This window comes from Nesoenas mayeri (genome assembly GCF_963082525.1).
Source record: "Nesoenas mayeri genome assembly, chromosome: 9".
In the NCBI taxonomy this organism is placed as follows: domain Eukaryota; kingdom Metazoa; phylum Chordata; class Aves; order Columbiformes; family Columbidae; genus Nesoenas; species Nesoenas mayeri.
The window spans coordinates 794,411-865,555 of NC_137557.1; the positions used below are offsets into that span (position 1 = coordinate 794,411).

At 52.1% G+C, this 71,145-nt stretch overlaps 2 protein-coding genes across 2 annotated transcripts; both read left to right on the forward strand.

The window, feature by feature from the left end:
- Window positions 1–16,971: 16,971 nt before the first annotated feature.
- Window positions 16,972–18,063, forward strand: P2RY1 (purinergic receptor P2Y1; the record flags this gene model as incomplete). Its single annotated transcript, XM_080349586.1, has 1 exon — window positions 16,972–18,063. The coding sequence occupies one exon, from the start codon at window positions 16,972–16,974 to the stop codon at window positions 18,061–18,063; it is 1,092 nt and encodes a 363-aa protein (XP_080205712.1).
- A 47,782-nt stretch (window positions 18,064–65,845) lies between these two features.
- On the forward strand, window positions 65,846–67,331 carry RAP2B (RAP2B, member of RAS oncogene family). The gene has a single exon (XM_080349821.1). The coding sequence runs from the start codon at window positions 66,109–66,111 to the stop codon at window positions 66,658–66,660; it is 552 nt and encodes a 183-aa protein (XP_080205947.1). The 5' UTR covers window positions 65,846–66,108; the 3' UTR covers window positions 66,661–67,331.
- Window positions 67,332–71,145: the final 3,814 nt, after the last annotated feature.

Below are 71,145 nucleotides of genomic sequence, written 5' to 3' on the forward strand. Positions count from 1 at the left end.
GTGCAAGCACTGTACAAAGCAGCTTTTATGGTTTCTATGCGTTTCCTGGGAGATGAGAAGGAAGTCTCCGTATTTGGCCTTTTTCCTTTCTCCCCCCTTATCAATGTTTACCAGACACACTATTTTCTCATGAAAGAGAAACTCCTGTTTTCAAAATTGGGTCATTTGGTATTTGTGTCACTGACACATGAACCCTTTCGGCTGGGGCTGCAGACGGTGTTTCTGCACCACAGCTGCGAGTGAAGAGAGCAGGGACGGGGGCTGGTACCTCTGTTCCTGCATCCCCGGGGTTGGTACCTCCATTCCTGCATCCCCGGGGTTGGTACCTCCATTCCTGCATCCCCGGGGTTGGTACCTCTGTTCCTGCATCCCCAGGGTTGGTACCTCCGTTTCTGCATCCCCAGGGTTGGTACCTCTGCCCCTGCATCCCCAGGCTGTGGGACAGTGGTGTGAGGGGTGACACAAGCTGTCCGCAGCCCTGCCGAGCCTTACTTTCATGCAGGGAGGGGAAAATGTTGGGGCCTTAAAATAACTGACCCAGATAACTCAGACGGGAAGCAGCTCCCCCAGCAACAATGCGGCTTCTTGCCTTTGCAGCATCCACGAAAGGATGGGTTTGTTCCCCCTCGTCCTCCCGCTGTCTTGGGGGGTGCAGTGGCTACAGCATGGCAGTATTTTGGGGAGCACACTGAGAGTTATCGGGCTGCACCCTGTAAGCAATGACTGACTTGTGCCCAGTGAGACGGGGGACCGCGAGCTGCTCAGGGCTGATGGGGCTGTATGAGGGACACTCAGCAGTTGAACGTTCTCCTGCAAAGTGCTTGGGAAGTTCCTCATGTGGCCTTCGTCTTCAGATGTGTCTGCAGGGGAGTCCCGTCACCCCGGGCGTTTGTGTGTGACCCCCCCTTGCCGTACCCCAGTGAGACCATGGCAACCACTGGGCAAATGAGGTCGGGACTGTGGGTGCTGCAGGACCCACAAACCACCCCGGCTCTGCAGCGGCTGCTGGACACCTGCTCACTTAATGACAAAATTGTGACTTCAGAGATTAAATCTCATTACTTGGCCAGTGAGCTTGGCAGGATGATCTCTCTTCTCTCATTACGTCTCAGAAGTACTGAACCTTCGCCCTGGCTGCTGTTTGCTCTGCTGCAGCCGGGACCGGGGGGGTTTGGCAGGGTTCCTGCGGCGCTGCCTGCGCCAAACGGATGTAGCCTCATTAGCACCAGTACCAGGGAGGTTTTTATTGCCATTAAGACAGCGTTGAAGGTGCCTTCCTGCTGGGCAAGGCACAAACACAGCAGGAGATGAAAGTCCGGCTCTCCTTTCCTCGAGAGCTCCTCATCACTTAGCATCTGTTTAACTTGTCTGCCAAAACCAGATGGAGCCACAAACCATCAAGTGATCTTTTCTTCACTCCTTCCATCTTCAAGTGACGATGTGGGATGGAATAGGAAAATTCATTCTCTAAATGGTTGGCTCCAAGAGTGGTGCTACAGGCAGGGCTTTGGATTTTTTGATAATGGTTGGTTCTATAAGACACCAGTCCGGACAGTGTCACGTGGGAAAGGTTTATCTCAGAGGGGCAAAAGAATGCTGGGGCAGGAATTAGCTGGGCTCATTTGGAGAGCTTTAAACTAGGCTCGAAGGGGGATGGGGTTGTAGCTGGGCTTGTCCCAGTGGGGCAGCATTCTAGAACTGATGAGGACCAGGTGGCCTCCTATGCTCCTAGGGAGAAATGGGAGTGCTCTGCTCGCTCCCTGAAATGCCTGTACACCAATGCGCGCAGCATGGGGAATAAGCAGGAGGAGTTAGAATCCTATGTTCGGCTGGGAGATGATGACCTGGTGGCAATTACAGAAACATGGTGGGACAGTTCACATGACTGGAATGTGGTCATGGATGGCTCTGCCCTTTTCAGAAAAGACAGGCCAGCCAGGCGTGGTGGTGGAGTTGCTCTCTATGTGAGAGAGCAACTACAATGTACTAAATTCTGCCCAGGAGTGGATGATGAGCGAGTTGAGAGTGTATGGGTCAGGATCAAGGGGCAGGCTGGCAGGGGTGACACTGTTGTGGGCGTCTGTTACAGGCCACCAGATCAGGCTGAGGAAGTTGATGAGGCCTTCTATGGGCAGCTGAGAGTGGCCTCGCAGTCACAGGCCCTGGTTGTTGTGGGTGATTTTAACTTCCCTGATGTTTGCTGGAAGGACCATTCAGCCAGCCAGCCACAGTCCGGGAGGTTCCTCCAGTGCATTGATGAGAACTTCCTCATGCAGATGGTGGAGGAGCCGACCAGGAGAGGAGCACTGCTGGATCTCATCCTCACTAACAAGGAGGGTCTGGTCGAAGCAGTAAAGGTTGAGGGCTGCCTGGGTTACAGTGACCACGAGATGGTGGAGTTCAGCATCTTGTGTGGCAGGAACAGAATAGCAAGTAGAATTGCAACCCTGGACTTTAGCAGGGCTAACTTTGGCCTTTTCAAGCAATTGCTGGGGGAAATCCCATGGGCAAGACTGCTTGAAGGAAAAGGGGCCCAAGAGAGCTGGATTGCATTCAGAGATTGCTTCTTCCGCGCTCAGGATCAGAGCATCCCCACACGTAGGAAGTCAAGGAAGGGAGCCAGGAGGCCTGCGTGGTTGAATAGGAATCTATTGGGTATGCTCAAGCAGAAGAGCAGAGTTTACAGGTCATGGAAGCAGGGGCTGGCCACTTGGGAAGAATATAAGGCTGCTGTTAGAGGATGTAGGAAGGCAGCTAGGATAGCCAAGGCCTCCTTAGAATTACAGCTGGCGAGAGGGGTCAAGGACAGCAAAAAGAACTTTTTCAAATACATAGCGGATAAAACTAATACCAGAGGCAATGTAGGCCCACTGAGGAATGGGGTGGGTGCCCTGGTGGCGGAAGATACAGAGAAGGCAGAATTACTGAATGCCTTCTTTGTCTCTGTCTACTCTGCCGGAGGCTGTCCTGGGGAGCCCTGTACCCCTGAGGCCCCAGATGAAGCCAGGTCAATGGAGGAGCTTGCTTTAGTTGATGAGGACTGGGTTAAGGAGCAATTAAATAGACTGGACATCCATAAATCCATGGGTCCAGATGGGATGCATCCGCGGGTGCTGAGGGAGCTGGCTGAGGTCATTGCTGGACCGCTCTCCATCATCTTTGCCAAGTCTTGGGAAACGAGAGAGGTGCCCGAGGACTGGAGGAAAGCAAATGTCACTCCAATCTTCAAAAAGGGCAAGAAGGAGGACCCGGGTAACTATAGACCGGTCAGCCTCACCTCTGTCCCTGGGAAAGTAATGGAACAACTTGTCCTTGGTGCTATCTCAAGGCATATCAAGGATAAGAAGGTTATTAGGGGCAGTCAGCATGGCTTTACCAAGGGTAAGTCATGCTTGACCAACCTCATAGCCTTTTATGAGAATGTTACAAGGTGGATGGATGATGGCAGAGCCGTGGATGTGGTCTACCTTGACTTCAGTAAAGCCTTTGACACAGTCTCCCACAGCATCCTAGTTGCTAAGTTGCAGAGGTGTGGTCTAGACAATAGAGTAGTGAGGTGGGTTACAAACTGGCTTAAGGAGAGAAGCCAGAGAGTGGTAGTCAATGGTGCGGAGTCTAGTTGGAGACCAGTATCTAGTGGAGTACCTCAGGGGTCAGTACTGGGGCCAGTATTATTCAATATATTCATTAACGACTTAGACGAGGGAATAGAGTGTACTATCAGCAAGTTTGCTGATGACACTAAGCTGGGAGGAGTGGCTGACACGCCAGAAGGCTGTGCTGCCATCCAGCGAGACCTAGACAGGCTGGAGAGTTGGGCGGGGAATAACCTAATGAAATTTAACAAGGAAAAGTGTAGAGTCCTGCATCTGGGCAGGAACAACCCCAGGTTCCAGTATCGGTTGGGAAATTACATATTAGAGAGCAGTGTAGGGGAAAGGGACCTGGGGATCCTGGTGGACAACAGGATGACCATGAGCCAGCACTGTGCCCTTGTGGCCAGGAAAGCCAATGGCATCCTGGGATGTATTAGAAGGGGGGTGGTTAGTAGATCAAGAGAGGTCCTCCTTCCCCTCTACTCTGCCCTGGTGAGACTCCATCTGGAATATTGTGTCCAGTTCTGGGCCCCTCAGTTCAAGAAGGACAAGGAACTGCTGGAGAGGGTCCAGCGTAGGGCAACCAAGATGATTAAGGGAGTGGAGCATCTCCCTTATGAGGAAAGGCTGAGGGAGCTGGGTCTCTTTAGTTTGGAGAAGAGGAGACTGAGGGGTGACCTTATTAATGTTTATAAATATATAAAAGGTGAGTGCCATGAGGATGGAGCCAGGCTCTTCTCGTTGGCAAACAATGATAGGACAAGGGGCAATGGGATCAAGCTGGAACACAAGAGGTTCCACTTAAATTTGAGAAAAAACTTCTTCTCAGTAAGGGTGACAGAGCACTGGAACAGGCTGCCCAGGGGGGTTGTGGAGTCTCCTTCTCTGGAGACATTCAAGACCCACCTGGACATGTTCCTGTGCAACCTCACTCAGGTGTTCCTGCTCCAGCAGGGGAATTGGACTAGATGATCTTTTGAGGTCCCTTCCAATCCAGAACATACTGTGATACTGTGATCTTGTCTGCAGCTCTGCTCTCCCCTTGGCCAGTGCTGGCACCCATGGGTGCCCTGGTGAGCAGGGACACGGGGTGGCTGTGGTACCAGGGACGGGGCTGGGGGACCTGCCAGCATCCCTGGGATGCTCAGCACACCCCGTCCCTGCAAAAGGGCTGGGGGGCGCAGGGGGGCTTTGCTCTGAGCTGGGTGCACAGACGCTGCATCACACAGCATGGGTGGGCCAGGAACAGAGACAGGCTGGGAATGGAGCTCTGCTCTGGGGTCATGCCCAGAGGGGTGCAGGGGGATCCTGCCACCAGCAAACACAAGCCCCGTGGGTCTCCAGGTGCAGTTTTTAATATGCTGGAGAAAGAAGGCACAGGTTTTGCATTTCTTCTACACCCAAACAGATCCCACTGGCCAGAGCAGTGCCCTGTGCTGGGACAGGTCAGGGCAGTGACGCTGAACCCCAGGGAGATGCAGGCAGGATGCAGGCAGGGTGCAGGCAGGGTGCAGGCAGGGACAAGGGCTCGGCCATCCCCACAGGCAGGCTGCCGGGGCTCACAGCAGTGAATTTACAGCTTCGGGGTTCCTTAGGAAGCTGTTCCCCGGTTTGCTGCTGCAGAGGCGGTGTTGCTCCCTGTTCCTCCTGCCCGTGCCCAGTTTTTTTGCCCAGTTAGAGCTTAATTCCTGTACAACCCGTCCCATCAGTTTTCCAGGCAGCACGGGGGAGAAGAACCTCCGTCTGTATTTGGCAGCGGGGCTGCCAGGCAGGAGGCAGCAGCGCCGGGAACAGGCCGGGTGCAGGGTTGGGACTGCGCAAGGTCGGGGCTGTGCAGGGTCGGGGCTGCGCAGGGTTGGGGCTGCGCAGGGCTGTGCAAGGTCGGGGCTGTGCAGGGTCGGGGCTGTGCAGGGTCGGGGCTGTGCAGGGCTGTGCAAGGTCGAGGCTGTGCAGGGCCGTGCAGGGTCGGGGCTGTGCAGGGCTGTGCAAGGTCGAGGCTGTGCAGGGCCGTGCAGGGTCGGGGCTGTGCAGGGCTGTGCAAGGTCGAGGCTGTGCAGGGCCGTGCAGGGTCGGGGCTGCGCAGGGTCGGGGCTGTGCAGGGTCGAGGCTGCGCAGTGCCATGCCTGGATGTGGCTCAGGCAGGGCGGCAGCTTTTGTGGGACAAGTCACTACTTGGTTCTGAGTCTTTGCACCAGGACTACAGAAATCTACTTACAAACATGGCTGGTTTAGTCCCTCGGTCTCCTGCTGTAGCTTTTTCTTCTGCAGTGACTCAGGCTGAAGGAATGTTTTCCCTCTTGCTCCCCTTGTCTCTCCTTGTGTAGAGATAAGGGGAAAACCGGGCAGTAGCAACACCCAGCTGGCTCAGAGGAAGGGAATGATCACAGGACATCTCTCGCTGGGATTTGCTCTTCCAGACACTGGGAATTCAGTGAATCGTGCTCTCTGTGCTCGTACAGTAGCAATAGGATCACACATAAAGGGCACTCTGTGTTTACTGCCCACAGTCACATCTCCCTTGCTTCCTGCAAGGCGTGCAGAGCCGTGGAGACAGACCTCCTGCCCTTTCCTTAACGTTTACAACTGTGTCAAATCAGGATTTTTACCATTTACTGTTATGTGTGGTTATGGCTTTTCTTAAAGGTCAGGGGCACAGAAAGGAGAAAAATAAAGGTAGATTGCAGTAAAATAACTATCAACATGGAAAAAATCCCAGAGACACTGTAAAACAACTGAAAACCATTTAACAAGGTACGTCTTAAAAAAGAGTTATGTTTAATTATTTGAAGAATGAGCTGAACGGCTCCAGGAGGCTGCAGAGGCGGCTCCAGACACTCGGGTCAGGGCTCCGCAGCAGCGTGATTTATCTTTTTGCTGTTACACGCTGAGCGGCAAATCCTGTGTTGGTGCAACCCCAGGAACGGGTTCAGGCGGTTCGGCTGAACGTCACACCGGCTATCTCAGTGCTTTACAAAAAGGATCTTGAAGGAACTCTTAAAGGAACCTTTAAGAACCAGTTTTTGCCAGGTGCCAGTTGATTCCATGGGATCCGCTGCATGGGATCCACCACCGCTGCAACACCAGCGCTCCCCAGCAACCTCTGCATGGCGTTGCTGGTCCTGCACACGAAGGACACATTTCTCTTCAGAAACCCCGGATTAAATACCAATATGTTTTTGTATCGATCCTTATCTGAGAGATCTCTGCAGTTCTGGGAGTACAGCTTTTCTACCTACCTCATTTTTGCTCTTGATTTTACTTATATTAGAGTGACAAATAGAAACTCACAGGGGACTTTCTGCTTTTCTACACACAAGTTCATTATGGTTTTAAGTCAGTGCTGATCTTGCCCCTCCATTAAATACAAGACATTAAAATCAATCATTAATAGCTTTAAAAGGTTTGTACAGCAACAAACATAGTTATGTTTGAACATTAACGGAGGTATTTTTTCCTTAACAGTGGGTTATTTTAGATAAATAACTAGAGATTATGAAAAAGATGATATATGTCGGTGACTACTTTTTTTCCCAGTACATTTTTAGATTAGGCTCCTGAGGCTCCAATTTTAAAAGCCAAAAGTTAATCTCCTAAAAGCTCAATAACCAGTAATTAAGGGGAGGGATAGCACTGGTGCGGGGCAAGCAGGGAGGGAAAGTTGTGCCCGCAGCAGAAAAGTGACCGATTTGGTATGAAATGGGAGATAAAATCAGGTACATAAGGTATGGAAGCTCAGATAAATCAGATGTATGAGAGACCCAATCCTGGTGTGTTCCACTGAACACCGGGGGTTCTGTCCCATCACGCTGCAGGGACCGATGCAGCTGCTGACAGCTGCTCTGGAACTGGGACTCGGTTTCCTGAGGGCAAGTGGAACTTTGTCAGGTTCGGCCAGGACTTCCCATCGCCCTGCGCCATGGCCAGCTCCTCCACAGCATCTGGCCCCTGGCCACGTACGTGCCTCGCCTGAGCCGTGGGCTCACTCGGCTTTACAGCATCACAGGACAGATTTATAGTGATGCTTTTATGTTTTTTCTTCAGTCATCATGCCTACCCTACCAGATTTGGTTTATAATACTCGGATACAAACCAGGGGAGTCTGTCTGTATTTGGAATTTCAATAGGGGACGTGGGGAGAGGAAGGTCCCTGCAGCAGTGCCGCTTCCGAGCAGCACTCAGCGCTTCAGCTGCTGCAGCTTAAACTGAAGCTGTTGCTTCAGCAACTGCACATTAAATTAGAAATGGCCTCAGTAATGATCACCGGGGTATTTGTTTCCAGTAAGAGCTGAGCTGGTATGTCTTTGTACTACATGATTAGGTTTTGATTAAGCTTTTTTTTTCCAGGTACTGATGTATCTCTTTGTTTATTCCTCAGCATCACTTCCTTCCTAATTCTCAATGGGAGCTGTCCAATTCTACCTCAATTGTCAGATGCATGTTGGAGTTGCACAGAGTCACAGAGGAGCTGCGGGTGCCGCGGTGCCCTGAGACGCTCAAGGCGCTGGGTATGAGCCCAGGGCTGGTGGGGAGCAGCCGGGAGCACCGCGGGCAGCAGGGACCGCGACCACGCAGCAGCGGCAGCGATGGGGCAGAGCTGGGACAGGGAGAGCTGCGGGACAGCGAGAACGGGAATGGGCTGGAGGAACAATGAACCTCTGGCTGCAGAGGTTGCTCAGGGAGCTCCAACCCAAATCAGCTGCAAACACCTCAGAAGAGAGTCCGAAAAAAAGAGACTTCTGATACTTATTTGGAACCCTTATCACCTCCTTGTAATAACCGTGTTATCAGATATTGCCAAAATAAAACAGAATAGAGTTCTGGCATCAGGACCACTGAAAATCCAGGATTCATTATGTGGCGGCACTAAACTGAATAATTTAGTTTCTGTTTCAGTTACTGGTGTTTTCGAGGCCATTCATTCCCCAAATTCAGCCCTTCAGGGAGGAACGTGAAGGAGAGCAGTTTGCAAAACAGCGAAGTGACGGGAGGCAGGGCAGGCAGGGCAGGCAGGGCAGGCAGGGCAGGCAGGGCAGGCAGGGCAGGCAGGGCAGGGGGCAGCACCGCTCCCCAAGCCCACTGGGGTTTTGTTACCAACAGCGGGACGTGGACAAGGGCTGCACCTTGCTTGTTCTGGTAAAACCAGGGCCAAGGTAGATCCTTACGGGCCATTTACGGGTACCTTTGGACCCTTGAATTCCAGAACTGATAAAACTTAGCCAGGCTGTAACACGGACCACGGGTAAATCGAGCCTGTGCCGTCAGCAGGACCTGGTGAATAACACTGAGTTACAGCAATGGGGCCTTTGAAATGCAGCCCTAGGGTTAGATATGCAGTATTTCCATGTTTGCGTGCAGAAGCATGTAGCTGCTGCTGTACAGCAAAGCAAAAGGACACATGGATATTGAGTTTTATCCATGTGGGAAAAGACATCTGTCAGAATTCACAAGTTCTGTACCTTCCAGTGAACCCAGTGAACCCAGTTCCATGCAGAGCCAGGCAGGAGCTGCGGCTCCCAGAGCAGCAGCCTGGGCTGGAGCTCAGCTCCTGTACAACTGATTGGGAAAGGAAACATGGGTGCAGAATAAAGCAAAGCAAAGGAGAAAAGCTCAGAAGGGCACCAGTAAGTGTTTTTTGCCAACAGCCACCAGAGGTTACCTCCACAAATTTTAAATTGTGCTTGTTGCTGCCTTCCATTGAGAGAAAGGCAATATGCCAGACTCTCACCTCTTATTACATTACTGTTCTCTGATTCCTTCATCTTGACTTTTAAAAAACCTGTTCCAGATCAGTTTTAACATCTTCTTTCCGGTGATCAATACACAGTAGGAAAGTTCAGCACCTGAGAATACTAATTGTAGCTGTCCTTCATCTTTAGTGTTGACAAAATTTGTTTTAACCAAATAGCTGACCTGATCAAATACTATAACAAAATGTCAAGAAAAAGTGTTGCCTACATTTATATATGTTTATAAAGAAGTATCAAAATGTAGATTTGACGGTTCAATCTTGCCACATTTTTCAATATTACCGTATTTTCTAATGCTTGCTGAACGCAAGCAGATGATGTTTATTGATATGATTTGCTGGTGATGCAATTGCAGGTATTTACTAAATACTATGTGAGTTTCTGTGTTCCAGAACCGGACGCTGCCCGGGCTGTGTCTGCTGGGACGGGGCTGCGCTCTCGGCACCCGCTGAGCTTGGGCTTTCCAGTAATTTCCCCCGCTTTGCACATACCTGCAGGAGGGAAGACAGAGCCGAGGGGCGCCCGGAGGCGAGGAGCGAGGGCACCCGCAGGACTCGTGAAGAGCTGGTCTCAGGGAACGTGGCTCTCACACCCATTTCCATCACCTCGAACAAGATCATCACTGGGATCGCTAACATGGAGTGCAGAGGTAACAAGGCTCTTGAAAGCACCCCAAACCTGTGTACGAGCGGGGCTGTGCAGCTCCCCGAGCGCAGGGTCCCTCCGCTCCATCCACTGCCGCATCTGTGCCGCCCCCGCTGGGCTGGGAACACCCAGCTGCCTTCCTGCTGCTGCCTTTGCTCCACGTAACACAGGAAAAGACAGAGAGGCCTGAAAAAGACCACAGCCAAACCATCACCCACATGCACACAACTGGACATCTATGTGCAAGCTCCAGTGAAAAATCAGAGTTGGGTGTTGAAACGGGATTAGGGTGAGACATGGTGCTGCTGTCGCGTGCTCGACTGTGCAGGGAAATCCAGCTGTGCTGCAGCAGCAGGGGACTGGGGTGCAGGAGGCTTTGAGGGAGCAGGAGGAGGCCAGCAGGGCTGGAAAGAGGCACCAGGCACCCGCGGGGCCCCCAGCCCCCCCAGGCTTCCCTGCCAGCAGGGCGGGCACATGGAGACACGACCCTGCAAACAGGAATATCTGCCCCTGCCCACCGAGACGTGCTGTGGGATGCTGTGGGCACAGCACCCTCGAGGGAGCACCGTCTGCATCTCCCTCCATGCAGCAGGTACCATGCACTTAATTGAAATACTCCATTTTTTCTCCCTTGGTACACGACCTTCAGTGTTTCCTGCCTGTTTGTCTTCTTGGCCATTTGAGGAAACTGTGTAATATGAGTATTAGTGCACTGTTAAACCTTCTCAGTAGAATTGTCTTTCTTGGCTGGTAGCTGAACAAAAGATCTTTTCTACTGAGAATAGTAATTTCAATTTAAAATGGCAACATCGGAAGTAGGCAAGATGCTCCCTGCTGTAATTAGAACAAGTTTTCCAGTATTCTGGGTTATCTTTAGACTCTGGAAGTGTAGTTGCTCTACTAGGACTAATAAGTCACCTCCATTAGCTCTCTCGCTGTGGTGGAATCACAGGGGCATCATAGCAGCAGTGCTGATCAGAAACCATTTGCATATTCTGAAATACAGAAGGCATTCTGAAACAGTTCTGTTATTTTCGTTGGTTTATAACATTAATAAAGGCAAAGAAGGAGAAGGAAAGACGGTATTCATCTCTGTGGGAGCACATGACAGTCATATTGGATATATACCAGGGCCTTATGGACCAAGTGCTCTGAGTTCTTGTGCTATCTATTCACCACATTACCCACTCTTGATTCTAAAATTATAATCTTTTGCATGCACAATGCTGTGTCATCCTGTCTCCCAAAGTTCGCACCCTGTTGGGACTCTGTCGCTCCTTGGGGCTCATGTTCTGCTGCGTGCAGATCTATTTAATTAGCCCACGAACAGCTTTTGTTTTCAAGACAGCAAAATGTCAGCTCAGACATTACCAGCGCGCACAGGCGCTCGCGCCGGGTGGGAGAGCGGCTCCGGGTGCCCGCGCAGCAGCAGCGGGTGTCTCCAGCGCGTCACGCAGCAGGACTTTGCTGCCTCCTAAACAGCAGGTTGATGATCTCCAAGACCCGCGGTACGGCCAGGAGCGGCTCTGCAGGACAGCAGCGGCGGGTGGGCAGTGCTGGAGCGGAGCGGCGCGGCAGCAGCACCGCAGAGCGCCAGGCAGGGTTCTGCTGGCAGCAATCCTGAGCAGCCTGGCAGCTCGGCCCAGACTTGCTCTCACCCAGCAGCGCATGTCGGAGCTGCCACAGACACGTCTCGTCATTCTTATCAGCTCTCGGACGGCCCTTTCCCGGGTTTGTGTCCCGCGGCGGGGCGCGGGTCCCGCGCTGTGCGGGCTGGCTGCGGCGCTGTGCCGCACGGCGGGTCCCTGCCGCTGTCCCCTCGCCCTTCCCGGGGACATCCCTGGGGCCAGTGCAGGACCGCAGACCAGAAACTCACCCTGTCAGCCCATCCTAAGGGGGAAAAGGCAATACCAGGCATCTCTTGTGGGAGATTTTATGTCTTCCTGGTTTTCTTTATCACTACAGACATCTTCTGCCTTGCACATCCTTTCCTTGCCAGTGTTCAGCCTTCGCCTCAGTTGCTAAGGGCCACAACTTCTTGCAGGACAGTGACAGAAATTGCTTATTGCACAAAAGCAACTTTCCACATACCTGGCTGCTCACCCCCAAATTTCCCACATAGCTGAATTCACATGTCAAGCATGTGAAGCTAAGGCTGGAAGGAAACAAAACCAGGGTAAATAGCCATTGCTAACAGTCTGTCTACTATGTATTTGTAAGTATTTTTAGATGGACAAGGACAGGCTTTGCTTTTTTTGCACAGATGTTTGCTTGAACCCTTTAAACCAGAATTTCCTCAGTTCTCACCTGCATGCAGGTGCTGTTGAAGTCCAGCTGAGACGCCTCTTATGGCTCTGAAGGTGCAATCTTTTCAATAGTGCAGGCAGGAGTACTGTAAAACAAATCCATATTTCAGGCTTATCATGGCAAGTCTGCACACCGTGTAAGGGGTGTTGGGAAGAGATACCATCTTCCGTGACAAATGAAAAAGGAAGTTGTGAAACTGCAGAGACTGGAGAAAGAAAACAGAGTGTGATGAAGCATCCTTTGGCCTAAGGAGTTTCCTGATGAAGAGGGGAAGGAAGCTCAGAAGCCAACAGGAAGGTCACAAACCAATTCAGGTGAAATGTGGAACAGGCAGTTTTGCAGGAGACATGATGTCCTGCAGCGGGGAGTCGAGAGCAGCTCACACACCTTCCAGCAGCACTCCCGAGCAAGACACAAAGGGCCTTATATACGTGTGTGTGTGTATATGTATATATATCTTTACCCTCCCTATGAGCCGGCATTGCAATGATTGTTTATGGGGGTCCTGTCCACCAGCCTCTCTGTCTGCCTGTTGTTCGTATCAGCACACTTTGAAATACTGAAGCCTGCATCTACGTCTTCTCGTACCTACACCCAACAGGTAGGAACAGCTGGATGTCTGTCCAGCCCGTTCCCTTTGCACACCCACACACTGCGATAGTTCAGCACTAATTGGACTGACTGGGAATTTCCATTTGCTCTGGAGCATGCTTTCTTTTCTCGTTAGGGATATATCATCCATTTGAGTTAAATCAGCTGTTAACAGAACAAAACATTCAGTTTAATGGAAATCAGTGGTATAAAATCCCAGATTTTGCAGAAAGTGCATTAAGAGGCAAAGCTGGAACAGATTCAGTTTCAGCTCTACCAGGCAGAAACCTATTCAGCTACAAGGCATATGCTAGAGCTAGGGAAGAAAAGGTGCTAATGCAACATGCTTTATGGTTGTGGTCCAAAATAAGAAGAGATGAGTGATACAAGCAGAAAGACACTAATGTGCCGGCTGTGTATGAAGGCATGCAACAGTGCGGCTGCTAAAAAATATGCCTCGTTCTTTACCAATATAAGTGTTTGGACCTCTAGCAGACAAAGCACTGCAGTCACAGTAATTGGGGTATAAAAAAGGAAAAGGGACACCTGGACAAAATTAGGTTTGTGAGGCAGGAGGAAAAAGGAGGCAAGAATACCAGTGATTTAGAAAATGGGCATAAAAAGGGAAACACTATTTTCTGCTCTTGTGAGGAAAGGTGCGTGTGGTTCTGGAACGATGCTGCTGTTGGCAGCACTTGGCAGTGGAGGTTCATCCTCAGGAGAAGCCGGGAGATGATGTGCGAGTGCAATGTTCCCATTGGAAACTGCTGGGGCAGGTGGCAGCTCGGTGCTCCTATCGATGGCAGCAACACCGTCACAGCGGTGTCTGCTGTGGGTGCCCACTCTCCCCAAAAGCCACCGCAAAATCAGAGGAGACTCAGAAAAATGTTACAGGGATGAGTCAGGTATCTTGGAAAATCCTGCCCTGGCACAGAAGACTAAAGAAATTGAAGCCTCTGAGACCAGGTTATAAATCTGAGCTTGGAAACTTCAGTAAGAGATCAACAGTGCTGCAGCTGCAGGATGGCAAGCAGGGAGTGGTGCAGACCCAATTCTGCCTTGGGATGATGGTACATTTCTACTCAAGCTTGAGTGTGCACATTGGTCCCACAAAAATGTGATGCCAGGTGAGGTGTCACCTCCCCGTGCAGCCACGGTGTCACACTGGGTCCTGCTGGATCCCTGCCCCTGCCAGCGTCACATCAGCACGGAGCCTGCGCTGCGTGTGAACACTGCACGGCTGCTGGGCAAACCTGGTGCAGGCAGCTGCCGGCTCCTGCCTGCCCCTGAGCTGGGGATCTCGTGCTTCTCTGTGTCCTGTACGGCTGAACCGCAGCCCCATTCCAAAGCTGTCCCTGCACTGGACCCTCTGCCTGCCCCACTGCCTGCACACGGAGCCTGAGCAATGTCTCCTGCCCCAGGCTCCTGGAATTACTGCTCCAACCTTTTGTCTCCACCGTTTGGATTTATGGCACTGCTTAGGTAACCGAGGAAAACAGGCGGTAGTTCATGGTGCATATTTACTGATGCTATCTAACGCTGCTTCGGTATGACTCAAGATTTGCTCAAGAGAGGGACGCTGCCAAGAGAAGCTACGTGTTAGCAATGGGACTGAGAAAATCACTCATGAAATAACAATTATAAAGGGAAAGATAAACTAAAGCCTTCTCAAATGCTAATAGCATCATGGGGTTTTTTTAATTATTTTTTTTTACACAATAATCCAAGTCCTGTATTAAAAGGAACTCTGCTTTTGGGCCATGCAGCTGATTCTCCGGCAAGCAAGATGGCTTTTTCATAAACCAGTATGGTGGGCTTGATATTATCATACTATATCCACTGCATGTCTGGCTTGTGGGTTGGATGTTTTCTCTTGTGGGAACGGAGCGGCTAAGGATTCATTTTTTTCTAGCACTTCAAAATCCTAGAGGGCACCACTGAACAGTTTTTAAACCGGGCTTGCTATACAACACAGATTTTACAGGTGTTCTTTTCTCAAATTTCGCTTTCCTTTCTCTTCACATGCAATTTGAATTAAAAGAATCTTCAAAGTAGTAAATTTGCAGGTAGTGGACAAGTACACAAAGAAAAATAAGCTAATACACAAGGAGAAAAGATCTGACATTGACAAAATTTAAGCTGCGGCTTCAAAGTCGTATGCTCTGTAACTTGCCCCAAAAGAGATGCCAGGCTGGCAACTCCATCTGCATCCACTTGCATATTCCTACAGGGGTACAATATGCAGCTGATTTCCCAATTAAGCTTTCCCAACAAAGTAGTTTTATAATTTAGACAGACTCAAAAGTTTGAAAAATGAATACATATTCATGAAGCACTAATAATCCTCTGTCTGGAACACAGCTTTTAGCTGAGAGCAGATATGACTAGCTCATGTGTCACTCACTACACATCCTAACTAAAATGTGAACGAGGAAGAAATGGCTGAAACCAGCAGATTGTGTTTTGCTAAGACAATAAATAATAATCGCATTCTGACTCAAGTGCCAAATGTATAGCGCTTAATTAGAGGTCAGTAGAGCATATTTCTGCTCAGCTGTTCCATTTACAGCAATTAACATGTTCGTGGAGCTTAAACTGGGTTGCACAGCAGATTTCAAAGGGCTGAGTGAAAGCAAAATCAGGAGCGCGTTGTTGAGCCGCTCGCAGCAGCTCAGGAGGAGCACACCTGGCACCCCACGGCCTGCGCCCCCCTGCCCGCGCCCCAGTGCCCGAGTCCCGCTGCCCGCGCCCCGCCGCGCACTGCTGCTCAGCCCAGGCGCCGTGTCCCCCTCCTCCACCACGGGGGGGACCCTGCCCTCCCGTGTCCCGGCCAGCGCTGGCTCTCGCGTGCCCCGGAGCGGAGCGGCACCACCAGACGGGCGTGCCCGCGGGCTCTGGCCTCGCCGCATGTGCCCACCCGTGTGTGCCCGCCCGTGTGCCGCGCTCCCGCCCCGCAGCCCCGGGTTGCCCATGTGCACACCCTCTGAGCTCCCGTTTCGGGTGGACCGGGTGACCTGGGTGGGATGCCGAGCGTGGCGTGTGCCGGCGGGGGGTCCCATTGTGCTCCGGACGAGCGGCCCCGGCCCCCCGCTCTCCCCGCAGCCCCCGGCCCGGCCCCGCTGCCATGTGCCGCGGGCGGGAGCGGCGGCACCGCCCGCCTGCGAGGGCGGCGCGGGGGGCGGGCGGCGCGCCCCTGGGCCGAGTCGGCGCCTCGTCCCGCCCGCCTGCCCGCAGTCCGCCCGGGGCCGGCGCTGCCTCCCGCAGCAGAGGGGCTGCGGCCGCTCTCCCCGCGGCGGCCGAGCCGCCATGGAGCGGCGCCCCGAGGCGCCGTAGAGCCGCTGCCCCCGGCTGCCCTGCCCGGCGATGGGAGCCGGCTCGGCCGGGGCAGCTGCGGGCGGGACGCCGCTCCCCGCCGGGCGGACGCTGCCGGCGGCGAGGAGAGGCGAGTGCGGGCTGGGGAAGGCGCCGCGGGAGGCAGGTACGGGCGGGCCCGGCGCTCCGCCGAGCCGGGCTGGGGAAGGCGACGGCAGGGGCGACACGGGGAGGGGGGTCGGGCGGGCTGAGGTGACTACGGGGAGCCGGGCGGGCTGAGCGGAGCGGGGCCGGAGAGGCTGAGGTGAGCCGGGGGGAGCCGGGCGGAGCGTGGGACGGGGCCGGCAGCCGCGGAGGCGGCCGGGGCGGTGGCGCTCGCCCGAGGAGCGCGGGCAGAGCGGCTGCCCCCGGCCGGCCCCGCTCCCGCTGCCCCTCCGCGGCGCTCGCCCTTTCTCTTTCCCCGCTCCCCGCTGTCGCTCTCGCCCCCGCCCCGCCTGCCCTGCTCGTTCCCCGTCGCGCCGGGGCGGGCAGAGGGACCCGCCGGGTGGCCCCGGCTCCCGACGTGCGGGGGGACGGTCCGCGCCCCACGCCAGACCTACCTGGGCGGTGGGAGCCGCTCAGCCGAGCATGCTCGCTAGGAAACCCTCTGAAGAAGAGCAGGTTTTACCTTCCAGTTAGGCTTTCTTTGCTCTGCTCTTTTTTTAGATGCATTACTGTTCGTGTAGAGACTTTGTTGCTTCACCACAGACCGATGTGACTTTGGTGGAAGGATCATGACTGAAGTTCTCCTCTTTGCTGCTTTGAATGGAACTGAACCCAACCTGTTATCCAGCAGCGGTTGGTCTGCAGGAAACACCACCACCAAGTGTTCCCTGACCAAAACTGGCTTCCAGTTCTATTACCTGCCCACCGTCTACATTCTAGTCTTCATCACTGGGTTTCTGGGCAATAGCGTGGCCATCTGGATGTTTGTCTTCCATATGAGGCCTTGGAGCGGCATTTCAGTTTACATGTTCAACTTGGCGCTGGCTGATTTCCTGTATGTCTTGACTCTGCCTGCCCTCATCTTTTATTACTTCAATAAAACAGACTGGATCTTCGGAGATATCATGTGCAAGCTGCAGAGGTTCATTTTCCACGTGAATCTGTACGGCAGTATATTGTTTCTCACTTGCATAAGCGTGCACAGGTACACGGGAGTGGTGCACCCCCTGAAGTCACTGGGGAGGCTGAAGAAGAAGAACGCGGTGTACATCAGCACGCTGGTCTGGATCATCGTGGTGGCCGCGATCTCTCCAATACTCTTCTACTCGAGAACGGGGATACGGAGAAATAAAACCATAACGTGCTACGACACAACAGCCGATGAGTACCTGAGAAGTTACTTCATCTACAGCATGTGCACCACAGTGCTTATGTTCTGCATCCCGTTCATACTGATTCTTGGTTGCTATGGGCTAATCGTGAAAGCTTTGATTTACAAAGATTTGGACAATTCTCCTCTCAGGAGAAAGTCCATTTACCTGGTTATTATTGTGTTGACGGTCTTTGCTGTGTCTTACCTTCCCTTCCATGTGATGAAGACCTTAAATCTAAGAGCCAGGGTGGATTTTCAGACTCCACAAATGTGTGCCTTCAACGACAAGGTTTACGCCACGTACCAGGTGACGCGGGGTCTGGCCAGCCTCAACAGCTGCGTCGACCCCATCCTTTACTTCCTGGCAGGTGACACCTTTCGAAGGCGCCTTTCCAGGGCCACCAGGAAATCGTCCAGGAGAAGCGAACACAACGTGCAGTCCAAAAGCGAGGAAATGACTCTCAATATTTTAGCTGAGTATAAACAGAACGGAGATACGAGTTTGTGAACGAATGCAAAAGATTTGGGAACACTTTGACAAAATCTTCCGCTTTGAGACGGTAGGATGCTGTAGTGCTACAAGTGTGAGGAAAACCTACCAGTCTCTCAGATTCGTTTTCGGTAAAGCCTCCTTTTCTGATCATAGAAAAAGCTTAACAAAGTCAGCGAAGAATTTCAATGGAAAATAACATGTCAAAATTCAGCTTTCCTTCTCATTACAATATTCTCATTTCTTTATGACTTGAGTCAGATACAGTAAAATGAAGTAAATCCCCTAAAAGAGGAAAGCAATCTAAGTGCTTCTGTTTTAATGGCTTAGTCTCCCACATTCAAAAATGTTCTCAATCAGCCTCGCTTTAAAAATAGGGAATAACAATAAGAAAGAGCAGTATCTTCTCTTCTGAGCCTCAGTGCACATGCCTAACCGTTTGCTCACTTGTAATCAAGTATTTAAATCGAAGTCATGATGCAGTTATCTCACCTTTACAGTTTTATTTCTTCATCTGCTTCTAGTGTTGACGATGATGTGGTAGTTCGGTAGCATTTATGATCCGGTCCTCCCCGGGTGCCGGTGTTTCTCAGAAGGCAGGCTGACTGGTGCGTGCGTGATTGTGCTTTCAGATTGCGGTGGCTGGTTGTGAAAACCCTGGACGCCCTTAGGTGCAGGTTGTTCCTGGGCGAGCTGACGGAGCCCTGGGTCCGCCTGTGCTGCACGTGGCCCGAGCAGCCCGGTCCGTGCGCAGACGCCGGGCTATGTGGGTCTGAGCAGCCGCTGGCCCCATCCTGCCGCGGAGAACCAGCGTGCTGCCAGCAGGAACCGCGGGACCCAGCGGCACCCGCTGCGGCGCCGGCGCCCGACCGCGGCCTCGGGAGCTCCTGATGGGTGAGACGAGGGACGCGTGTGCTGGAAACGACTGTACTTCCCGAGGAGCAGAGCTACGGTTGCTCGAGTTACTTGCGTTTTCATTGGTACAAGGATGTTTCTGTTCCTGGCAATCTGTAGAGATAACATGAGTTGTTTGCCAAGAAAATAATTATTAAAATGGATAATATAAATGTATTATATATGTTATATATATACATAAATGAGAAGAATTAATTTTTTTGTACTGTGACAAATAAATTGCTGTATTAACAAGGTGTTGCAATATGCTACAGACTAAATCTGGCCCTTTAGTATAGATCTTCTCCAAATGTGGAACAGGGCATCCAAAATCAGCCAAACTGCACTGTTGTGTAACACAAGAGCTGGTGCTCAGAGCAGATGAGATCTTACATGGGCAGCCTCGCTCGCTTCTCATATTTTTAAGACCTGTATTTGAAAATATTGTGTGCTAACAATGGTATGAAAGCATGCTCAAAATTGTAAGTTCAGTGTATAAAATTAAGTTGTGTGTAATCCTAAGGGTGATTTTGACAGATCTTTGTTCCTCCTGTCTTCATAGTAAGAGTAAAATATTTCTACTTTACTTACTAATTTCCAGTGATTGGTAACAAACCAGAACAGCTCTAGTTATTTTTGACAACATTGTAAAGCAGCTTCTGTTGACACGTGCAGCTTCTTAATCTGCAAAATCCCTATTTATTGAACTTATTTATTAGAAAGCTTAATGTAAAGTATGTAAAGTGTGGTTCTCCGTGTTCATATTCAGAATTGGGCATTAATGGAAAATTGAGCAGCATGTTTCAATCACTGTAGTACTGTGTCTTCTAACAGAACATCTTTATAATAAACTCGATTCTACCCTGACTATTCACTGTTGATACGTAACCTAGTGATAAATTCAGCCTCTGATTTATAGCCTCGAGATAAATTAAACTGCTGCTTAGGAAGCAAAGCTTCTCAAAGCAATGGTAAGATCTCATTTAGCCCCATAAGATGAAAAATGTAGAGGTAGTGCAGAAATCCCAGCCAAGGGTCAATTGCTAATTAATCCCTACTGACAAAAGGCTGTGGAACAGCACAGCCTATTTATATCACCAGAGAATGAGCCTGATTCACAATAAATGACTTCTTCTATTATGTGATTATTCGAGACTTCATTCAGCCGAGGCATGTCTTGTTTGGAATGGCAGATGAATTCAATGGAGAGAAAGCATAAAAATAGGATCTTCTCCGAATCTGCGTCTCTAGGTTTAAAATCGTACCCATTTCCCAGCATTTTGTGGTCTATTTCTCTCAGTTAGGAAAGAAAATGTTCTACTAGTCCATGTCTGGAAAAAGATCCTAAAGAGCCACAGTCTAATGTAAACCCGCACACTCAGGCTGGTCCGGACGGAGCTGTTCTGCCTTTTTGCAAAAGTTGGCAAAGTCAAATGCAACGCGGTTCTGCGGGCCTGGCAGCTGGGTGTGCTGTGGGAGAGACCCACGGCGCGGACGGACAGACGGAATGCCGGAGAGATGGGCAGACACAGTGCCAGGGAGATGGGCAGACGCTGCTGGTGAGATGGGCAGACATGCTGCCAGGGAGATGGACAGACATGCTGCCAGGGAGATGAACAGACACAATGCCAGGGAGATGGAGAGACAGAATGCTGGAGAGACGGACAGACACACTGCCGGGGAGATGGACAAACACACTGCCGGGGAGATGGACAGACATGTTGCCGGGGAGATGGACAGACACTCTGCCGGGGAGATCCACCTGCGGAGCTCAGGACAGCCCGGACTCTCATGTTTCCTTCTGCATCTGAACACCTGTGAGGTTTTTGTGCTTTCCTCGGAAGCCGCTGGAAGCTCCTTCTTCCTCCTGCCTCGCTGCAGAGGACTCTGCAACTGGCCAGATGATTCACCAGCTCCTTCCCGAGCTCCGCTCTGGTTATGTAATGACGATGGCTCCTGGTGCTCAGCCGTGGCAGCAGCTGCACTCATCATCCTCAGCTCCAACGTGATCGGGAGCCTCCTGCCGCACACCAAGAAGGCTCATTAAACACATTTGACACAGAGTCTGTTTTCCATCTCTCAGATCCCACGACCTGCAGAGCAAACACCTCTGGCCACATCCACTCCAGTGTAGGTCCCTGCTGCACAGCCCGAGCTGGCACAGCCCTCGCAATGCTGTGGGAACGAGAAGCCTCGCAAGCCCATGTCAAGGTCCTGCTCTTTTTCTAGGCCTTCCAATGTTTGGCATGGAGCAGTCAGAACCGCTGCAAAAATCACACCAAATCCACCTCTCCTGCAACATGGATACTTCTCACCTGCAGTGACCGAATCACCCCTGTTGTGCTGTCCGGTCAGAGGGGCTGGGCAGACGGTGCAGAGCTGCTCCAGCACTGTGATGGCTGGAGCCATCGGCTGCCGGGGAACTCAGCGAGTCCCATAAATATTTGCCTTTTGGGACTTCATTACAATGTTTTTGTGGAAGACAATCAGTTCACCCTGTGTTGGTACAGAAACCTTGGCGAGGGCAACGGGTGAAGCTCCTTTCCCCCAGCCGCGTGACTGGAGTTTCTTTCCGACCTGTCCGGTGTGCAAACGCAAGCTCAGCCACAGCCTTTGGGCTGTTAATTAATGAGCAATGATGACGATGGGTTGTGTTTACTAGGAGTGAGATTCAGCTCCTCGTCTCGCTACGGACAGAGCAGCCGAAAGTCCCACCTTCCCTCGGGCTGCGTTAGCCTTACCAGTGAATGAGACCAGACGCACGGTGATTTCCTGATCATGCCTTTAACCTATTTTTCCTCTGGGCATGTTTGGAAAGGTTATAATAACTACAAATCATTCACTGAAGACGCTGAAAGGTTTCGGGTAAATAGTTATTTAGAGCTTAAGTTCTGCCAATGCATTCTATAGTGCTAAACCAAATTATTATTCATTAGCTGTATTTTGCTTTCTTCAGCTCACAGAGGTTGGGTTTTTTTCTCATTTATGCCCATTAACTCCCACATATGGTAATCTTCAAAACAAAATGAAATCAGTATGAAACCTACATGTGATCTGCTGTCAGCTTGTACATTTTCATAACATAGCACCTTGGATCTCTTGTTTCAGTCTGCTTCATATGACACCAAGTTACTGAGATAATGCTCAGGCACAGGGAGCCAGCAGCACCTTCCCTACCCCAGTTTGAGTGGAAGTCCCGCTGGATGCCCCGGGAAGCCGCGTCGCGCCACAGTCCCCCTGTGCGGCGTCAGGGGCGGCTGCAGGGCCACGGCTGGGCAGCTGCCACCGCAGGATGCCCAGAGCATCCCACTGCCTGCTGCTCGCGCCCGGGACAGGACTTGGGCTTTGCTTCCATAGACCAAACCCTCAGGGTCACACTGTCCGAGCCCAAAGAGGCGTCATGCCATGTTTTCCCGAGCCTGGTGTCCTCCTCTTCCTCACTGAGGAAGGACCGGGGGAGGACAGAGGGCTCCGGGCACTGCTGCCCCAGCTGTTCCAGCTGTTCCAGCTGCTGGCGCTGCACAGGCCGCTGGCTCTGCCGGCTGCGGTGCCCCCGCCAGCGGGGCAGGACACAGCGTGAACGGGCCGTTCCTCCCACTGCCACCCACCTGGAAACCGGGTCTGGAGCAGCTGGACACGCTGGGGCGAGAGGAGACAAAACCCATTCCTTGCCTTTCTGGGATGCTTTTTTTCCCTTGTTACTCATCTTCATTTTCAGATCGGACCAGGACAAAAACATTACTAAAGAATGATACATCTTCACGCAAACAGGACTTATTTCTGTGACAAGCTCCTTATTTTTCAAGTATATACACTCATTTTAGTTACCCGCAGTGGTTAGGCTCCAGCTCTGGTAATATTTTTGAAGGAAGCTGTAGGCATGAAGTTCAATCTGACTCTGACAATTGTTTCCCAAGCTCCCGAGTGTTCAACAACTCCAGTGCAAACCGGGGTCGGTGCAAGCGGAGCGGGGGGACATGCTGGCCCTGGGGGGACATGCTGGCCCTGGGAGGACATCGGTTCAGACCAACATGAAAAGCCCTTTAAACTTAGAAAAAATCCCCCAACTATAGCTGCTTGAAAAGGAGTGTTTCACCCTATTTATATTTGCTGTATTGTTCTAACTTCAGGTGCTTTGCACTGAGTTGCAATCTACTACAGAACAATATTTCTGGAGCCTACCTGCATTGCCACAATGATTTGAAATACTTTGAAGATGTACAACTTGTGAATTAAAACCTCTGCTTCTTTTGTGGCTGTGAATTAGGGTGTGTTTCAAGGATATACGCGAAAATGTTTATTTTTCTATTGTACTGTGATTTCAATATTGTTGACTAGGTACAATTTTGGTGTAAATACTAGTGAAATTTGACTGCGATATCTGCAGACAGTGCTACTTGGTATTTAAGCTCAGGTTATGTAACCTCTTTAATTACACAGTAGTAAGAAATCCCCGTATTTGTCTATAATTTTAATAAATAAAAAGATGTTGGTTTTGAATAAAGCACGAGGTTGTTTGCATGTCATTTACTGCTAGGCATGGCTTTTGAAGTTGTAACTATTTTTAGTGGCAGCAGAGCGGCAGGCACAGAGTTACTGGCACTGTACCTAGCAACCTCGCTGTGAAACCGCGCCAATAAAACCATCAAACGCTTTCTTCTGCCTTCTGTGTTATTGCAGTTAATTCATGTTTCCAGGTGATTCTTCAGGCAGTGATACATACTTAAAAGCAGATAATAAAAGGTTCGCAAAACATATAAAATGTAAAACCTTGAGAAGAACCAGGCAGAGCAGCTGAGAATCAAAATAAGTGAGGGTGTGAACGACGCTCGGTCTCCTGGAGTTCCAGGGGACAGCATCGCAGGTGGCAGCGAGCGACCCATTCCTACCCCAGGTAAAGGCACCGCGCTGACCCAGCGCCCACTCCCCCCGTCCCGTCACCTTCTCCTGTTTACCCGCAGCTCCCGCTCCACCTCACGTTCTTCATCCCCCCGTTACTGCCCAGCCTGGGCAGCCCTAACCTACAGCATGGAGCGCTTCCCCCGGGCTGTGCAGATCGAGAGCTCAACCTGCCTTTACAGAAACTCCCCTTGTTTCTCACTGCCAATGACTGCTGCACGCTGATTTTCTTGCAGGATGACTGTTCCTTCCCAAACAGCTTAACATTCCAAAACTAATTACAATATTTAACCCCTTCCATAAGCCATAGCTCACCTGACAGTATAGGCATCTCAGATTTTATGTTGACCTCTATCTTGATGCCGTCCCTGTGTTCCGCTGCCCGCAGCTCCCGCAGCCCCACGCGGTGTGGAGTTCTGCTCCGCCGCCCCGCATCTCACCTTCCCACAGCAGCACAGCAGCTCCGGTGACCGGGGAACAGGTCCTGACCTCTTGTTTCTGTTGCAGACCAAGGACCTGAGCGGTGTTGCAAGAGGAGGGACAGATTTCTGATTCTGCAGGTGTTTTGACCCTGAAGGTGCAGGTGTGGGCACTGTCAGTGATGCTGTGGGGCGAGCATGGGATAGCACAGATCTGTATTTCATTCATTTCACCTGCTTTATTTTAATTTATTTTAATTGCACTTCATGAGAACCTTTTAGTTTTGGTGTAATATCCCTTTAATTATAATCACTCACAGAATCACAGAATGTTAGGGATCGGAAGGGACGTCGAATAATGATATTTTCTTATCAGTAAATGGATTCCATCTGCAACAAATGGAAATCCCCATCCACCACCTGTAAGACCTGACGGCCTCTCCCACCCTGAGCGCGCGGTGCACGATGCTCGCACAGCTCCCGCGAGCACCGACACAGGACTCGGGCTTGGGTCACCTGGCACAGAAACCTCCCAGCGCTCACAGTGAGTCAGGTCTAGGAGCACTGGGGTTTGGAAAGCTCTGCTCTTGCTGATTATATTGAACGTAAACAGCAAGACACAGTATGTAAACACCGTGTATCAACACTTGACCCAACTGCGCATTTGTTTCCAGCTTCCTTTAACATTGGCCTGTGTGCAGATGTTTGCTGTTACCCTGATGGATGTGAAGCAGCGCATGATCATAAGGAATATTTGTCTGTAAACTTAAAAAAAGAAATTATCTTAAAGCACTAGAGAATCAACGTCAAGCCCATGATGACAGGCGATGGGCTGAACAGATGAATAATTAAATAACTGGGGGTTTTCAAAGGGTGCAGCTCAGGTTTCTGCTGCCAGCACAGGCTCGTGCTGCGATGGGAGCAGGAGATGCAGGGAAGGCCGCTGTGCGCTTCGGGCTGAACTCAGGGACTGCGGTGAGAAGGGACACGTTCCCGTGGGATTTACCCCAAACCATCGCTGGCAGTGGGGTGGGCAGGCAGCACACAGCCCCGCCAGACTCAGCTGTCCACACAGGCAGCCCTGAGCTACCTCCCTGCCCCGCACCCCTGCCTGCACGCCCGCAGCCCTGCCTGCACCCCCACACCCCTGCCTGCACCCCCGCAGCCCTGCCTGCAACCCCGCAGCCCTGCCTGCACCCCTGCAGCTCTGCCTGCACCCCCGCAGCCCTGCCTGCACCCCTGCAGCCCTGCCTGCACCCCTGCACCCCTGCCTGCAACCCCACAGCCCTGCCTGCACCCCCGCACCCCTGCCTGCAACCCCACAGCCCTGCCCGCAGCCCTGCAGCCCTGCCTGCAACCCCACAGCCCTGCCTGCAACCCCACAGCCCTGCCCGCAGCCCTGCAGCCCTGCCTGTAGCCCCACAGGCCTTTACCCTGACCCAGAGCAAGGTGGGAGAGATGCAAAACTGTCCAGTGCCGCTGAGACTGAACCAACCATGTCTGCCGGCAGAAATATAAATACCCAGAGACTTCATGAGTTCCATGGCAGCTGAGTGTGGGTGTCACAAATGCCACCAGTGCCGCTACGTGAGGTACCAGGAGGACAGTGAAGCGCCGGTTATATTTATAGCCCCCGGGAGCACACAGCTCCTTGGGGAGCAGTGTCCCTGTCCTGTGGCGGCAGCAACCCAGCCGAGAACCAGGCAGCAGCTCCCACAAGGAAACCTGTCACCCCACCCTGCGCGGCTGCATCCACTGTCCCTGCAGGACCACCAGCAGATCCACTCCTGTAAACTGCGCCAAACACCATTTACCCTTCCTGGCATTCCCATATAGCCAAGGAACAGCAGAGTTATTGGTGTGAATAATTCATACAAGTCTTCTCCGCTCGCTTTATGGCTCTTCCAAGCAGCAGCCCCAGCAGCCACCCTGCACGCTGCTGCCGCGGGCTGCGGGCCATTGGCAGAGCCCTGCTGCGCTCGGACAGGGGTCACAGCCCTGCGTTAGCGGTGGCAGGAGCCCAAGCCAGGTCCCCACACGTGTCCCTGCCCGTTGGCGGGAGCAGTTCCACCTGCGCTGTGAAGAACACGGTGGCTGCGGCTCAGGGACGGACACCCGGACGTGGCCCCGCTGGGCTGTGCTCTCCAGCAGAGATTTCTCTGGGCAGGCAGGGTTGGTTGGTTAAAAATGCATTTCCTTCCAGTGCAAATAACAGCCTTCTGTGGGAAACTGGTTTTTCTCCAAGATAGTGACTGAGAAACGACTCAGCTATGGAGTGAACACAGAAGCAACTCTGGGCTGCTGAGCGGGTAGCGTGAGCTGTAGGACACCATGAGCCAGCGCTTGGATTATCACAGCGCCGAGGCCCTACCCCTGGTATCCAGCCACCCAAACGGCCAGAAGGGACTGACAGAGGCGGGAAGGGATGATCCTGATGTGGCCAAGCATCAACACAGCACCTGGAACAGCAGGTGCCTTCAGAAACACAGATGAACGCAGAATGGAGTCACAGAGAGTATGTCTCGGGTGCAGACAGACCAGTACATGCCCCGTGCCCAGCAGGAACGGGACACTGTACACTGTGTGGAGTTTGTTCCTGCTACAGGACAGTGGTGAACTGGAGGTGCTGCCCCGCAGCACGTCCTGGGGGACACACGGAGCTTGGGCAGGAAACCTGGGAGCAGCACAGGTACAGATGATAAAACCCCGGGTAAAAATGACAAACCACTTTGCTATGGGAGGCGGCTGTACCTGTGAATTTTAGTTTACGAAGTCAAACATAATTTTTGCAAAAAGAAATCACAACTGCACAGCCCCTTTAGATAATTTTTGGGTGCTGCTGAGCTGCCAGCAGCTGGTGGAGCCGGCAGAGCCGCGGGCAGGGCCGGCAGAGCCACGGGCAGGGCTGGCAGAGCCGTGGGCAGGGCTGGCAGAGCCATGGGCAGGGGTGGCAGCCGGGCAGGGCGACGCCGCTGACAAAGGGCAGGAGCCAGCACAGAGCTAGGCGTGCAATCATGTAATTATTGTTCCCCCAGCAACTCCCATTTCCCTATTTTCTATGATACTCATTCCACAACTGGCCATGTCTTCACCACATACCTCCACAGCAGCTGCAGTGACAGGCAGGGACATGGGCTGGAGCCCAGCTGCTGAACCAGCCCATCCCCATCCCAGCCCACATCCCCATCCCTGTCCCTGTCCCTGTCCCACCTGTGGGCTCTGCACAGGGCCCCGGGACGCAGCCAGCACAGCCAAGGACGGGTTTTGCCTCTCCCCGCTCCCCTCAGCTGCAGTCAGGCAAATCCAGCATGACAAATGGCCTTGTAGGGTTTAGCAGCAATTACCAACACGGCGACAAGGAGCAGGGCAGATGAAAGCAGCGCCCGGGTCTGCCTGCGCTCACTTCGGAGCTGCAGCTCTCGTCTGCCTCGGCAATGTGTCAGGACACGTTTGGCACAAATGAAAAAGTAAGTTGTTGTTTAACATTCTTGTGTATTACTGAGCGATGGCAGTGATGCTTCCTGTAAAACATATCTGCGAGCGCGGCAAAGCTGTTTGATATTACAGCCTTATTTAAAACAGCATTTAGATAGTAAAAGCAGTCATTTCCCTCCATCCTCACATACCAGCCACCCATTAAAATTCCTTCTCATGCTCTTGCACAAAGACTAATTTTGGCAAGAGACTGACTTGCCCTAGATTTTTAAAAGACTACTTGTTTAAAAACAAAGTCCTTCGGGGAAGGGGGAGAGCTGGGAGAAGGATCGCTTCCTCTCCCTGCCTGCCCCCGTCCCGCGATGGCACCAGCACCCCCGACCCAACACCCTCGGCACTGACTCCCCCTGGCACTGACACCCCCCCAACCCATCACCCCTGGCCCTGACACCCCCTGGCACTGACACCCCCGACCCATCATCTCCAACCCTGACACCCCCTGGCACTGAAACCCCCAGCCCATTACCCCCTGACCCATCACTCCCAAGTCCATCACCCCAAATCCCGGTGGTGTCTCCTCCTCCTCCTCCCCACCGAGGGGGCTCCCAGCCCCGCAGGGGGGTGCTGGGGGAGCGGGACCTTCGGGCACTGAGCAGGAGGAGCCAGGAAAAGATTGAAAGGCTGCCATTCTCCTTGACATTTACACGCTAAAAATAAAGTTTCCAATGTTAAGCACATTATAAAAAAAAAATAATGCCAATATTCAGATATTACTTAAGGGACTTGATTCAGAGTAAAAGCTCTGGTTTGATAAGCTGGCTTTCACTGTCATCTGAATAGCTTTTCACCAAAATGATCTTTAATTAATATCTCTGGATTGTTCCCTCTCCTTCAGACACTGGGCAAAATGTGACTCGACAGTGGTAACTGAGCGCAGCAAGAATCAGGAGCAAAATGACCTACAGGTGTCCAATGTAGCACCACAGAAAACAGCACAGAGAGACCCACGGAGGCAAATTAACAACTAAAGCCTCACTTGAAGCAGATGGAGAAGGCTGACTTGCCTGTTTGGATGCGATTCAATGAAAATGTTCTCTAGCCTTCCCTTTCTGCATGGGGAATAAATCTGCAAAGGAAAACATTTCTCTTTGCTGTTTGCTGGCAGGACTGGTACCATACCAGCGATATCCAGCACCGCAATGGCCAGCTTCATGTACATGTCTCAATAAGGGCCCTGAAGAGCTGCTTGGGCTGGCTCTGGGATCAATAGGCTGCTAAATGAAGAGAGGTTAAACACCAGTGAATATCAGTGAATACAGCCGGGTCTGGGTGAACGTGTCCCTGCTCATGGCAGGAGTTGGACTAGATGAGCTGTGAAGGTCCCTTCCAACCCAAACTGTTCCGTGATTCTATGGGCTGGGCAGGGAACAGGGGGTCAGACCTGGTCCCCGCACTGTCACCCGTGGGCCGGAGCGGCGCTGCTGGCGCCAGCCGAGCGGCTCCACGTTGGCCTCATGGCCCCGGCATGTGGTCCCCAACCTTCGCCAGCGGGTTTGCTCACCAGCTCTGCTCGTTTAAGTTCTCCTGCAACTGATACTGGAAGGGATGACTCAGCCCTAAGTATAGTTATCTGTCCCCAAAATAGCGCCCAGCCCTGCGTGCAGCTCGCCCGCCTGCCGGGAGCGTGTCAGCCCAACCTGGATCCGCGGAGCTGGAGGTGCGATGCGGAACGCAGCCCATGGGCCTCTCACCGCCGGGGAATCACCAGCCATCCGGGGGCATTTTGAAGTAAACCTTCGGAAATGAATTTTCTCTCCTCCCCAGAGTCACACGGCTACTTTACATTTTTATAGAAACAAAAGCTCCCAGTTGCTGCTTTTCTTAAGGAATTTATCCTAACCAGAGAGCTTACAAATAGGATCAGTTTACACTGTACCTAAAAATACCCCATCAACCACATACATACATACATACCAAAGTGGGGGGGGATGGAGGCGTGTGTGTGCAACTACGTGTGTGTGCGTGTGTACCTAAAATGCTAAGATCCAATTATAGTTTACATGATTCTTTTTCCAATTTAAATGGCACATTTGAAATTGCTTCCTGCCATATCCAGAGAAGTTCTGCAGCTTCTGTTTGAGAGGGTTTGCACCACCCTGGGCTCACAGGGACTCAGCCCCAGCGTCCTTTTCATCAGCACCCGGCGCCGAGCAGATGAGGGGCTGCGTGCTGGGCTCTGCTCTGCCTCTTAAGCTGAATCATTTAAAATAGCAAACAAAAGAATTTACCTCTTAGGCTTAAATGAATTAAATTGTGACAGGGTTTACCCCAGCAAACCCCGGAAATAATCTGCAGGTTGTCAAATGCTCCTGCATGGCACCGGTGCGACCCTGCGGCCGGGGGAGGCGCCGGCGGTGCCGCTGCCTCAGTTTCCCTGCCGTGGTGTTGTGCCTCATGGCAGCCAGCGATACAAACCTGGGGCTGAATTGCTGCAGCGTGACTAACCTCGCTGTCATCGCTACCTGTAATTAAACACCAGATTTCATATTTGGAGCTAAGCAGATGACACGGCAGAACGGAGGCTGCCGGAGGAGCCTCGCTGGGGTGCAGAGTGTCCCAGCTGGCTTTTGGAGACGGGTGCTCTCAGCTCCAGGCTGGGCCCGCGGGGCTGAGGGGCTGAGGGAGGCTGCACCCCCCGCCTGCACCCCCCGCCTGCACCCCCCGGCTCCTCTGCGTGGGCTGAGGACAGGGGAGAGACTCGGCCGCTGCTGGGACAGGAAAGGATTTAGGAAGGAGAAGTCAGATGGCTTTAGCCAAAACGAAGACAGCAGGTTCATTCTGCCACGGCAAAGTGCTGTGAATTACTAATTTTCTATAGTTTTTCTCAGTCTTCTGAGATACCCTCATCCTACTCAGTGTTGCCAGAGCACAGCTCCTCTGTTCACTCACGACCGAGCCTCTCAAGCTGCATGTGCTGCACCTCACCTGCAGCAGCGAGGGCACCTCCCCAGCATGGGCAGCAAGGGCACACAGACGCCGGGGCTGAACTGGGCTGTGCACGCCGTGAAACCCTGCAGGATGCTGAGATGGTCCAGGCCGTGCACCCCCAGAAATCCTCCGGGATGCTGGGCTGATCCGGGCCGTGCACCCTCAGAACCCCCCTGGGATGCTGGGCTGATCCGGGTCGTGCACCCCCAGAAACCCCCCGGGATGCTGGGCTGATCCGGGTCGTGCACCCCCAGAAACCCCCCGGGATGCTGGGCTGATCCGGGCCGTGCACCCCTAGAAATCCCCCGCGATGCTGGGCTGATCCAGGCCGTGCACCCCCAGAAACCCCCCGGGATGCTGGGCTGATCCGGGTCGTGCACCCCCAGAAATCCCCCGGGATGCTGGGCTGATCCGGGCCGTGCATCCCCAGAAATCCCCCGCGATGCTGGGCTGATCCAGGCCGTGCACCCCCAGAAACCCCCCGGGATGCTGGGCTGATCTGGCCCGTGCACCCCCAGAAATCCCCAGCTGGGAGCTGCAGCAGCTCACCTGCCGGGCCAGTGCTCCTCAAAAGCTTTTGCCCTTCTTTCCTAGTTATACTTTTAAGGGTATAAATATGCATATGAGATCACTCAAAATGAGTCATATTTAAGTGTCATCTAATTATTAGTTATATTATATGATATTTGCCAGGTCATATTGTAAACAGTTACTTTATATAACATATGGAGAAGTGTGTCAGGCTGCCAGTGGTTTTCAAGATCTCTGCTTTGAAAATTGAGTGTCATTCTTGTTTTCATTGACTTCAAACCTGTAATGGTGTTAACACATTTTATCCAGTAAAATGAGGTGCAATTGTCATGAAATCTTTGGAACGACCCTCTGTGTGTGGAGGAGACCATTTCACAGATGCCTCGTGCCCTTGCTAGCACTGATGCTGTGATTATAGAAAAGCCAACAGCAACAAAAGCAAAAAAAGGGTCCCTGTCGCACTGTTCAGCTCTGTGAGGAAGGATGTGTCACGGCTGGCACCGCTTCCCCATCCGTGGATCTGCTTGGACTCAGTCCCTTGCAAACTATCGGCTGATCCTGAAGACACGTGCTCTGCTTACAGGCTGCGTTTGCAGACTTTAGTGTGAAAATATGCAGGTGCAATGTGGAATGTGCAGTTCCAGGTACTGAGCAAGGAGGGTCACTCCAAACCGTTTGGGCAGGGGCAGCAGTGACAGGTTCCCCACCACCACACACAGACAGCAGAGAGCAAATGAAACCTCTAGCCAGGCAGGAGAGCAGCGTTTTGGTTCCGCTTTGAGAAAAGTGGGATTTGTGATGTGAGCTGAATGTAACAAGCATCACCCGTCACTGTTGGGAACAGGTGGGCACGCCCCTGGCCCCTCAGGACCCGCGGCAGCGATGCAGGCGGGTGCACAGGCCAGATGTCCCAGCCCCGCGGCTCAGACACGGGACCTCTCCGCTGCCTTCACACCTCTCGGGCGGGCGGCTGCCAAACCAGCCCCTCTGCCATCTGCTCGTGTTCTGCGGCTGCTCCGAGCAGCCTCGGCAGCAGTGCGGAGGCTCAGCCGGATCCCAGCTCACTCCCATGGCCGGGCTCGGCGGGACCCACTGCAGCGGTTACCGAAACACGTAGCACTGCCTGGGTGGGCACGTCTTGGGTGGGAGGGGGCTGGCGAGGGCTGTGGCACAAGCCCTGAGCCCCCCAGCCATGCAGAGCTGTGCCCGCACCCCGAGTGCACAGCCCTTGCAAGCAGCTGCTCTCTTACGCCAGGGAGAAGAAAGCAGCCTTGTTTCAGGAGAGAGCTGTGCTGTGCGGCAAGACTTTGTCCCCTTTCATGGTGGTGCTGGCAGAGGAGCCGGGCCAGCCCAGGCGCCCGCCTTTCCTCCAGCTGCTGGCATGCAGACTGGCAGCAGGGACAGCCATGGGGGAGGGAGAGTGCAGAGGTGGGAGAAGCTCGCTGGGGATTTTGGGGAGCCCTATGGAGATGCGCAGTGGGGATTTTGCAGAACTTGCACAGTGAGCTGAGCACACACGGCACGCGGGCAGTGAGGGAAGGGCAGGAGGAGGCAGCCCCGTCTCTCTGCTGGGCCAGATGCAGTGACACACATGGTACCCGCAGCACCCAGAGCATGACAATGCCACCACCCACCCAGCGGCTGCCCTGGCTGACAGCTGCAGGGACCAGGGACAGGACGCATCCCTCATCACCCCCACAGAGCCCTCTGAGCCCGGCCAAAGCAGCCACCGTCCAAACAACAGTTACCAGGAGAAGCTCTAGTGTCAGCACGGACATGGCAAGTGTTCTAATGGGCTTTGCTGTGGCTGGCAAGGGGCCTTTCCGGCTCGAAAGAGGGAAAGACCACAGCTTTTGTTTCCCCTAAGACTTTATTTAAAATAAAGCAGCTCTGCTCCAGCCCAGTGCCGGTCAGGGCTGTCACTCCTCACCACCAGGAGAGCTGGATGCTGGGAGACAAGCAGCACGAGCTCCAAGGAGCTGCTCTCGGCCTCTTCCCGGTGACTCGCTGTCTCATGGCTTGCAGAGAAATGTGTGCTATTATTTCAACTTTGCTTTGACTGATGATGAGAGGGAAGGGAGTGCTGGAGGCTGCTGGCACTGTTTGGTTTCAGTAACTTCAGAACTTCGCAGTGCTTGTCTGCTCACATAACAATCTGTGGGGCTTCATTAACTATCCCCCATGCATCTGGTGTGTCAAGAGCTGGTTATTCAGGGCAGCACAACACTTCCCTGGAGGTGCTGAGGCGCTGGCACCAGCATTCACCTTCGCAGGACATCCCTGCCTCTCCTAAGTGATCACCAAAGCCACTGAGAGCGTTTCAGGCTCTCTGGTCACCATTGTGTCTGAGCCTTGGTGTCTTCAGCCCCGGTTCTCCCCTCAGCCCTCCCCTGGGCTCAGGGAATGCTGCCACCAGGAGAGAAGGGGATGAGGAGTGATGGGGATGTCCCAAACCACATGGAGAGTCTGGAGCAGCAAAGCCCAAGTCAAGAAGCACTAACCCCCACGTCATCTCCCTCAGCCAGGCTGGAACTATAAGAGCCACTTAACTGCATTTACATTTTCTCCAACAAATCTAATACATTTGTTTCAGTGCCAAGTGACCATTAAATGAACTTAGTCCAAAACCCACATTAGCACATCCTCACCGGGGAGCCTGAGGGATGCCGGGCAGCTGAGAGCCAGGCTGAGAGCTCGGCCCAGCCTACGCGGGCTGCACACGGGCACAAGCTGCTGGCAGATGCCCAGGGTCCTCACAGGGCAGCAGTGGCTCCGTCTCACAACCAGCAGCTTCAGGACCAATGACACAAGCCCCGACTGGGGCAGGCAGCACCAGCAATGGTCCCAAAGCTCTGGGCACAGCATGGCTCTCCCTTCCCTGGCACCCTCAGCATGAGCAGCGATGCTCAGGGCAATGTCACACCTCCTGCCACCGCATTAGGTAACCGATACTTTGGACAAATCCCTTTGCAGTTTCTGGAAAATAAGCAGAGAGAGGAGCAGAGGATGAGAGGCAAGAGCTGCTGGTGTGACCTGGAGAGCGGGTGGAAGAGAAGCCCCGTGGTCCAAGCCCCTGCCCTCCAGTGCTGCTTCTCCCAGTGGGATTCACCTCAGCTATGGACTCTCGACTCTGGTTTGAGATGGGCGATATGCACTGAAGCGCATTCCCAGCTGGCAGCGTGACGGAGGAGCTGCGTTCTCTCTCCGGCTGCACTTGCATCTCGGGCAGCGAAGCGTGAACCGGCGGACACTCCCTCAGCAGCGCTCCTCGGTCTCCCAGCTCCCTCCAGAACATCCTCCCAAACCTGCTGCCGCCGCTGCTCCACAGCTATATTTAGCTGCTGGCTGTCATGCTCTCCCCGTTGTCTGGGTTAAAGCACAGTAAGGTTTCAGAGCTTGGTTCAAAGAATTCAGTTAATACCTTTTGCACGGCCCATCGCACCCATACGCCCTCCTCTGTCCCCAAAAAGCACTCAGCACCTTCATCCTGCTGGCTGCAGTTCCTGGGGCTTGTTTGCTTCAGGCAGCACTTCCCTGGTAGAGAGAGGGGGAAAGGGAAGATCAGGATCTCCCTTGGTGGGCTCAGCACTGGTGGAAGAGCTGTGCAGGGCTGGAGCCCGGGCGGGCAGCCCCTGCTCAAAGCTGCTTTGCAGGGGATGCCGAGGCGGCAGCGAACAGCGGCACAGGTGGCAGCCGGGTCCCCCTGCGGCTCCACGATGTGACATTTCCCGGGACCTGCACAGACACCAGCGGCCGCACGCTGACAGTGACTAATTGCTGAGCAGATGTCCTCTGCGCTTTTAGCGATAACCTGGTACTCAGTGAGCATCAGGCAGCACCAGAAGTACACAGCAAATGGATTTCCCTGTAAAACACAAAGCTGCGCGTGTCCCACGGTCAGTGACCCCAAGGCTCAGAGCTGGGATGGGTCTATAAATACTGATACATGTGTGCTCTCCATTTTCAAAGCCACTTATAAGGACACGGTTTTAAAAAGGCATTTCTTTAGCAAGGACTTAACGGAAGCAGAGACAATTAAGTGCAATCCACTGCATTTCCAACTACTTAATTAGAAACAGGACACTGTAGGAAATTATCATACCACCATTTCAGCAACAGCTTTGCAATAACAAGATTAAACATTTCTGTCATGCCTGAAGATATAAGCAGGTTATAATTACTATTGACCTCACCTCATCAGCAGTATTTAATTGATGTCAGGGTCTTTGTCTGCTTGTTCAAGTTAATCAGCATCCTTGGTCCTCCAAAGACCACATTTGCAAACCTCCTAAGGAAGCACAAATCTTTGGGGGTTTTTTTCCTCTCTCTTTTCTTCAACACATTTATCTGAAGCGCTGGCATCTCCAGCTCTGCCAGGGGCACTCACTGCCTGTGTTTTTAACATAAACCACTAAAATAGCTGCTCAGAGCCACCTCCTGCCACTTGTGTTTCCCAGCCACTCGCAACATGTTCATTTTCCTTCTGGCAATGCAATTTTACACTTTGGGCAGCAAGCTGCTCCCGAGGGGCTGCAGGGCTCACTGGGTGCTCTGCAGACCTGTTCCTGAGTGCCATGGGTGGGACAGGACCCTCCATGCCCTGTCCCTGCAGCGACCCCCCCGGAGCCCGCACCCAGCAAAGGGCCCACAGCTGACCCCGCTTTTATAAATACACCCACCTTGGTTCATAAACACACTGGAGTGGCTGTGCGTGTGTACGGGCCGCAGCAGCACACCACGGGCTGCTCTGCTCCAGCGTGAGTGTACAGATTACATTCAGGGGGGCTTTAATATCAGATTTACTTATTTTTACCCTGATGGCCACCAAGGAACTGAACACCCTGTATAACTGGTGCTCAAAGCAAATCAGTGCCCAGGCTTTTCAAAGAGCGACATTCCAGCTGAAGGCACACGGATTTATCTCGTGCTCAGGCGCAGCAAGTGCGAAACATACAAAGTGTATGAAATCCTGTGTCCACACGCCAGGCTGGAATAATCACAGACAAAGGGGGTTTTTAATTAAACTGATTATCTGATGGCACCAGAATCAAACAGAACCAAGGAGCTCCTGGCACTGCCATGCCTTTACTGTGACATCTGTGTCACAGAAGCACCCCAGGACTCAATTCGGACAGGTGGCGAGCTCCAAACAGACTTTGTTCTACCCAGAACTGCTTAGCAGAGAACCAGCTAGAAACGGGGTTTATCCAGACTTATTGGGCACTCCAACAACATTATAAACCACAGATCGGGGTACCAGCTGGGAGCTCAGTGAGTATACAGCCAGTTCAGACTCCAGGGATCCCAAACTCTAGAGCGATGATTCGATGTGTTCATCTTCCCACTCACTCCGTGGGGATTCACAAGGGTCCCAGAAGACACAACCACTTACCAATAAGCCAAGGGGTCCCAATCCTCAAGGAATGTCCCTTAGATGACATCCCAGCCCTCAGGAGGAGCCTCCCGCTGCAGACCTGCTGCTCCAGCCAGGCAAACACCATAAGGAGCTCCAGCCCCTCCATTTATACCCTGGTTCAGTCTGAGCTGTGGCCATTTCATTGGTCAAGGGCCCTGTCTGTCAACCAAGGGGGCGTGTACCTGACCATGGCTGGGGCAATTAGCAATCTGTTCATTAAAAAAAAAAAAAAGAGAGAGAGATTGCCTCTTGGCCTTGAGCTCCAAGCTCAGCTCTGAGCCAGCCCAGACATGGGGTGCTGATTTGGGCCCCCCACATCCCTCCCCAGGGACCCTCATCCCAGGAAAATGGCAAAGCAAGTTCTGCATGAAGCCTTTCGTTGCATTAAGCTGATTATCACCATTTTAAATGGGAAAAAAAAAAAAGTAGCTTAATTCTATATTTTAGCAAAACTTCTTTGCCAAATGTATTCAGGAGAAAATCACCTCTTTTCAGAGGAGCAGGAGCTGTTAGGAGAGATTTGCTGCAGGAGCCCATCCCCTGCCCAGCTCCTTATCCACGTGTCCCGGGGTTTGGTTAGCTTTTTGTTTATTACATGCTCAGGAAGAATATGGAACAGCTGTAATGGGTTGAAGCAAGGAGATGTCAGACAAGCTCCGTGTCACCTCTGCGAGACACAAACTCACTGTTGGTTTAGGCAAGTCCCACTGTGCATAACTGAAGTTGTTTAAATGCCTCCTGCTTGAAAACCTCCTGATTTCTGCCAAGCTGCAATTGGACCTCGTGAGAAGCAGCATCTCTGCCAGGAGGCCTTGGGTGCTGGGATTAAAACTCGTGTGCTGGAATTAAACCTCACCCGGGTGCCGACTTCATCCGCCACGCGCAGCCCCCAGTGCTCCCGGGACCGACAGGCGCCCATGCCCGCAGCTCTTCCCAAGCGCTTCAGCCCTCTGCTGCAGCATCCTCACGGCAATTATCAGAGCCTTACATTATTTCCTAGAGGTGTTTGATTACAACCCACAATATTGGAATCATCACTGCAGCCTCTCAGGGGGCTCAAGGAGCCCTGGAGGGACCATCACATACCATTCACCAACCCCTGTGAGCTGTGGGCTGTGCCCAGTGCATCGCGCCCGAACTCCAGCGGGAAACGAAACCCCATTGCAGGACACCATTTATTCTATTTTTGCCCTTGCACAAGCTGTGCTTTCAGCTAAGGGCTACAAAAGCTAAAAATAAGTGAAGAAACGAACTACTGGAGACCTATTATTCAGCCAGTGTTGGAGCACTGGGAGCACTGGGAGCACTGGGAGCACTGGGAGCACTGGGAGCACTGGCAGTGGCAGCGTTGCCATCAGGGGAGCAGCTCAGCCCCACACCAGACCCCACGGCATCTGCCAGGCGAGTGTGGCAGCCCCAGCTGTCACTGTCCCCAGCGTGTAGAGGAGGGTCACCCTGGCCGAGGCGTCACAGAGCAAACCCCCATGCCAGTCCCCGGCTGTTCTGCAGTGGCCGCCAAGCCTGGGCAGCTGCTCCCACTGCTCCCGCTCCCTTCGCGGCAGCCTGTGATCAATTCTTCTTCAGCCTCCCCCCTCTTCCCAGCTCCACTCCCAGCGTGGCCCCCCAAGCAGCTTTTCCACACTCTGCATCGCTCTCACTTTGCCCCCTGGACTTTCAGCAGCGGGTTTGCATCTCCCCAGGCTCAGCACCCACCGCTGCGTTGTGGCTCCGACTGCACTTTGGCTAACACTTATTATTGCCTGATAGACGAGGAATAATGTTATCCGAGGGATCCCACACTCCCACAGCTGCTTTTCTTGCAATAACGCCGCATTTTCTGGCTCTCGTTCAGCCCCGCGCTGCGGCAGCCTCGGTCCCCTCCTGCCGGGGCTCGGGCTGCCGTGCCGGAGCCGCACTTGGCCATGCCAAACTTTGCCAACGGCACAGGCTGGATCTGCTGCTCGCCCACAGCCCACGCAGCCACGGCCAGGGCCTGTGGCACAGGGGGACAGTGACAGTGACCCCCTGCCCACCTCGCCTGCAGCCAGGACTCCATCCTCCCCTTCCAGCGCCCGAAGAAGGAGCACGTGGGGTCAAACCAAAACTTTAATCTACTTTGGTGCTCCACCGGTGTGTCTGTCCAGGGCCAATCCCATGGAAGCCTCTCGAGGTGCTGAGAGGGAGCGCAGGACCGTGCTGCCACCCTGCCCACAGCACCCAGCCTGGCCAGGGGACCCTGCGCAGGTGGCAGAAAGCGGCTTTCTTGTAATTAAATTTTAAAAAATCAAGCTGTGCACGCTGTGACCACCGAAAGGAGCAAAACCTGCCCCACCACCCCAGTGTGACCCGACAGGGGTCTGGCCAAGCTGGGACACAGGAAACGTTGGCATTTCAGCCATGGTTTACAGCAGGCTGCAGCAATTCCCGAGTCAGCAGGCTTCCCAAAGTAAATGAGGGAAAAAGCTGCTGTTGACTTAGAAAGTTGTTTTGTGCTTAGAGCCAGAAAGTGGCTATTTTCTGCCAACTACACTTTAATCACAAGCCTGCCCTTTATTTTGGCGCGCTCCGACGGGGAGGCGTGCTGGAGGCCCTGGGGCACGGCCGTACCCCGACAGGACCGGTGTCCCTCACTGCCCGCAGACCCGCAGCAGGGACCGAGCCTTCTCCTGCCTCCTCTGACCTGTGGAGCTGGGCTGCCAGCTGCCAGCCGCCCCCAGAGTCCTGCGGAGAGCTGCACGAAGCAGGATTAGTGCACCAGCTGCAGCCTCCTGCCAGCTCTGGGGGGCTCTGCAGACACACAGTCATAGAATCATGGGGTGGTTTGGGTGGGAAGGGACCTGCAAAGCTCATCTAGTCCAACCCCCTGCCATGAGCAGGGACATCTTCAACTAGGCAGATCCCAGACGGCTCAGCACCCACAGCCAAAACCTCGGTAGAAATCACAGCCAGATCTGAAACAGAGAAATCCAGAGGTCCAACGTGGAACACTCATCGCAGCCTGGGACACCAGGGGTTTCCCAAAGGATACTTGGATTTTCCACAGGGCTGGAGGAAATCTGCACATGGGAAAAGTCGAATGAGACTGGCTGGGACTGTACCCTGAAGGTGCAGATAGAAAGCTAGTGGTGAAAACCTCCATCCATCAAGAACTGGGATCCCTAGGTCTCCACACATGAAATTACGCCCAAAAAGGAGAGTTTCAGACTGAGTGTCCCTGTTTGTGCAGTCCTGGAGCCCAGATGCCCCCTCACCACCCTGGGGCCTGGTGACATTCCCCAAGGGCTGAGCGCCACAGCGTGAATGTCCCCAGCTTCATGAAGGGGAGACAAGGGCTTCCTCTGCTGTTCCCAAACAGGGAACTTCCTCCAGCCCCGTGGAAGCAGAGTGGGGAGTTCTCTCTCATTTGAGAAGGCAGTTTCGATCCCACAGGCCTGTTTGGATCCCAGCACAGCTGTGAGAGCCCTCCCCAGGGGATAATGTGACCCGACCACAAGGGGAAGGGACAGAAAAGGTGCGTCTGAGCAACACAGAAGTGCCACAATTAAAAGCATTTATACATTCCTCGCAGAGTGGGAGCACAACCCTGCCAGCACACAAGACAGCCGAACGCCGCCATTCGGGACTGAGCAAAACAAGGTGGGTGTGAAGAGGCTAAGAAAGGAGTCGTGATGTTTTGGTAGAATGTAAATGAGAGCTCCAGCAGTGTGCTCGGCAAGCAGCGATCCGGATGCAAAAGCAAATATGTTAGGATGGAATCAGGGTAAATGAAAGAGTCTTCTAATAGCCCCAGCAGTTTAAAGGAGAAGTGCTCTGTCTGTTCAAACGTGTCAGTAACAAGAAGTTGCATTAAAATCATGAAGTGTTTTATTCTTGGAAAGATGATGTATTTCTCCTCTTGAGCTTAACAGTGTCCCAATCCCACTAAAGTAACAATGGTCTTGCAATGTGAGCTCCTAAATAATGTATCACAGGTCAATTTAGAAATACACCAGACAGCATCGTTTAGCACTGAAGGTTTTTTATTCCCATGAGGTACAGTAATGCATTGGCTGGATCCCAGCTGCTTAGGGACTGCGGGCGTCTGCATCTCTGCCCACCACACGCCATTGGGTGTGTTGTTTGGAACGGGCCCGTGTCTTGCAGAGCCTGGTGATCCGGCTCTTTGCAATGTGTGACTTGTCAGAACATCGTGTGTTTTGCAAGTGCCACTTGTACTCTCATATTTCACAGAAATATCAGTAGCAGGTCAGGTACCACACTGGGCAGCTGAAGCAAGTGTTGTCTCCTCATCGAAGGATGGACGGGGAGCGACAACATCTTTCACTGTTATATGGAGCTGGTCTCATCCTGACCCAGATTTTAGCTGTGTTTAGCAAAGCATATACTTGTTTTTTCTCCTTTTAGATCCACTGTAGTTAGATATCACATGTTTTAGGTATCGTGGTGCTGAAGAGCTGGATACAATCCCAGAGATGAGCTGCCTCATTAAAATGCCTTTGAATGGGGCCAATGCAGTTAGTGCTGTTAAAAGCCCCCGACAAAACTCTTTCCAAAGAAAGATAATTGCTGTGAAACCTGGTTTAAGAGATTCACCCCCTCTCTGGAAACCACAGACGTGTTCGGTGCTTGTGAACAAGCTCTTGCTGGACTTGGCTCTTTCCCCTCCCTGAGCAGCCCCGAGACACCTCGTGTTCCCCCCAACATCCACTTGCTGCTTGTGTCCCACTGCAAGGGACCGAGAGGGGCAGGAGGGTGTGAGGGGAGGGCCGCAGCAGAGCTAAGTGTCACCAGCACGGGCCTGGTAACTGTCCCCACCCTGGAGACGAGCGTCAACCCTGCAGCTCGGCTGCTGAGCACCGTGGGCTTCGCGCTGGGCAGAGCAGCCCGGCTCCGGCAGACCCAGGGTAGCCAGCCAAGCGCTGCTGTGGATATGCAGCCATAAGCATGAAGAATAAGAAGGGGATGACTGCAAATCATAGTTTGCTTTCCTGCAGAGCAGCCGTTCTCTTCCTCTGCAGCTCCACGGAAGGAGGGACCCCGGAGCCGCAGGCATTTCCATGGTTACTGCTGGGCGCAGGCTCCCAGGGCGCCCGGGCAGCACCCGCAGCTCGGCTGGGCTCGGGAGCCGGGCAGGGGCGGGAGGGGGACACAGGAGGACGGGTGACATTCAGCAACAGGCTGCCATGCAGAGCCCTCCAGGACCAGCCCTGGGCACAAGCAGTGGGAAGGCTCAGCACAAGCCGGGATGTACGAGGGCTGAGGTGGTTTTGGTGCTGGCATTGCACCAGTCCATGGTGATGGGTCACGCACCCAGCGTCATCCTGCCCCACGGTGACCCACAGCCTGTCCGCTATACTTGGGTGCAGTTAGCAATAGCTGCGGGCTCTTTTATGCCTATTTTTAAGTTGGTGATATTGTCTCTGCACTGGATAAATATATAAGTCCTGTACCGTGTGGTGAGTAACATTTGGCGAAGAGCCATGGCAAAGCAGCATGCGGCCGGGCTTTGAGAAAGCTGCAAATGTGGTGCGGTGGGGTGGAAGAAGCTGAGATAAAAACCAGCGAACACCCAAACTGTGGCTTGTCACGTCCTGGAAAGACACAGGGCAGAAAGGGCAGTGCTCAGGCGCAGTCAGCAATGTGGCGCAGTGGCGATGGGGAGATGGGCTCGGCACCTGTGCAGGAGCAGGGCTGGGGATGCCCGACTCCACACGGGCAGCGCGTGGACCGTCTGGGGAGATGCTGGTGCAAGCGCGTCCACAAGAGCCTCTGTATTTGCAGGGAGGAGCCAGGTCCTGGTCCCAGGTCTGGGGGTGCTCCTGGCCCTGCCTGCACCCTGCCCGGCCCTGCCTGTACCCTGCCCACACTGCTGCCTGCACCCTGCCTGGCCCTGCCTGCACCCTGCCCAGCCCTGCCTGCACCCTGCCCAGCCCTGCCTGCACCCTGCCCGGCCCTGCCTGCACCCTGCCCACACTGCTGCCTGCACCCTGCCCGGCCCTGCCTGCACCCTGCCTGGCCCTGCCTGCACCCTGCCCAGCCCTGCCTGCACCCTGCCCACACTGCTGCCTGCACCATGCCTGGCCCTGCCTGCACCCTGCCTGGCCCTGCCTGCACCCTGCCCAGCCCTGCCTGCACCCTGCCTGGCCCTGCCTGCACCCTGCCCAGCCCTGCCTGCACCCTGCCCACGCCGCTGCCCAGGTGCTGATGGGCACTGCACTGGGTCCTGCTGGACCCCCCATGAGAGCCCCAGCTCCACCGTGCTGCTCACACAAACTAATCCACCTCTAGAGTGTTTGCCAGGCAATTAACATGCCCCTCAGCACTAATTATGCAGCGGGCACCTTGTGTTACAGGCCCTATGCAGGAAGGTTTATTTAAGCAGCCTTAAATAACACATTTTCTAAAAGACTTCAGGAAATACGTAAAGGCAGAAGTCCTCCTTGGAAACTGCCGAACAGAAATGAGCTGACATATTATACCACTGCAATTAATCAGAAACCAAACTGGAAGAAAGGGACTGTGCTCGGGCTTTTGTTTCCTTTTACATGAAAGACATTTTGTTTTCTGTCTTTATCCTAAACTCTCTCCTGGTGATTCTGGATTAAGCAGAGGACTGGGCCAATCCTAAAACTGTCACCACGAGGTGGGTGACCCTTGGGAAGTGCCAGACCGACCCATGTCCAGCCACCAGCCACCCGCTGCAGCTGTGGGGACAGTGACCGCAGTGACGCTCGGCTCCTGTCTCGGGATGCAGTGCCCATCGCCCTCCTTGCTCCGCTGCCTCCCAGCACCGGGGCGACATCCCAGGGCTGGCTGGTGACCGGAGCGTCACACACGTCCCCTGCCAATGAGAAAAGGGCACGACACAGGACCGGCTGTGACAATCAGTGTTACTTGAGACCACAGCGGCAGCTGCAGCACAGGGCCGAGAATAAATGGACACAAGGACCTGTGCGCTCCTCTCTGCCAGGAAGCCGCGGCAGAAAACCCCCGAGGAGTTGTGGCTGGACAAGGACACAGACCCTGGCAACCACAGCCTCAGATCCAGCACCAGTGCAAAGTGTCACTTGTCACTTCACCCACAGCCCACTGAGGTCAACGGGTCCTGCCAGCATTTTGGTCATTGTAGCACTGAAGGGGATTAAACGACACCAAAAACTGTTCTTCCCCTTGCTAGCTTTCTGGCATTTATTATGGCATGTTCAGCACGGAAGGGGTAAATGCCATTGGCTTGATAGTATTAAAAAAATAACAATAAATCCAAACTTTTGAAGTTCATTTGCCCTTGCAGAGACCCGGCTGCCCCCGGCCCGCGTGGGACAGCCCGCACGGCCACAGCCGCGCCGATGGGGCTGTCACCCCGCTCGCTGTCCCCGCCTCGGCAGCTCGGCACCACGAACGGCCCCCGGCCCGGCCGGGAGCCCTGCGAACAGCCGCTCCCGGTGGCACTAGATGGCGCCGGCGGCGTCCGGATCGTCCCTCCCGACCGCAGTACATGGCGAGGAACCAGAGGGGCCGCGGGGATCCACGCGTGGGGTCCCTGGCGGGCGGGACAAGCCCGCGGGCTGGGCGTGCGCGGAGAACGGCGCTGGGCTGGGGGCGAAGCCTTTTCACCCCCTTAGTTATGGGTGTGAGGAGTCCTCTCCACCGATGGTTCGATGCCTCGAGGATTTGCTGCTGATTCAAAGGCGTTTTCTCCGCGGTGATGTGGAAACACCTTCCGGACAAGGACACGGTTCTTCACATCTTGCAGAAGACACGGCCACGCTGATCCGAGGCAGCTGCCTCCACACGGGGTGCGAGCTGCTAAACGGCTTATCTCTGCAATAAATAGCATATGACAGTGTCCTGTAATTTTCAGTAATTACTTGGTTTATTTTTCCTGTGTTAACCCAGGTATTCTAGTTTGCATTTCACAGGCTTACAGTCTGCACTCAGAGACTCCAAAGCCAGAAGAAATCCCTGTAATTTTCCAGCCCGACCTTCTCCGCAGCCCGAACTGCAGCACCCCGGCCGCATTCCTGCCCGCAGCAGCTCTCTGGGAAAAAATACCTTGTTTTAAAAAACCCACAAGGGCAGGAGGCTCCTCCTGGTTTTCAGGACACTGTTCCAAGCTGGGACTCTGGTTATCCTGGCTCTTTTCGCTTTTGCCCCACTCTGCCATCACAGAACTTCAACCTGCAGTCCCTGCATCTTATACCACATCTGCCTGCTAGGCCAGAGACACCTAAAACTAGCATGGGTTTGTTCTCCTTATAGATCTTCATAAGCTGTAGTCAAGTTACTGTAATTATCTTTCTGTTAAGCTAAATAGTTTAAGCTCTTTACTTCAAAGAGTGTTGAATATTGCTTAAAACTGGACCTTCACTTTTGATTCACCAACTTCCAGCTCTGTATGAAGATCAGCAGCTGGTTTTGTGGGGTCTTGTTTCCATTTTTAAGTGCAGCTGGATCTAAAACCAGCTCTACACCCAGCCTGAATTTGAGAGAGGCAGAGTTGTATAAAATAAACACAAATACCCTCACAGCGTTGCAGTGCTGAAAATATTCCGCAGGCTACACATAAGGTGTTAGTGCTGACCTGCCAGAGAGCATCCCGCCCGTTACCCGCGTCTCCGAGGTCCATTCAGCCCGTATCGCTGAATGTAACGCAGCTTCTTGTGCTGCGCACTGTTGCCTTGGAGATATTCTACACAGAGCAGTAGGTGCGAGCTCTCCTTTGTGCCCAGGCAGGTGGGTAAAGCAGTGTGTTTTTCTTCACATGTTGCCATCTGCAGCATTGTCCCCTCGGGGTGCCGGCCCTGGGCAGTGCAACAGTGTCCGTCTGTCCTTCTCTTTCTGTTCTGCTGTGCAGACCGGGTGTGAGAAAACAAGGCACAGGGCACATCGCAGGTGATTTTTAGCCCAACACCTCTCTCCAGCAGTTCTGTGGTGCTTTGGGGAGGAAACAGAAGTGGTTTGAGTAGCAGCTCTGATCTCTGGGCTGGCACAGAAAGGGGCAACTGCTGCAAAAAAAGCAAAGTGTGGGCACGTGTTGGTGCTTCCAAGGGGGAAAGGGAGAGAAGACAGTGCCAGCTGGCGGGGGTGGGCAGCTGCTGCCGAGCTCGGCCCTTCCCGTGTGCCAGCTGCTCCAGCGCCGCGCGATGGCACCGCAGTGTCCCCGGCTCTGCCCCGCACGGCCAGGGTCCCCTCGGCTCCAGCCCAGCACCGATAGACACAGCTCAGAACCGTCCATCTGGAAATGCGGGGACCTGCGTTGGTTGGGGTCCCTGCTCCCTGTGGCTATTGGCACTGTATGTGTCACCCTAGACCAGTCTGATTCCAAATCAAATGGCAACCCCCCCTGTTTAAGGTGCTCCAGCTCCACATGTCCGGTTTAAAACTGATGAGGGCAGCAGTCTGGCAAGTAATTGCTGGTTTGAGAAGTAGGGAGGGAGCCAGCCGCGCAAGGCAGTGCTTGCAGAGCCCCTGGCCGCACGTGGCAGAGGAGGATGAGGAGGGACTGCTCTTCCTCCCGTCAGCCCTGGCTCCCAGCTGGTCCCTGCCGGCTAATGGAGTGCACAGGGCTTAGCTGGGCACAGCTCAGGGCTCAGCTGGGCACAGCTCACAGTGCTCCCGGGGCAGCGAATGCGACACAAACACAGCTGCAGGCAGGAAGGCGGCGTGTTGAACTTCAGCACCGGCTGTACAATAATTCCAGGGTTTGTGTTTTGTGGTCACGCAGGGTTTGTGCCGCCGGGTGCAGACGCTGGGCAGTGCTGTGCGCTGCCTCCAGCAAAGTCTGCAGCCGACTGCCCCCAGCCCCACTGAAAATCCTCTCTACTTACATAAATCCTCCAGCTAACAGCTCAGATAGAAAATACACCTTTTATTCATGTATCTGGCGGCTGTGACCAACAGCCAGAGCTGTTAGGAGAGAGCTTCCAGCTCACGAGGGGTTTGGGCACAGGGTTACAGCTTGCCTGGTGTGGGGGTGACAATGACAAGTGGTACTTTTAAAGCTGGTGGTTGCTCACTTACTTCAGAAGAAACTTTGGTCGCACACCACAACTGAGACCAAACGCGTGTCTGTTATTGGGTTAAACCCAAAACAGCGGCAGGCAAATCAATGAAGTGGCATTAGGCCATAATGTCCAGTGCTTCAAACTCTCCCGGGATTCAGTATTTATAGTTTGGGGTAACTCAGTGGAAGCCACTGGAGTTGCAACAGTTTCCAGGAGCTGCTGACCAAGTCCTTGAATTCTGCTTGCTCTGTCCTCATTGTTGGGGGATTGTTGGACCTGAGCCAAAATGACCAATTCCTGTCAAACTCACCTATTTCATAGCGCAGACCAAGGCATGTGTGAGAAGTGGCAGCAGTGCCCGTGTGGATGAGACAAAGCTCCGTGTGTGCCGCATCCTTACGTGGGCGTTCACTCGCACGATGGGACAGGGGAGCTTCTCCTGAACCCCCTCATCAGCCCTGCGATCTGCAGCCACGTCCGTCCCGTAGCTGCGGCTGCTTTCGGGAGTGATCCTGCCCGAGTGGCTGGAAGGTTTTGAGTACGTACCTACAAATGCATGCTTGTGAGGCTACCACGCTGGGCTCACCTCTTTGGATGTCCTCCACTTTCAATGTTCAACATCTTCTGTTTGGTTGGTTGTTTGACAAACTGCTTACACACCCCTGCCAGAAGACTAATCTTGCTTGTTAATCTGACTCCTTTTGTCACCTTGTTTGGCTAAGAGAACTGATTTTAAAATAGACAAGACTGTAAACAAGAGTAGTAAATCGTGCTTGAAACCTCCTGGTGGGTTGTTGGGCCTCAGCGTTCCATTGTTCCAGCCTGGAGGAAGCAGCGGATGGAATTGTCGCTGCATGTGTCAGACGGGACCTTCCCGGCTGCGAACCCTCCGGGCTGGGGGAGGCTCGCGTTTACCGAGGTGAAACCTCAGCCTGCGTTGGCCTTTCCGGCTCCCCCACCAGATAACCCTGTTCGGGGCAGTTTGCTGGGCTTTCCTGCTCCCCCACCAGATAACCCTGTTCGGGGCAGTTTGCTGAGCTTTCCTGCTCCCCCACCAGATAACCCTGTTCGGGGCAGTTTGCTGAGCTTTCCTGCTCCCCCACCAGATAACCCTGTTCGGGGCAGTTTGCTGGGCTTTCCTGCTCCCCCACCAGATAACCCTGTTTGGGGCAGTTTGCTGGGCTTTCCTGCTCCCCCACCAGATAACCCTGTTTGGGGCAGTTTGCTGGGCTTTCCTGCTCCCCCACCAGATAACCCTGTTTGGGGCAGTTTGCTGAGCTTTGCTGTGAGCTCTCAGCTGCACCCTGTGCTGGGGAGCGATCCTGGGGGATCACAGGTAACGCAGAGCCTTTGCAATAGACCTTCAAACACAATACACGTATGGAGCTTAGCTTAACCCTAACAAACCACTAAAATGACCCATACACTTGAATAAAAGGTTTATAAGATTTTAAGCATTCTCACCCCATTAACACCCTGCATGTGTCACACTCATTTCCAGGACACAGTGAAGGAACAAGCCCGAAGGACATGGGCTCCCACACCGCACAGCTGGTGGCACAGAATTTGCCCCAGCACAAGAAAACCAAAGTAAAGCTGGGCAGGATTTGCAAGCCATTCACTGAGGTTAATCAGAGTCTTTTTCTAGTAAAATGAAATCCAGCTCCACGTGATTGAGCAATCTCAGCAATGCAAAGACAAGACAGCACAAACCCAAACACTTCTCAAGGGCAGATTGCTAATGTGCTGATTGCAGCGCTAATGCTAGAAATATGAAATGAATTACAGTCTGTGACCTTCCCTCTGTTTCTGGCTTGTTCACGTGCCCAGCTCAAAGTCTGGAGTTTACTGCCCCCCAGCCCCTGGCGGGCGGAGGTTCCCGTCACCCCAAGGACTCCTGCTCACGCAGCTTACGTGAACTGGGCTCCACGAGCACCAGCCACCAGCAGCCCCCTTCCCCATCCCTGGGTATGTGACCCGGGTAAGTTTGTTTTCCAGAAACGTGCCTTCACCTTGGCTCTTTCCAGAGGTAGGTATTTGAGCTGGAAGGTCTCCAAACAATGTAAATAATTGTGTTCCTGGTTATCTTCTCCACGGGAGATGAGGGGTGCTGGCCAGGGACAGTGCCCAGTTTAACCACGCTGGCTGCTTGGGGAAGGGGACAGGAGTGACCTGCTCTGCTCCCCCGAGCGTCCCCACCAGAAGAGCCCCGGGACCGCAGGGCCGGGGACGTTTCAGTCCCAGTTCACTGCTGGGACCAGCAATCCCGGGAAAGCCAGCACATGAGCAGCTGCTGGGTCTGCCTTCTCTTACATAGCACCAGCAATAAGCTTTGCTTTAACACAAGGCCTGGAGCACAGATTATTAGAAAGTCAGAGAAAAACCCCAAAAGGTGGCGGATTGAGGCTGAAGGTGTTCAAACACCGCCTTTCCCCGGCACCTGGAGCAGCGCGGCACCCGGGGCCTCTCACCATGTCACCCCATCAGCCCCCCATGGAACCACACCGTGTCCCAGCGCCTGCACAGGCACCAGGCACCCAGCTCTGGCTTCTTATCCCAAAAGCATCAACTCTACGGTACTTAAATAGGCACTTAACGATGAAATTTCAGTACATTTAGACTGGCTCAGTCAGCATACTCTCATTTTTTATTCAGCAGACATGTCTACGTGAATTTAGCACCACAGTAAAATACGAGCGTTCAGATTTCTCAACATCTGTCACAATTATGTATTAAGCGTGTGATCCAGCGCTGCAGTGACTGATTCAGCTCCTGTGCCCGACTCCCACTCTCTTCATTCTCTGCCTGGATAATGCGAAATGCTGCGCGCTGAGATCCGTGGAGCAGCAGTTTTATTAATGCCCAGAGAACTTTTAGAAATGGTAGCTGTTAATCAGTTTCAAGTGCTTTGCTTGGTTTTTTGTGTGACTTAATCCACAAACAGCATGTGGAGAACTAAAAACGTTCACTCGTGTGCAGGCGAAACGTGGCCAGAGTTGTAAGACAAGCGTTTTGCACCGTTCTGCTGGCGCTGCTGATGCCTCCCTGGCAGCAGAGAGCAGCTGAGCTGAGCCTAAGACCTTCATTCCGCCAGAACAGCTTGCACCCAGCACCTCTGCAGCCTCGCATGGACACCCACATGTAGCAGGGCAGGGAAAATTGTGTTTGGTTGCTTTTCCCTCCCCTGGGAGGGGCGGCTTTGTTCAAAAGAGTTTCACCTTTGAGAAGGGAATTTTCAGCTGGGTTTCTTCTCGCCGGTGCAGACGCTGCTGTCTGCCCTTCTGCCGGTGGGGAAGCGGGGCCGCATCCCGGGCAGCAGCAGGAGTCCCCTGCCCCCGCCCAGCACCAGGGGTCCCCTGCCCCCGCACAGCACCAGGGGTCCCCTGCCCCCCCCCAGCACCAGGCTCCGCCACCCGGGGTCGCACACCCAGCAACCCCTCCCCACTGGTAAACGCTCAGCTCCACCCCCAGCAGATGAATTCACAGTGCCGGGGGCTCCTGGGTGCTGGTTCCCCAGCACCACGACAGCATCTTCCGCAGCAGCCTGGGGCCCCATCCTGCTCCTGCACCGCTCCAGCCTCGGCTGCCCCGGGGAGCGGGTTCTGCTCTCCCGGCTGTGCCGCACCAGCTTTTGCTCTGCGACATTTGCACCATCCTGGAGTAGAAATCTCACAGAGGGTCTAGAATTCATGTTTTCCTGCAATCATGTCTCAGGCCTTTAACAAGCCCGTTCGCACTGTTCAGAAACAAATCTTGAAAAGGGAGTTTAGTGATGTAAATAACAAGTCAGGAATGAACCTCCACACATGAGGAGTCAGAACTGTAGAGACAGCGAAGCAGCAGTCGCTGCTAAACCAAAGCTGCGCCCGAGGCGCAAGGCCAGAGCTTTTACCCACTTAGTTACCGAGCCCCCGGGTTGAGGCACAAGTGTAAACCCACCTGCCCAGCCCCTCAGAGTCGAATCAATTAGCGCCATGCTATGTGACTTTGGAACCTTTGTGGATTTGGAGGAAATCATCTGCATTTATAACTTGCTTAGAAAATAACACTACCTCTGGTCTGTTTTCCTAGTATTTTTTTCAGTTTGCTTCTGTAATAATTAATCAAAGCAATGCCTTGTTAATGGGGTGCAAAAAATCCCACCCATTTATCTATCCTATAGCAGCAAAACGGCATTTGCTGTCTTAAGCAGGAAACGAGCAATTAAAAGGCAGCAGGAGGTTATTTTTTATTTCCTCTCTCCTCTAGAATAACAAACATATCAGAGTGTATGTGCTGTGTGTGCTGATGGTTTGGACAACTGGATGTGAGGCAAATAGTCCTTTAACATGATGCCAATAGATATGTCCATTACAATTTGAAAAATTCCATTAGCTTTACAAAATAATTAGGTTTCTCTCTTTTCCAGAGCACAGGGTAAGCAAAAACCTTTTAAACTAATCAATAAGAAGTAAAATAAATTAGTTTTCCCAGGCTGCTTCATCATGAATGGATGAACTGCACAAATACCTACAATTCATCACTTAGCCAGGCTAAACTGTTGTTAACACACAGCGTTCATCATATCAACCCCAACCTATTCAAAATTCCTGTCAAAAACACTAAGTGGAAAAAAAAGATCTCGTTTGGCTTGTACAGGACGTTGGCACAATGGACGTTTCTGCAATAAAAATGACAAGCAGTTGGCAGCGCCTTTTGAAGGATGCGTGCTTGGTCTAGGAGGAAAACGCCAAGAAGAAAGCGCCAGCGCACGCAGCCGTTCTCCGCTGCACCGGTGCTGAGCTCCCTTGCACACGCCGCTGGGTCCACAGAGCTCCCCAGCTCCAAGGACCGTCCCTGCACCTCTCTCGGCACCCGCGGCGCTGTCCCTTGGGTCCCCACGGAGCATCGTCCCTTCCTGGGGACATCCCTTCTGGGGACATCCCTTCTGGGGACACAGCCTGAGCCGGGGGGCAAGAATTGCCCAGGCCAGGGCTGGTGGAGACTGAGCCACCCGCTGTGTCTAGAGAGCTGAAGCTGTGGCCAGCAGAATAAATACATCCCAGCGTCTAGCACCCAAGGTCTGACGGCGCGTGGGCTGCAGTGCCGCCAGCCCAGCACACTGCCTGCGCCTGCCTCGCCTTCCCCTCTCCTGGCTGGTCTCCTGCTACCTGAACAGCGGGAAGCGTTTTTGGGAGCAAAAGGGGCACGGGCAGGGACAGGCCAGTCATGCTGCTGAGCCAGGGGCTGAGCCAGAGCTGCTGGGGACACAGGCTGCGCAGACACCACGAGGGACAGGGACAGAGGGATGGAGAGCAGCACTCGGCTCCCAACCATTCAGCTCAGCCCAGCCCTTCCTGCACCTTGGGGAGAAATATGATTTAAGACTAGTAGATTGCATAATTTATGCTATCGGAAAGCATTAACATAAGCATTAACCCAGAATATATTCATATTCTTTAATAGATCATTGTCAAGAACTATATGAATAAAATTACAACTTTGCACAGAGCAAGTGATTTTATCTGCATTTGTTCTAATTGCTGGGCCTTCAACAGAAACAGTTTTGAAGCATCCATATTCTGTTTAATCAGTAGTGAAACAGTTCTGCAATGTCAGTGCAAACATCGATTAATAGGTGTTCACGATATGTAACAAACCACGCTGCTTTTCAGCTGGATTCTGGAGACCAGTTCTGCTGTTTCTGCTTCAGCTCCGGTAGCTGAAAATCTCTCCCTCTGTCATTTGTGTCCCCAACCAACACAATTAGCTGGCTCCTGGCTCAGCCCGCGCCGCAGCCGTGCCTGACGACGACGAGGGAGGAGAGGAGAGCCTGTCAAACTGGATTATTCACCAAAAAATAGCTAAGTGGATTTAAAATTGCAACCTGTCACTGCCTTCTGCAAGTCATTTGGGAAGAGCTGGAAACTAGATTCACAATTCTCTCAGGAACAGGAAACCTACGAAAAAGGGGACTCGTGGAAGGAGGTGGACGGACTCTGCGGGCAGAGGTGGTGCTGGGCCCTGCGGGTCCCAGCGGTCCTGATGAGGCAGGGGATGAGAATGGTGCTTGTAATCCCCAGAAACAGAACGGCAAAGGACATAGCGAGCAGATTATTTTATATATATATTTAATATTGAAAATATCTATTTTAATACATATATAATTATATATAGTAGAATAGAATGTAAATGTATATTACATATGCAAATATATAATCTATAATATTTTTAAATATATATTTAATATTTGTATATGTAAATATATAATACCCTGACGTCTATTTTGTTTTAAATATATATGCACATATATATAACTTCCTTAAACTCGATTGTTCCTGCGATGGCAGAAATCATGATGCTTCATTCCTCTTTGGCTCCTCTGTTTCCACCCCAAAGACCACTTGCAGGCAGCTTCAGGAGGTTCAGAAATCTCATGAAGTAACCAGCTGAGGATAAACACAATCTAATTCTCCTCCTTCTCTGTGCAGTTGCTGAAAAGGTTGTATCGGTTTAACGATGTAACCCAGCGGAGAGAAGGTGAGCTGGGAACAGAAGGGAGACCGTCAGCAAACCCAACGGTGACGTGCCAAGGAGCAAACCCAACCATGATGTGCCAAGGAGCAAACCCAACGATGACATGCCAAGGAGCAAACCCAACGATGACGTGCCAAGGAGCAAACCCAATGATGACATGCCAAGGAGCAAACCCAACGATGACGTGCCAAGGAGCAAACCCAATGATGATGTGCCAAGAAGCAAACCCAACGATGACATGCTAACGAGCAAACCTAAAGATGATGTGTCAAGGAGCCAACCCAACAATGATGTGCTAATGCTCCTCAGCCTGTGTTCTACCACCGGCACCCCTGATCTGCAGGAGAACACCAGGATCTCCAGCCCAGCCCCGCTGACATAACCAGGGCTCAGCCATGTGTCTCAGATTACAGGATATTGCTCCTGAACTAGTCTTGAACCAATGATCTAATCCCATTACCAGTCCTGTGAGTCACCCAGCTCCACCAGGAGCATTTAAAGTATCTTATGTTTAATGAAAAAATCCAAGAAAGGCATGGTGTGTTTGTAACACTCTCATTATCTCTGCAGATGTACTGATAGCGGAAGGAAGTCTTACAAGTCTCAGACCTCTCGTGCTCAAACTGAAGCTGCAAGAAAAGCATGAACACCTTAAGCTGCTGGTCCTCCACTGGTGCTGAGGGCGGAGCGTTCGCTCCAGCAGCGGTACCGGGGCGCGCTGCCTCCCAGCTTTGGGGGTTCTGTGGGGAATCTGCCCCAGAGACCATGCAGCAGGAAAGCAAAACAGAAAATACACCCTTCAGGAAATCACCAGCACCTGGAGCTCAGGGGTCTGGTTTGACAGCTCCCCGAGGGAAATCTCATGGATTTTGTCTGAACACTGGACGAGGAGACCCTGTTCTGCTATTCTGTGTATTGCAGTAACATCCTCCTTGAGCTCAGACCCTCGTCTTCTGACGAGCAAACATCCCAGAGCATCACCACCAAGTCTCTTGAGAAACTCAGTACAGAGAAAAAAAGGTGACCTGACTAAGTATTTCATTTTTTGAGAGAATCCTAACACTATTTCATAGAATAACAGCTGAAATCAATTTTCTGCTGTTAGAAATGCCTGGATGAATCAGTTTTAGAAGCCGTTATGCAATGAGGGTGTCACCATCCCCTGGTTTTGGTTGCTAACGGCTCTGCTAAGGCCGCACTTTGCTTTCCCGTCTCCTCGCAGGCGCTGTGCAGCTCAGAGCCCAGCAAGTGTTTGTCACAGCACCGTGCAAACCTGCTCCTTGCTACTCTCAGCCATTTTTCCACTTTTATTTTGCATGGACAAAGAGCACAGTATTGGGCTGTAACAAGTCTGGTATCATTGAAAGTAGGAGAGAAAAACAAGCAGAAGCTATAAGCACCGTCTCACTGCGACTCAGTGTCAGAACCCGGTAGGAGCACATGAGCACTGATGTGTCTGTCACACCTCGTCCCTGCCCCTGTACACGCCTGCGCAGGACCAGCCCTGGTTTAACTGTTCAACCCAAAGCGGCCACTTCGCCTTTTGGGTTTGCATCTGGAGCTGAGTGGACAGTGTGTCCTCTGTCCTCTGGACATTAATCACATTCAAATGTGTGCCTCAGCTGCTCTCTTCAATTCTCATCCATGAACTATGAAGCAGCAGCGGTTATCTGCTGAATTAAGTAGTTCAGCTAAAAGAATCACATACATTGTTTCCAGTCAATGGACACTATGAATAGATTTTATGTAAAATTACTGGGAATGCATAAGCCATTTTGCCAAATGTTATGGAATTTCTTATCCTAAACCCTGTGTGAAACGTAATTTCTGTTCAGATACTGACAACTGGATCATGCTCTGCATTTATATAGTACTTTACATACTCAAACTGTCATAAAACATTAATTAGGCAATAGACTTCCTGATGCTGAAAAAGCACCCTTACCCCAGGCTCAGTGTGGGGAACGATCAGGGCCTACTCTCAATGTCTAAATACTGTTGACAGAATTCCATTGTACCATGAGTGCAGCTGTATAGTTGGTATAGCTGTAACTTTCAATGGTGTTTCACCTTACAGCTGTTGGGATAGCTGTAACTTTCAATGGGGTTTCACAGAGGGTAAGTAAGGGTAGGAATGGTGGTTTGGTCTTTATCTACACCAAACTCTACTTTTAAATGTTACCTTTGCTACTAACATTATTTTTTAATGAAGTAACTGTAGTAAGAACACAGCCCATCTGTAGACTCACGATACATCTCAATAAAGACAATAACTACAGTTTACTGGGTTTTGGTTAATGTCCCACGTGACTTTTACTCCTGTTTCACAATCTGTTCTTTCATATTTGAGGCTGTGCAAAGGAGAAGCTTCAAGAAACCCTCTTCACCCCAAACCACCCACAAGCCCCAGGTAATGGTCACACTGTTCGTGCCACCAATGCCAACCAGCCCCGGGTTTCGGCTGCTGGTGGGTTCCGAGGATTCGGGGTAATTAAATTAAGCGAAACTGCTTTTCTGCTGAAGGGTTGGTATGCTGATGGTCACTTCAGCTGACTTGGATACAGGCAGGACTCAGAAATATAACACTAAATCCTTTGCAGTGAAAAATACATACTTTGGGTGTTTAGCCGTAGAGTGATAGATATCAGAAGTTTGTTAGTAAAGTTGCTAATCTCCTGTCTATTTCTTGTGGGAGCCTTGCCCTTTTTCACGTGAAATGAAACCCAGGGTGGATGTTCTGCGGAGCACTCGTTAGCAAGAAGAGACTATGACTTTTATTCCACGTTCAGCTTCATTTTTTGAGATCACAGGGGCTTAGGCATCTAGATTAAAAAAAAGAAAAAGAGAGAGAGAAAAGTTAATTACATATAATTATAGCTTCTGTAAGGCTTCTGCTGCTGATGGGAATAAATGGCTGTGTTACATATAAAAGAAGAGAATTAGCTTTTAACAAATTTGTCATTTGGATAACATTTTTTTAATCATTCAGATCAGCGACGTTTGCCGCTAAAGCATCAAAGCCACTTTTGTCTTTCCGGTGCTGCCTCCTCTCTACAGACACGCACGTGGCAAAGAGGGTGCGCGGGGTTTGCCGCAGGTTCTGCCGTTCCCCACAAGGCCAGGCGGAGCTAAGCCAGGCCTGCGCAGAGCGGGCGCTAAGCCCACGCGGCAGCACGGCCCAGGCTGCCGCCGCAGCCCCCTGCCCTGCGCTCTGCCTCCTCAGCACAGGCTGATGTCGGAGCAGCTCCGGCTCACCTCTCTTATCAGTGCTAGTGGTAAGCCAGCTTGGTTTAAATGCAATCAATTTATCAATAGATGTCAGTCTGCTCATGACTGTGCTTGATAAGCGCCCGCTGAGGAGTGGGGCAGATCTCTGTATAAAGGTAAAGCACTCCAAAGGCACGGGGCACGTGTTTAGTGGTGTGTGGAGATGTTCTCCCCACGTTCGCTGCTGCAGAAGCAGCTAATTGCATTGCTGTGGCAGTTCCAAGCTGCATCCTCCTCTTGAGACAGGGTCTGGTGCTCTGAGATCTCACACAGTGTGGCAAACGGCCGCTTTGTGCTGTTGATGTTTAAGCCATGGGGTTTTGTTCCTGTTCTTAGCAGTTAATTCTGCTTATCGGTCAGGAGAATGGTAAGATTGGCTGTAGCTAGCCTGAGTCAGCACCACATCCTATAAAATGTCCCAGGTACCAGGTGCTGTCCCCTTCCCTCCGCTCCCTGCAGTGCCAGGAATGGCTTCAGCCCTACATAGGCGCCGTGACTCACGTTTTCGGGTGGCGTTTCCGGGCCCCGGCTGCACAGCCGGACACCGACACGGCTGCGCTGCCCCGGCTCTGAACCTGGCAGACACACGGCAATGCGACTCCCACGCGCCAAACCCCGGGAACCGCGCTCTGGGGGCCTCATCCTGCTCTCCAGCGTTAAGCAATGACAGTGCAGAGCAAGCTTGTGATGCAGAGAACTGGTGCGTTCCTTCTGGATCCCAGCAATCCAGATCCCAAACGCTCCTCCAAACTCCTCTCCAGGCTGTGCACACCCCACACTGTTCTTGCTTTAGGCGTCACACACTACAGTGCTGGATGGTTTACCTGTAAAACATCAACAATAAAAGACTATTTTTAGTTGACTTGTCACTGCAGCCATGAATGTCCCACAGAGTTCACTTTCCTGTTCTCATGAACGTGTTTGCTTATATTTGCAGGATTCAATCTGATGTAAACTATGAAACGTATTGTTTACAGTACAAAGACAGCGAGGCGCTAGTTAACAATGAAATCAAACCGGGCTCTTACATATATATTTGCATTAGTCAGTCACCTCAGTGTCAGCAGACCTGCCTGAATGCTACGATGCTTCATTAAACAGTCTGTGAAAGCATCTAGAATAACCTGTTAAGAAACCTCTTCTGCGAATCCAGACACAGACCTGAGCAAACCACACCACGGCGTACACTGTTCCTGGTTCTGTCTGAAGAAGCAGCCGTACGTTGTCGGTGGGAGCCACTGGAGCTGATGTATTTTTGACTGTAGAAAAGCTTTTCCCATGCCCCCTATTTCTATTAAGAAAACAACGTTGATATACACGGTGTTTCAAAAAGATGGACCCAATTTCAAATCTGCTTTGAAAAAACACCCTGTATTATTATGTTGTATTCAGAGTAGTTATCAATAGTCTGCCATAAAACTGGAAGACATAGCAAACTATCTGGAATGTAATTTGTATTTGTATCAATGCCTTGAACATCGCAAGTCCAAATGCAAGATTTGCTGATGCTATCAGGTTGGTTAGCAAAATCACTCGGAATTTCCAGTGATTTTGGTAACCTGGAGAGCTGACAAACCCCCGCGCCTTGGACACCATGTTCAATGTGTATCTAGTTGCAATTTTCAGTTTACCATTACGCAACAAGAATCCGCTCATGGGGTGAAGCAGCCTGCAGGCTTCACTAGCAGTGTGGAACCAGGCAAAAAACCTGAGGGACAGTTGGAAACTGAAACTCTTGATATTTTGTTTTGCTTACAGTGTTCAAATGCCACATCTGCTTCATAGATCTAAGAGAACCTCAAAGCCCGGGTCTTCTTGAAAAATCCAGAGCTGGCCGAAATGAACAGAGCATTTGAAGGATTAATTGTAACAGACCCTAGGATCAGATATCTTATTTGCTGTTTGCAAGCGGGACAAATAAGTTGAATTCAATTCTGTCCTGGGAAATGTGCTCCAGGTAAATAAAGTAACTTTTTTGCTTTTACTTTGTATCAGCTCCTGATACCATATAACTCGACTTTCACTGCAGTGTGAGCCTGGGGGAAATCACAGTCCACTTGATGAAGAACAGCGGGATCCGCAGGTCCCTCGCCCTCGTTAAGTGATGGATTACAAGCAGAATCAATTCACATTTCAAGTCACTTTTAGTCTGGTTGTTCCAGTGTATTTTCCTCACACGCTGGGACTGGTCTGGGGTGTGTTACTGGTGCACCTCACGCAGCACGGTGCCACCGCTGGAGGCGGTGACGCTGATAAGCTGCCATCAGTATCCCCGCGGCATCATCTCACTGAAATCCTTACAACACAGAGTATGGAAGCAGAAATATGTCTCCATTCAGAGTGACAGTGTTTTACAGCTGTTCCAGAGAGCAGCGTGCAGACAGGCCGGGGGCACCCAGGCTCCAGCAGAGATTCGGGCAGCAGGGACCGAGCCCTGGGGCAGCAGCCCCTGTCCTGACAGTGCCTGACAATGTCCAGCCTGCAAACCAGTTCTCCAGCAGCCTGTGGTCACACCAGCATTCCTGATCCTTCCGCCTGACAATAGAAACGCGGCTTACAGCCCAAGGACTATCAGCATCAGTTTGCGCTCTCTCCTCATGCTCATGAGATCATCGGTGCACACAGGAGGGGCTGTTTGTGCCGCGGCCGCTGGGCTGGGTGGGTTATCTGCAGAGGTCGGGTGTCGCAAGGCTCCGTTTGCTCCCACATCCACAGTAATCTGGGCCCGCAGCTGAAATGGGGTTTGGGCTGGGGACACGATGGGTGGGCAGCCACCGGGACCCCTCAGGCCAGGAGCAGCCTCTGGGAAGGGAGCGGTGCGCAGCCCTTTGAAACGATCAGGAAGCACGGCTCTCTGTTGGAGTAGAGAGTTTCAAAAGATTCAAAGGCTATTTGGGCTGCAAACAACTTGCCAGCCTGAGCCTATCACGGGTCTCAGTTTTCTCTATCAAAAAACCCTTATCTCCTTTGTTAATTAGTTTAACCCCAAATTACTTCAAAATACTCAAATACAAGGCTACATACATGTAAAGAATAACTATATTTAAACTCGAATGTTTTCAGTTATCTCAGACATAGCCAAAGAACTCTGCTGGTCACACGGGAAACATGTATCCCCTGCAAAGAACAGGGTGAGTTTCAGAGCTGAAACGACACAATCCTTTCTGAAATCTGCTCTTGCATATCCTTCTCAGATGACTGAAGAGTGAAATTACACAACTGGCACTGAAACGGTTTTCACTGACCTGCCATGTGGTCATCACCGGGGCTGCCAGACCTGGCACGGCTGCTTCATAAGCTGCTGTTGCCCATATGGCCGCGGAGCTCGCAGAGATTTGCTGACCTCGCAGTCTGTCTGCGCATTACAAAACGAAGCTCAGTCGAGCAGCTCCTCTTGTCTGGTTTGATTTCTTTTCTCTTGTCGTCTTCAGGACTCCATCAGGGTGGTGCTGAGGGCTCCGTGGCTTGTCTGTCTCCCCAAGGCCTCGAGGCGCTCAGCTTCCTAGAGCGCCACGCTGTCGATATTCCATGAGTTTGTACCAAGCACCGAAAAATGGGTGCATTTTTGTGAGCTTCTGCAAATCTAGTAACATCATTGCTCCTGAAAAATAACATGGGGATAGATTCAGACAGAGAGCAAGACACACTTGTGTTGCAGCTTTCTCTCGTGGAGGTCTCACCACTAATAAAGAAACCAAAGCAGGAAAAAGGCCTTGACGGTTACTCTGTATGTTTAATTGGTTTCAAAGCTCTGATTTCTCACTGATTGCTGTGCGATCCTTGTTAAACCTGGAGACACGAACTGCAGCTTGTCTTTCACAGCCACTGCCATCAGAGAAACGGTATTTTAAGTCTCCTTCAGTATCAACCGATCTGGCTCAGGAGCCTGATGGATAAAATACAGTAACACAGGACAGAGAACAAGTCAGTCAGCAAACCCACATTGATCTGTCAGGTACGATGTGAATTTATATAAATGTCCCTGGAGGTTGAATAAGTGAAGTTTTTCCATGACTCAACTTGGTCTGTTGCAATCGATGCTCCTAACACGGCATCTCCCCCCTGTAGCGACTGTAAATTTTCACGGTGCACAGCAAAATGGCAAAAAAAGGAGATTTTGTGTTTAAATGTATTCGCTTTGCAAATACCTACTGTGATTTCAGCATCAGCTTCCCCCATTCTTCTTGCAACCGAGTCTGCACTGGAGGCTACAAGCAAGTGGGCAGGCCCTGCTAGGCCAGCGCTCAGGTTTAACTGCACCGCGCCTTGGGGCCGAGCTGGCTCGCACGGCTCGGGATGCAGGGAAAACTGCGAACGGAGGCGTTTTCAGCTGGGGGTGATGAAGCCATCAGGTGCTCCATCTCGGTCCAGATGTTGCACACACTGTTTTTCAAGTGTAGTAAAAGAAATAATGTCAGGAAATTGAAAAAGTTTACCTTGGCAGAAGTGTCACCATCATTTGAACGAGAAGCAAGCAAGCACTAGCAGCAATTCATTTCTTCCTTGCTCTTAGGGTTAGTCAAAATGTACCACAAAACGTTGTTAAACAGATAGATATTTTGATTAAATGACGTTCTACAGGGAAATTCCATGCTGTCCATGAAAAACTACAAACACCCCTGAAAATTAAAACCTTTCATATGTTTGCACTATGTTGAAATAATTTTTTCGGTTTATGTTAATGAATGGAATAAGCATTTTTATTTCTCTTGTTGCGGTACACAGGGGAAGCAAGTTCACTCATCTCTCCTGTCTATCAGCTCCTTCCTCACCCCAGTTCCACGTTACCCAGGTAATGGCTGTGGACCAACCAGTTTATTGGATTCACCCCATAATTTTGTGGGAATGACAGGCAACAAAAATGGAATATATAACTCCAGTTTTATCTAGGAGACTTCCTTCCATAGATGTACTCTTCTTTTTTAAAATGCAAATGTGTTTCTCCCATTATTAGTTAGGGAAAGATCCCCGGACCTCAATAACTACGTATCTTTACACCCACGGTGTCACTGCCCCAGTGTGAGCCCAAAGGCAGACGAAGAAAAGCCCAGCACCCAGTGTCCTGCAGACACCACTCGCTCCTTCTCCGGGACTGCTGGAATCTCCCACCTTGCTCACGACACACGATGAGATCACAGCTGGAAGTGTTCACTCCTTGCTGCTGTCTGACAGAAGACACAGTCAGGAGAAGCACAGGAGACAGAGGAATTAAACAAATTAAAGAGTGAAAACTCTCCACATTATCACTTTTTGCTCCATCTGAGCGCTGCCGCCCGCAGGGTAGTGATGCCGTGGGATGGAATGCCACGGGGCAATGAAGAAAGCACATTTTTCTACAAAAGGGATTTTGCTGCAGACAGGAAGTTTATTTTTGGAATTAGTCACTGGTTTCAGTTCATGCTGCTGATACCCCTTTTCATTAGCATACAATAGCGCCGGTTTCATGCAAGCACTATCAGGATAACAGGGATGGTTCCAAGGCTGTCTCACTGCACCCACTCCCAGCTGAGTGCTGCACAGGGACAGCTGCCTGTGCGCGCTTTGTCACACACACCTCAAATCCTGATCCTCATCCCCTTTCCTGTAAACTGCCACTGTAGTAAATAGAAGGGGGTTGATAACTAATAAAGGACATAGAAATAGACCTGAACTTTGACAGTTATGCATATTGACTATAAACGTCACATCTGAGTGGGATATAAACATGCCATCAAACACATTCTTTACAAAGAAAAAGTGGCATTATCACACCAATCCAAGCGAGATGCCATGTAATAAATTCTGGCAGCACAGGTTATTTTTGCCATAGCAATAAGAAGTCTGGCAGGACTTTTGATGGAAATAATGAACTTTATCTTCTGTGTATGTGTCACTTTTTTTTTTTTTTAATATATATTTTATTTGCGCCCACCAGCAGCTGCTATTATTTCTTGAAAAACTGAAACCTGAGTACTGTGCACTTGAGGGTGTTCCTGTGTCCCGCGGGCCGTGCGGGCCAGACGTGCCGGGGCAGCCAGCAGGAAAGGGATGACGCTGCACAAAGCAGCGCCCGCTCAGGAACCGCTGGCAGGGGAGACGGTTCGGCTGGTTGAGTCAGGGGAGAAACCAGCTCCTGCTGCTACGCTGCGAACGCATCCCATGGCAGCACCGAGCGGCACCTTTGGCCTGAGTCACTCAGCAGTTTGTCTTATCAGTTCCTTCCTGATTATCTGGGTGTTGAGCAGATGGAACAGTTTCACTTATAATAAAACTAGTCTACCCACGGAATTACCCTAATTGCCTCTCTCGTTTAACTCCATATGCAGACGTTTTGATTCTAGAATAATACCTAATACCATTGGATTAAGATAAACAGCCATTAGGCAGTCTTATATCAGATATGTATTCACATATAGAATTATGAAGAATAACTCAAGGTGCAGACAAGCTAATTATTATACTTTAATACCATTGGAATGCCAGAATATTTTTGAAGAAGAATTTTGAAAAGTCTTTTCTCTCTTAACTATGAATATTCTGTAACATAGAACGCAGGAAAACAAGTGCGCTTGTATAAATAAGAAACTCGTCCAGCTTTTTGCATAATTACTTTATTATAGGAATATATTTCATTACCTTTTGTTCAGAGTTTAAAGTTACTGGTATGGGAAGAGGAAGGGTGAAGTAGGAGACGTAAAGACAGGAAAACAGAGATCCCCATTGCCAGGATGTGGACAGATTTTTAAAAGTAGTCAGCTGCTTCCACTGTTATTCTTAAAACTAATTCATACCCACCACGTAGATCTTTCTTGCTGATTTTTGATTAAAGCTCGCCAGGAAATTTCAGGGCTGAGTCTCTCTCTTGTGCAGTGCTGAATGCGCTACTGCTGTTCAATAGGAGCAACCGAATTAAATAAGGAAAGCTAAAGTCATTGTCTCACAACAAGAGAGACACACTGAACGCCAATGACAATATTATTAGACACTATTGTGACAAACGTAGCCAAAACCACTCTTAGCTACTCTTAAAGGGGAGAGAGAAGGTTTTATTGACCAAATATCCACATAAAATCTAAAAATGCTATTGTTTATCATGTAGTTATTAAAACTTACAAATACTTGAACATGCAAATACTTCGATTTCTGTGCTCTAGTGGTCATCTTCTCCTTCCCGGACCCCCACCAAAGGACCCCAAACCAAGCGACAAGCATCCTGCTGGTGAATCCAAACTAGGGACCACTTTGGAAAACAGATGGTACCAGCTCTGTCACCAGCTAAGGGTAAGTGGTTGGCAGGCACAGTCTAGAATAGGGATATGGCCAGAGCCCAGGCCCCCAGGACTCAATATAAGATAAAATACCTGCTTAATTACAGATTGATCTGTATAGCACCTTCAACTAGCTTAGGATCAGCCTGCAGCTGGCAAATTTTGCAGGTCAGTAAGAAGACTCTGCAGACACCAGGTAGGGGCTGGCAGAGCAGCATCCCACTGGGGACTCCAAACTAACCCATCCAGGGCATGACCTACACCCACACGCTGAGCACGGAGAGTGCTGGCTTGCAGATATGTGATATATTTAAGAAAGTTGTTTAAACTGTTGCCCACACCACAGCAGGGTTGGTGGAACACAACTTTTGTGTTCCTCAGGAGCGGCTTCACTTGCAAAGACACAAGCAATAGCAGGGGCGTTAGTTTAAGCCCCCGGAGTTGGAGATCACCAGATCTGCCGTACACACCAGAGGATCGGTGGAAACGCAGCCCTGGGCAGATGACCACGGGGATGCAGTACAGCCAGATCCAGCAGAGCGAATCACCACGGTGAATTCTGGAACAATAATTTAAGTAGAATTTAGTCTCTGTGAAAACTGTTCAGAAACAACAGAATGCTCCTTGCAAAACTTATCTCAAATCCTTTTGTCTTTGTCTACAAGGGCTTGTTTCCCCAAGTACTGTGTTTAAATTGGGTTTGTAAATAGGGTGTGGTACAAAGGACCTACATGCCACAACTACTTGAATAAATACCAAGAACAGTAAAGAACTGGGTAGGATATAAAAGCAAAGACTGGAGGGTGCCAAAAAGCTTAATGATATTTTCTGGAAAGGAATGTCTGATTGATAGAAAGTCCAAGGAATGACTTGTACAAACAGTGGCAAAGAGCCAGTCCCCGTGAGTCAACCCCACCAGGCCAATGTGCTCTTCACGGGCCACGAAGTGCAAACAGCATCAACATCTGGCAGTTGCCACATCTTCAGCCTGAAAGCTCAGCCGGTCCCGACCTCAGAGGGTGGGGAAAATACAGAAGCTGGGGTGTCCTGGCAGGGGCTCGTCAGGCCAGGGGGGGAGCAGACGGCCCAGCCAGCTCCAGTGCAGCCGCGGCGGGTGCAGGAGCCTGTCCCGGCAGGGCTGGCTCCCGGGCACGCCGTGGCACCTGCAGCCCGCGGAGCCCGCCGGGCAGAGGGGCTGGGGACGGCCGAGGGGGCTGCGCAGGGACCCCAGCGCCGTGGGGAACAGCGACCCGCGAGGGGACAGCGGCCCCTGGGGAGCGGGAGGAGCCGCAGCTGCCCGGGCCCTGGCGCCGGCTGCGCGGGGTGTCTCGTCCCCTGGCGAGGGCCGATAGGGACGGGAGAGCCCGCGGTGGGGAGATAACCGGGCCGTGCCCTCCGCCGATGCGGGGCAGGGGGACCTGGGGCTGCCGCTCCCGGTGCCCTTCACCTATTTCCGTGCCGGGCACGGGGCCCCGCCGCTCGCCCACCCAGCAGCCCGGGGTAGCGCGGGTGTGCCCGCGCAGGGTGAGCCCGCCCCGCGTCTGAGGGAGCCGCCATTCCCCGCGGAGGGGACCGGCGCTGCGCCCCCAGCCCGCCCCGCTCCTGAGGGAGCCGCCATTCCCCGCAGAGGGGACCGGCGCTGCGCCCCGAGCCCGCCCCGCTCCTGAGGGAGCCGCCATTCCCTGCGGAGGGGACCGGCGCTGCGCCCCGAGCCCGCCCCGCTCCTGAGGGAGCCGCCATTCCCCGCGGAGGGGACCGGCGCTGCGCCCCGAGCCCGCCCCGCTCCTGAGGGAGCCGCCATTCCCCGCGGCGGGGACCGGCGCTGCGCCCCCAGCCCGCCCCGCTCCTGAGGGAGCCGCCATTCCCTGCGGAGGGGACCGGCGCTGCGCCCCGAGCCCGCCCCGCTCCTGAGGGAGCCGCCATTCCCCGCGGAGGGGACCGGCGCTGCGCCCCGAGCCCGCCCCCGCCCGCCCCGCGCCTGCCGGGGCCTGACGAGTGGGGCGGGGCGCTGCGCGCGCGGCCGCCCGCCGCCGGGAAGCCAATGGGGGCGGGCGGCGGCCGGAGCCAATGGGCCGGGGCGGGCCGGGCCGCCATGGGCCGCGGCAGCGCCGTCCAGCCGCGGGGCCGGTAGCGGCAGGGCAGCCTTCCTCCCCCTTCTCCTCTACCTCAGCGGCGGCCGCCGCCGCCCTCCGCGGTCCCGCGCAGCCGCCGCGCAGGGCCCGGCGGCGGGGCTGGCCCGGCGCGGCTCCGTGAGGCGCGGCCGCGCCTTCCCCGCGCCGGCGGGCCCCGCGCGGCGCCAGTGAGCGGCCGGCGGGGCGTGCGCGCCCCTCCCTTCGCCCCGTCCCTCCCTCCCGCGCTCCTCCGCCTCCCTCTCTCCGCCCGCCGCGAGGGCGGGAGGGAAGCGGCAGCCCCGAGCGGGAGGCGAGGGAGGCGGCGCGCCGGGAGCCATGCGGGAGTACAAGGTGGTGGTGCTGGGCTCGGGCGGCGTGGGCAAGTCCGCCCTCACCGTCCAGTTCGTGACCGGCTCCTTCATCGAGAAGTATGACCCCACCATCGAGGACTTCTACCGCAAGGAGATCGAGGTGGACTCCTCGCCGTCGGTGCTGGAGATCCTGGACACGGCGGGCACCGAGCAGTTCGCCTCCATGCGGGACCTCTACATCAAGAACGGGCAGGGCTTCATCCTGGTCTACAGCCTGGTGAACCAGCAGAGCTTCCAGGACATCAAGCCCATGCGGGACCAGATCATCCGGGTGAAGAGGTACGAGAGGGTGCCCATGATCCTGGTGGGCAACAAGGTGGACCTGGAGGGCGAGCGGGAGGTCTCCTTCGGGGAGGGCAAAGCCCTGGCCGAGGAGTGGAGCTGCCCCTTCATGGAGACCTCGGCCAAAAACAAAGCCTCGGTGGACGAGCTCTTCGCGGAGATCGTCAGGCAGATGAACTACGCCTCGCAGCCCAACGGGGACGAGCAGTGCTGCTCCTCCTGCGCCATCCTCTGAGGGCGGCGGCGGCCGGGCTGGCTGCGGGGAACGGCGGCGGGAGGAGGCGGCTCCGCGCCCCGGCCGGCAGCGGGGCGGGCGCGCCGGCCTCGGCGGCCGCCAGCGGCGAACACGGACAAACAGCAAAATCGGGGGAAAAAAAGAAAGAAAAACCGTGTTGGAAATGTGGCTTTTTTCGGCATGTACGTTTCGTCCAGTCTTGGTCGTTGCATATTTCCTGTCAGTGTCTGCAACGGGCAGCTGCCCTGCGCCGGCTGCGGGCCGGGGAAGAGAGCGGCCCCTGCCCGCCGGGACAGCGGAGCGCGGGGGAGCCGCCCGCCACCGGGCCGGGAGCCGCCACCGGGCCGGGAGCCGCCACCGGGCCGGGAGCCGCCACCGGGCCGGGAGCCGCCACCGGGCCGAGCCCGGCCGGCCACGCGTGGAGCTCCCGCCGCCGGGCCCCGGGATCTCTATGCAAAGTCGGGTGGTTTGTGCCGGGGCGTCCAGCCTGGAGAATTGCACATCTGAACTGGGACTTTTAACTTAAAACACTGATGCCAATACAGTGTGGGGTGCCAGAAAGTGTCTGCTGATGATTCGTGAAATAATTTTCTATTTTGTTTACCTGCTGTATCGGATGGGAGTTTGCAGGAGAGTGGTAGCGTGTTGTTTTTTCTTGTTTTGTTTTCAAATCAGCTGTGAAAATGTTACAAACCTGCACAATTTTTAGGTGTGCGTGTGTGTGTGATTTCGTTTTTATTTCCGTTTTCCTTGGGCGGGTGGGAGCCGTGGTGTTCGAGGGTGTTTCTTTTGGGTTGGCAGTACCTGATTTTGATGACTAGCTCTCTAAAGTGCAAAGACTTCCTCCATGAGATGCGGGGCCGACGGCAGCCCTGTGTCTATAGAGTGCCTTCAAAACTCAGCTGTTCCAGCCGGTGCCAACCTGTGAAAGCTCCACAGAATCCCATTATCTACTACTCCAAAAACTACTTAACAGTTTCCTTGCGGTAATCACACCGAACAAGCCAGGACAAAAGGGCCTATTGTTAGTGGAATTTATTTCTTATTTCCATCTGAGCCTTTTAACTGTAATTTCCATGTCTCGCAAGTTCTGGCTTCATTTACTTCAAATTTACAAGAATTTAGCCTTCTGGGATTTTGAGGGGGGATGGGCTTTTCTTTTTTTCCCTTAGGTTTTGTTGTGGGATGTACCTCCAGCCAGCAAAGAAGGAAATCCTATTGTTGTGATGTACCAAGAAAATTCTAACAACTGTCGTTTTGATTCCAGACGTGCATTTAAGAGATGTCTATCCATTTTAAGAATTTTAATACAAATGCTGTTTTTTAGAAAAGAACTTTGTGCGCTTTTATGTATTACATGAAACACTAACTTTCACATAGGCTCTTAATCCTGATTTATATCTCAATGGAAGTGCAAGGCGGGGGTGGCTTGATTTAACTAGGGACAGTGTTAAGGAAAAAAAAAAGGAAGACAAACCAAAAGATTGGCATTTTATCTAATATTTAGTAATTTTACTATGGTTTTTCATTTGTGTTTAGGTCCTGCCCCTGTGTGATGCCAGCATTGAGCAGAACGCTGTGTTCAGTAGGCAGCTGTAGGAAGGCAAAGGCTGTAATGCAAAGGGCCTTGTAAGGTAAAGCCCTGGTTCCTTACTGGGAACAGTATGGGTTATTGGGGCAAAGTTCTAAAGGCCGGTTATTTATAAAATGTCAGCTTTTAATCTCATTGCATTATAACACTTTAAAATGATGTGTCAGACCGTCATTTCGTTCCTGGTTTGCAGAAGGACTGGGGTGGGAAAACTGTACCTGTTGTCATTTGGAAGAACAAGGGGGTTTGTTTGGCCGCATTACCTCCCTCTCAGCCCCTTCTTTAAAGATTAGCACACAAAACATGCAACTGTTGGGTTTGATTTTTGTGAGGGTTTTTTGATTGGTTTTTTTCCTCCTGGTCCCAAAAAGACTTGAAATGATTTTACCACATGAAAGCAAAGGTTGAGCAATGATGTGTGAAGGGGGTTTTAATCAGGCCAACTGCAAGCTGACTGCCGCGATTCCTACCAGGAATCTGATCATTTCTTCTGTTCTAGGTAGGAAAACTTCCTGCTTCAGTACTGAAAGAAGCATTGGTTTAATTCTAGGTGTTGAAATCCCAGTGATTGAAACTAAAATTATAATCCTGTGGTTGAGTTGCAAATTGGATACTTATTTGTAGCAACACCTGGGATCTACTGAAAATGTTGAGAAGATGATAGCTGTAGTTATTCTCCTGAGCTCACATGTATCCTTCAAAACAGCAAGGAGCTGTTGTGATACGATCAGCGGGGTTGTATCAGTCTGACTGATACAATCACAGTTAAAAACAAAGAGCTGGAAAAGGCAAACCCTGCTGACGGTCCCTCACGTTCTGCTTGGGGCCTTCGTGTAACAGACAAACTGATCTGGCCCCCCCATTTTGAAGTGAAAACTGAAAACCTCTTTGCAGCTTGTCTTTCAGAAGTTTCTAAAACTGAACTAGAAGGCAGCTCCTCAAGGACTTCAGTGTCAGAAGGGCAGAGGAGTAATGCTTATTAATAATTTTAACATCATTAGGAAAGCTTGACTGCCACCATGTCTGCAGTTTAAAAAACTTTGTGTTTCACATTTAAAAAGAAAATGCCATAAATTTACATCTCAGCTATTGCCATGGTTCAGTTTTGCCTTAAATTCAATGGGATCATGCAGTTTTTGGCACCCAACAGGCCTTGTTCTAGAACAGGGTGTATTGAAACCAACCTGCTCCACGCAGTAAGAACAGGCATTTGTGCTGTTCCCCCAACAGACAGCAGACTCTTCGTGTGTTCTAGTGCCTCCTGTTTCCCTGCGGCCTGTGCTGTGCTCGAGGAATGGTGTAAAATGGGTGCTTGAAGCGCACAGTGGCACATAAAGTCCAGCTAATCTCAGCCTAGCAGAGCAGCTCAAGGCAGGCCTAGGAAGTTCTGGATTACGCTGGGATTTTTGTAGATACACTCTCGTTCTTGCCAAAAAGTTGTGTTTGTTAAGCAGTGAAGGATTTAAGAAACCATGGCATGGGTCTAACCAGCGTTTTGAATGTATTTAGGTGTTCAGTGTTCTCTATGACTTGGTGAGGACAGTACAAAAGTAGAGCTCAGTTGTCTGATCTTCCAAATACTCTGAAGTGTTTTGGTGCTTGTTAAACATAGGCCTTGTCTATAGAGTAGAAACAAGTCATACTGCTTTAACTTGACTGTGTAAGGAAAGCTATATTAGCTTCTACACTGAGGAGAATCTTGTATCAATATAAAGGTACTCTTTTATTCCTTTTCCCTGTGGGAATATGTTATACCCATGTCAATACGAAGGTGGTATATAGCTCTTTTCACAGTGAGAATTGCAAATATTGAAATGATTTGGAAGAAAAATGACATTCCCAGCCAAAATACTTCCTGACAGTACAGAAATTGTGTAAACAAGGCCTTAGTTTAAGGCTGATCTTATGGCCACATATTTTGCTGTACATAATGATTGTATTTTTAAAAATCCAAGCTTGTTCTATTGCAGGAAAGCGTGTCTTTGCAATCCTAGTCTCCGTGACTGTAACCGTGCAGTATTCTCCACCTCGTTTTCAATACAGTGTGGTTCTCAACACGATGCTCAGGCTTTGTTGATGCTTTCGGCTCTGGATGTTGAATTCTGTGGCTGTGGGATTCCCGATGGTTCTGCTTCTCTCAAAAGAATGTACGGCAAGTTTTTTGCAAAGGGCATTTTAAATAAAGGGCAGCTGGCTCTTTATGACTTCTTCATGTGGATACTCATTGCGTGCAGGTGGTGTGAAGTATCAGATTTCCTTGAGCAGTGACAAAATGCAGAAACTTCCAAGGTCTTTAAGAATTTTGTGTGAAAAGAAGTGGCATGTGTGTTCTCCTGAATCTCCCGTTCAAGTTAATGGACAACTCCCACGACTGGAAATGGAAAACGGTTGGAGCTCTGCTGCTGTTCTGCTCCCTGACGCTCCAGGTTTGTATAACGGGCAACACAGACGCTGTTCCTGCCAGACCTTCACCGCATCTTTGGGAATGATGATTTGGAGTGCCCATGGGTGTCCTGGGGGGATCTGACACTGGCTGTGCAAGCAGATACCTGTATGAGCCCTGCTCAAAGGTGAAATGGCTTTAAATAACCATCCTCAGAACTTACAGGCTGCTCCTGCCCTCTTTGTAGCCTTGTGCAAAATGTGGATGTTCAAAGGGTTCTTCCTGTCACACTGTTAAAGCGTGGTGTTCTAGAATCTTTTTGGAGAAATCCAACATATGCCCAGCTTCTAAAACTTCTTCTTTGGGGCTCACAGTCTTTGGTAAACTTGTGCGCAGCAGATGAGAGTGATTCAATAGCAGATTTGTAGTTCAGACAGCTAAAGATACTCGAGTGAGTTGTGGTGATGAGAAGGGTGTGGAGGCGCCTTGCTGGGGCTGGATGTGTTGGTGA

Excerpts from the sequence above, each read along its gene's own strand:
- RAP2B (XM_080349821.1), top strand. The coding sequence starts at position 66,109 with ATGCGGGAGTACAAGGTGGTGGTGCTGGGCTCGGGCGGCGTGGGCAAG.